Genomic DNA, 72089 nt, shown 5'->3' with positions numbered 1-72089 from the left:
GGAAATAGTAGTATTTATTCCTCTAAAAAATTAGCGAATGTCAACCCCGTGGTTGGCCCCGGGAAGATGCAATTAGTGGAGACTAATTAACAAGAGCTCTCAGGGTAAGCCATGTTCTTCCCTAATCATGGAATAGTTCTACATGGAGATGCCTTATCCATCTATTTTAATTTTTGTGTTAGATCTGAATTTTTCCAATCATTCACATGTTCAGCATGTATATATTACTTTGCTGCTAGTGCTACATGCCTACATGTCATGCCACCGATCATCCCAACATGCGACTAGCTAGCCAGGGAAGTCTTTTAGCTACTCCAAGTCTCCAACTTGTGCTATTATATACTTAAATACAACAGGAGTACTGTTTCGGATGATAGGATATGTTCTTGTGTCCAGCTTGGCTGGCTGATCCAGATGCGTTTTGTGAATTATGATACGGTTCTTGCAGTAGTTGAAGACCTCCCTAGTTGTACATGTTGTCACATATAAAATCCTGCTTTATTGGCTAAGCTTAACTAATTATCTGCTGCACCGATCATGCATTTGCACATGCGTTTTGATGCCGCCTGGTTATATTAGGCTCGAAATCAATTAAGCTCTGCTTAATTAATTAAGCCGTGACAATTTCTTGTTTGCACGTTCAAGTTGATAACCAAGTCCTACTGAACAACGACATGTCATTCGCTACGCGTCCGTACGTGAGACAAAAGATGAAGGCAAGAAGCATGATGGATGGATGGATGCATATGTATGCGTACCTGAATCCAGGGGAAATGCCGGAAGCAGGCGAAGGAGAGCGTGACGGCGGGGTTCATGTGCGCGCCGGAGATGTGGCCGGTGGCGTAGATCATGACGGTGACGATGAGGCCGCCGACGACGGACTGGCCCAGCTGCGAGACGCGCGTCACGTCGGCGCCGTAGATGGACGCCGCCCCGCACGTCACGAACACCAGCAGGAACGTCGCCACCACCTCCGATATCACCTGCACACGCGCAAGCAGACGAAACGTTAGCCTCAGCGGCAGCACGCACGTCCGAGCTAGCTAGAAAAGCATGGCCGGCGATCGATCGACCGCTGCGGCCGGGCAGCCGATGGGCTGGCTATCTCCGGGGAGCTCGCTCGCTCACCTTCTTGCCGAGGTGGGGAGGGAAGAAGTCGGCGAAGGACTTCTCCTGGTAGTACATGCTGGGGGCGAGGCTGGGGGCGCCGTCCTGCACCGTGGACAGGTCGTGGATCTCGTTCGAGTAGTTCACCCGCGAGTTGGCCCTCGTCGGGGTGTTGGAGGTCACCGACATCTTCGGTTGGGTTGCTTGATCTCCTCCGGTCGACTACCCTCGAGGTTGATCCCAGAGATCTCTCGATCCCGGACTATGAGATATGATCAATCAGCAAGCTGTGGTGTCAGCTAGCGGTGGTAGGCTCGCTCTACATACAGCTCGGAGCTGCCGGGAAGAGAAGGTGAGGCGTGTGATTAGCTATGTAGCTCTGTGAGATATGCTCGGTTGCTTGCCTGCTCTCTGTCCTGCGGCGAGCGGGCGCGTATTTATAGGTGGAGGTGGAGGCGCCAGCCGGGGTGGAGGTGGAGGGAGGGAGGGAGGGAGACGAGGTGACAGGTGGTAGGCGCGCCACTCCACTGCAGCCGCTGCCTTTGCGTTTGTGGACTGGCCGCGCCCGATCAGGCCGGACCGGCCAGCCAATCTGCCTGCGAGCGAGACACCGTCCAACGGGCCAGCTGAAAGCTGACAGGATGCGAGTAATCCTACCACCGATGCTACTAGAATAGTACAACACTCCCTCTTAAACTAATATAAAAATGTTTAGATCACTAAAGTAGTGATCTAAACACTCTTATATTAGTTTACGGAGGGAGTACTAGATAGCAAGTATGCCACTCGCAGAAAATAAACTAGTATACGTACGTCCATATTGCTTCAGATCTTTAAAAATGCTGCATGTTTTTCATTCGTTGTGTTGGGTCGATTGAGTTGTTGCTGGATCCAGTGGCCGGCGCATCGGCCCCCGTAGCCTGCCGCCGGAGATGCTCCGTCGCGTGCACGGAGTATGTTCGACGATGAAATCCAGGTATTTTAGTTGGTCCCAGCCCGGCCCTGTTGTCGGCCGGTGATTGGGTCCAGGGCATCCGGCGCGCTTATTGGCTGCCATCATCATTATAATATAACATAACATTAGCTTAGTTAGCACGGGAGTACATGCTGCAGTGGTAGTAACCAGTAGTAGGTCTTAATCGGATCACATGAGCATCGATCGCGTCACACACTCACACGTACGAATCTGCCAAGCAGAATGCCGAAACTGCCAACAATATACAACGCCACATGCTTGAAAACGGGAATTCTCAGGAGTAGATCGCTCCTTGCAGGGATTATTTTCAACATAATTTTCTTTCGGTGCCGTGTCGGCAAGGACGTCGGTCAATGCAGCAGCATGGATATACTACTTTTGTACTAGTAACTTGTTAAAGTACGATAAAAAACAAATGCCACAGGCTAACAATCATGGACGCGCATCCGTGACCGCGACTCTGACAAGAGAAGAACAAACGAGGCTACACGCCAACGCTGCAGGTTCGTTCGAGCGGCATGCAGCCAAAGGGACGCCACGCCGCCGCGATAAAGCGCGGCCAACGTCGCCGTCGCCTGACGCCGGACACGACGACGACGAAGAGGAAATAGTGTAGTATTCAAATTCGGATATTTCTTTGGTCGGTTCGGGCTTCCCATGGTTAGACAGACGGCGATGCATGCCCTCGAGAAAGCGACGATATTTTCTACAAGTAGAAGAGGGGCTCGATCTGCGGCCTGCACCGCGGCGACCGCCGCACGTCACCCACGGCGCCGACGACTGCAACGGCGATCAACGGCGAGACTTTGGGCCGAAGTTGCTCAAAATATTCTCGGGCAGATCGGGCGATTAACCCGCTGAGATGGACGTGGTAACAGAGGGCAGCTGTGGCCTGCAAGGGCGCAGCCGTGCAAGCTAGAGCTAGACAGCTAGTGGGAGTCCGTGCTGCCTAGCTAGCTAGCGTTCGATCTTCAGAATTTCGTCAGGGCTCAGATTTCGGACAGGGACCGAGGGAGATTACGCGCCTGATCCTGCTGATCCGGTGGCATTGAACCGCTGCAGGTACGGATCGCCGTAACCACTGGATCGATGGCAGGAGGATTAGGCCTCTAATGGTCGCCGTCAGGCGTGATTAGGCATCGCACTGGCCAGCGGCTTGCCTGCCCACCATTGACGAGAAGTAGAAGCTATCGAGCTGGCTAGACTCCTAGGGGCCTCGTCACTTCAGCGGCTTGCAAGGTTTCCGTGGCCACGGTGCGAGCCTTGGCGCTGGGGCTTCCCGGGACCCCGTTTTTCTCTCCCCTCCGTTCCGTCCCGGATGCAGGTACAACGGGTTCCTTTTTGTTTCCGGGGATGGTACGACGGGTTTGATGATCATCCCTTCTTTACTTCAACAAAACTCTGGCGCTGGCCTACAAGTCAGAGGCGCCTCAGGATGCCATCATTAGGAACATCATGTAGAGTCATCCAGGCGACCCATATATAGCATGTCCTTATATTTATAGTTGTACTAGCAAATATGCCCGTGCGTTGCAACGGGAGAGAAAAAAATTACACGCTATCCAAATAAGTTTGAATCAATACCCTCACATACGAGCGTCATCTATTTTAACACAGTGACTCGCCATGTTGTGAACATGTTTTATAATTTGCGAACAATTATAAAATTACTAATATTTTTTAAACAACAACAACAACAGGCTAGAGGTGAAACCCATAAAATCTCACGACCAACTCATGGCTCTGGCACATGGATAGCAAGTTTCCACACACCCCTGTCCATAGCTAGTTCTTTGGTGATACTTCAATCCTTCAGGTCTCTCTTAACGGACTCCTCCCATGTTAAATTCGATCTATCCCGACCTCTCTTGACATTAAAATCACTAATATTTTTTAAAACTATGAAAATTTTATGATTTCCCACACATTTTTGAATTCACAAACATTTTATGATTTCTCAAACATGTTTTTCAAAACTCACAACGTTTTGAAATTTGAAAATCTCAAATTAATTTAAATAAAAAAAGAAATGAGAAAAGAAAAGAAAAGACAAAAGACGAAATGTAAAAAATAGGGGAGTCACGCCCTGCGGGCCGGCCCATGAACGCGCACTGAGGGAGGAGAGGTGCATCACAAAAAGAGGGAAAAATCTGCAGAACCTGGGGATAAAAAATTATACTCTAGCCGAATAAGTATGACTCAATACCTTGACATATGAGTGTTAAAAAACATACCTTGACATATGAGCGTCCACTTTTTTTTGCGTCCTCTATTTTGACACAGTGACTCGCCATGTTGTCACTTATCTTTCTTCCCACCCTCGCTGATGATGGATGCGATGTCTACGTGATCGTAATATAGTCGACTTGGTAAATCCCAAGGCAATGAGCTTGCCACTGCACGACACACTTTAAAAACAAATATCATCGACCACAAACTTGCAATTTTTTGAGTTGTTTCAATATTTTCCAAAATTTCATGGATATTTTTGTCAGATTCACGAATTTGTTTTGAATACACGATTATTTTTTCAAAAATCATGTACATGGTTTTATTTCTCGACATTTTTTTCCAAATTGTGATTTTGTAATAATTTGCGAACACTTTTGAAAAATCAATTATATTTTTGAAACTGCAAAATTTTTATGATTTCCCACACATTTTTGAAATCACAAATATTTTATGATTTCCCACACATTTTTGAAATCACAAATATTTTATGATTTCTCGAACATGTTTTTAAAAATTCGCAATCTTTTGAATTTTGGGAATCTCAAATTAATTTAAAGAAGGAAGAAAAAAAAGAAATGAGAAAAAAAGCAGAAGACGAAATGCAAAAAAAAAAAGAAAAAGAGGCATCACGCCCTGCGGGCCGGCCCACTTAACGCGCACTGGGTGGGTAGGGGAGGTGCCTGACAAAAAAGGTGGGAGATATATGCAGCACTTAACACCTAGGGATCGAACCCTGGTGTCCAAGGTAGAATAGAGAGGCTTTAGCCACTGCACTGTCTTTATGCAACTAATATATGTTCAGCATCATCGTCTTAAAGACCTAAGCGCGGCGGCGTATTTGGTGGAACCAAATCGTTTTTTAACTTACGGGTGGCATTGGTGGGTAAATTTTGTCAACTTATGGGGTAAAGATATAGGTTGAGTTTCGTCGGTCAAATCTCGAGCTATCAAGGTTCATGAATTTCAGGTCCACGGACCGGAGGCAAGTGCAATGTAATACATAAATCGGTGCTAACCTATTTTGTTTGGAAGATAAAATAATCGGTGCTAACTTATTTTGTTTGGAAGATAAAATAATCGGTGCTATCAAACATCTTTCTTTTTAGAGAAAAAAATGCAAAAAATTGCATCTCGATGCATTGATTGAAAAGAAGGTTTAGCGCAAGCTCAAGAAAGACCGCGCCCAAGAGCACAACGCCACACCCCTAAGTGACATGGTCAAATGTCAGTAAATGGTTATTAACATCATTGTCGACGTGCCTTTGCAAGCAACAATAGGGGCGAAGTGGGTGGCTTCATGGCTCACATGTACGCGCGGATAAAAAAACAAACAAGATACTCACGCAACACTATTGAACTCAAATGTCTCGCCCCCGACAATGCCCGTCTTGATGCACTTCCAATGAGCCTGCTAAGAATTGCAAAATTAAAATATGTAATCATAAATTTATTTGGATTGAAGTGGCTGATCGCACTAATGTTCTGAGCACCAGTTCAGCACATACCTCGAAATTACAAAATAACAAAATCGGCTTAAGGAATGTGAAAAACAATGTCATTACCTTTGCCTGTGGGGGTTGAAGGAAAGTGCAAGTAACCTCCCTTTTGTGTGGGAGCAAAGCATACGTGGAGAAAATCCGACCCATCATACAAAAGCACCCACCCTCTGGAATTCCGCATGTTTATATCAAGCAGTTAAATGTTGACTTTCTCCGATGAAAGGGAAAAGACAGCCCTTCTCCTCCCAAAACGGACGATGCAGCAGCGTGGCACCACCCCACGAGGTGACATGTTTGTTTCTTTTCCTTTCTCTTCCATTATTGACACAAAGGACCGACGACTATTGGTGCCGCATCAAGCTTCCATTATTGACATCATAACACGTCAATTTGTCTATGGCTATATATGTTGGTAACAGAATTTTGTCATGTACTCAACGAATGTTCAGATTTTGAAAGCAGCCGTCTACGTACCACTAATTTTGCTTAAAACGGAATCCTGACAAGGACTGGGAAATTCAGGACCATCCTGTCATTATTTGTTCTTGTTAGTTTTTGTCCCATGTAAGCAAGGTTCGATGTGAAATCGCCAGAAGGTTAACGATTTTTTTTTGAAAGAATGGAAGAGATGCCTCTATCGGCCTTCCATGATGTGAATATGTACACAACCAAAAGTTGTAACTCTCAGAGAAAAATGTTTTTATATAACATTTTCAAAAAGGAAAAGGAAATATAGTCAATAGGTGTGATATACAACATAAGAAATAAACGAAGTATGCATATTACGCAACCTTCATCCAAACTAGGATACAAATTCCCCAGTAACCAATTGCAACTTCGTTGTGTATTAGGTTTGCCCAGTTCTGGTGAGGGAGGGGCAATGACGACGGTGCGCCTTCGGCTTCCTTCTGTGTCTGTAGTCATCACTAGGTGGTCTACATACTTGGATGTAATTTCTATTACTTTCGGTGTTCATTCTACTATCTTAATATTGAACCTTGATATTTGATGAATAGAGTGGAAGTTTCCTAGAAAACTTCATAGTGCCCTAGCCACATAGGGCTTCTTCAACGCTGACCCGGAAATGGACACAGAAAATGTTTGTTTCTATGTCCGTACATGGTCCGTGGACATGATGCGGAAGAGAACCATCCAAAGCTACACATAAATTTATCCTTATTTGTCCGGTTGGGAGGAGAGAGAGAAGGTGAGGATCATGCATGCGGTTGCTTCTGACGGGATACTGTGGCACGACGTCCAGTTGGGAGGAGACGGATAGGAGAAGGGAACCATGCATATGAAGATAGAGAAAAGAGGAAAGAACCACGCAGAGGCTTTGTGTTGTCAAGTGCATGTCCAGACTACCGCAGAGCTCCCCCACTTTGTTTATTATTTGCGGGAAAACAAACAGTCAAACCGCTCCACGGACCGATAGGGGTCCTCATTGAATGACAAAAATTAACAAATGTGGTCCGAACAACATATACCGGAACTTTGCAGGTCTCCTCCGGAGATGCCCTTACAACTTTCTTGTTCTTGACAATTTTTTAAATGTTTTTAAGGTCGGCAAGAGAGCTCTCTCGCGTCTTCTTCTCCAGGGTGACCAAGGGAGCAAACCCTAGCCTCCCTCCCGCCACCACCCACTCCTCCCTCCCCTCTTCCCGTGTCGTCCTCGGAGGCGGCCATTGGGAAAGCCCACACGCTGCTCGTGAAGGGGACGATGGGGACCTAGCTTCTCGCGGCCGTGGCGTGGCTATCAAGAAGGGAAGTCCATGGCGGCGTGAGATCCTCCTCCTACGACTGTTGCTCCTTGCGGCATCACGTGGACAACGGACTCGACAAGGGTTGCGACCGATCTCCGGTGCATGGAACCCGAAGCAGCGGTTCTGAACATGGCGGCGGAGGCGTCCCCGTCAGGATGACAGGCTAGGAGGCAGCTCCTTGTGGCGGTGCCTAGGGGCGACGGATCACAAGGGAAAACGATGGAACAGGTGAGAGTACCTTTATTTTTTTGTAGTGCTAACTTATTAGGTGCATGGTCCCATCTAGTTACGGGCAAAGGAAATGTTGGTACTAACTAGACATCTTTAATTCAGATAAGTATTTCTAGGTGTGGACACTCTTGTCCAGCTCCCATCTATGGAGAAAGTGGGTATTTCTAGGTGTGGACACTCTTGTCCAGCTCCCATCTATGGAGAAAGTGGGTTGAATATTGATGGACTAACTTGCGCTGGTGTGACAGTATATACATATTTTGAGTATATATTGATTATATGAGAAAAGGAAGAATCTGTTGAGTAGTGCAGCCGTGCAGATTTGAAATTCGGGTTCTCGTCAAATCAGGTCAAACAGTGATTGCCCTCCTTTCTTCTTGACGGGAAACAGTAGGTGTTTACCTACCTACTTCAGATTTTATAAAAGTTGAGTTGGGCTACTTAAAAAGAACCTGGAATCCAGGCACTGAATCAATTAATCAATAACTTTTTTCTTAATAACATAACATGAGGAAAACAATGTTCATCATCTTTCTTAATGCCATAACCTTTCAACAACAACAAAAGATGGTAGCTCCGAGCCTCTGCATCGTCTGCATGGACACGGTAACAGCAAATGAGGTATATTACATATTGAAAACTAAAAACCGACCATGAACTAAGTCTATAGATAACTATGACAGAGATTGCATATTACATTTATGTATGACTAATACTACTGGTAGACAACATATCTCGTGCTACCATCTCTAAGTGACTACACCCAAAAATATAAGGATTTAGCAGTTCTTTTTTTTCTTCTAAAAAGGAGGATTACCCCTGGCCTCTGCATCAAGTGATGCACATAGCCATTTTATTAAGCAAAGCAGCAACAAAGTGCGTAGTTAAATATAAGGATTCAACACTTCCACACGTTGTATTGAATCTAATGCGTAGCCAAGTGGATAACCTACAAAAATTGGTAACTCTTTGTTGGTAAACACAATACAATACAATATTTCCAAATAGCCCAAGATAAAGCACACCGTCCGACCTGATTTGATCTTTGAGTTGCCTATGGAACCCTCTCAATTTTCAAACATTATTATATATAAAAATACTAGTTGGAGGTAGTAGATTGGAAGCTAAGAACACTATCCGGCACATTAGCTGCGTGAAACACCATGAAACAAACAAATAGCACCAGAGTCCTGCCGTTTCCCTCAAAAAGAAAAACACAGCATGAAATAAACAAATAGTAAATTGTTTCCTCCTCATTGCAAAAGCAACATACTTTACTACCGTTCCAGTTGTGCTTGGCTTGATTATATTTGGTTAAAATAACCCCTCATGAAGTTACCGGATAAAGAATTTAATCTTTAAAATTAAAGAAACCTGGAGTTTCCGAATGAACGTCCTATGAAAGAGGTAATTGCCGTTCACCAAGTCGGTGTACTTCAAAAGTGTCCTTCTGCTCCCCAGATCAAATGAGCTTAGGTAAACAGTAAAATTGAAAATGATTCATTTTTAAAAAATCTGATTTTTTTGTAACAAACATTGACAAAAGTAGTGTTTGCAAAAAATCTTCATGGAATCACATTCCTAGAAGGTGTAGCAAAAAAGAAAAGAAAATCAGTGCTCCAAAATGCTTTTGAAAGTAGCATTTTCAGAGTTTTGATATATTTTTTTGGCCACGCCTTCCAAGAATGTGATTCAAGGACAAATTTTTGCGAGCACTTAAAACTTTTGTCACAAAAAAACATAACTTTTGATATTATTATTTTTAATTTTCGATTTTACTATTCACCCGAGCTCATTTGAGCTCGGGCTGAGAAACTCTGCGTCCAGCATATATCGGCTTGGTTATATAAAGCCTGATGCATGTACTTCAGCAGAACCATCTGCCTTCTATGATAAGTGAACACACATTAACCGTCGAACCAAATGCAACCAGGTTGTCCACTTGTTATTGGTGGGGCCCGTCGAAACCTAAAATTAAGTGGTGCCCGGGTCAAGACTTTCGCTACCCCGAACATGTTTATTCTGAATGATGTTGATAACAAGGATTATTCCTGATAGAGTGGATTGTCAATTTGTCATGTAACCAAGTTTCCTCCCATAAGCGAGTGCTGGAACCCATTCCCAACAATGAAAGCGCCCCAACTGAAGAACTCCTCTTTGACCCTGAAGTCAGCAAGTTTCATAGCCACATTATTAGAGTTTTGAGTGGGGTTACTTGTTACGTAGCAATTCTTGCCACACTCCATTCTCATCAAGTAGTTTAAACAGCCACGTGTTGAGAAGGCATTATTTTTTTCACTTCTCATTTAGCAGCTTAAACAACTATACTTAAAGAAAATTTACCTGAAAAAATTATGGCATGCACATATGGTATAGTATTACTATGCTTCTGCAAATTCTGTGCACTTCACAAAAAGAGTCAAAAACACATAAATTACTAAATTAGTGGCTAGAATAGAAATTATTATTTTGCTAGGAACTCTCACCAAGTATTTCCCTCTGAAGTAGGCTTGTAATTAAGCTTCAGAAACCCGTAAAAAAAGCTTCAAAAAATCTGATAACGCCCGAACGTCAAGTAGGAGCACACCGCAAATTGAACGTTTTTTATGACAAGTTTCGTGATGTGAGGATGACAATTTTAATTGAAAAGCATGGCAACTTCGTGCTTCAGTTTATTTGTTGACAGAAAATTGCCGCGTGTGTCATCTTACTTGCCATCCTTACACCATTAAAATTGCCAATAAAAATGTTGGATTTGTCATGTGCTTGTACCTCACGTCAAGTACCCGTGATGCTGAAAATTAAAAAAATGAGATCGTCAACTTAACGGTTGCCATCAGCAGAGAGACAGTTGGAGCTAGGTAGGCTCTCCTGGCGTCAGATTTGCTGGTTGCTGCCTGCCACAGAAGCACTGCTCCAGCCCACCCAAATCTCCACGGCTCACCTCTGTGCTCATCCAAATGCGTTACACGGTACGTACTACGTAGGCTGGCCACTGTACATGCGTACCCGATCTCCCCGGCTCAGCCACGAGGTTCTTTTCCGCCACTGTTGGCATGATCATGCATGGCTGCCCAAAGCAGACCCCTCGTCCTCGCAACCACTGTGCTGCCATAGCATCGGCAATAGCATGTGCCTGTGCGGCTGTAAAACCTTGAGCTGACTCGCTCGTATACTCCATGAATCCGCAAGTGCATATCAAGATCACCCACCCCAGGAATGTAATCCTAGGTACAGTGTGGCGATGAGCAATGTCGACATGCACGAGCCGGCGAGCTAGCTGGTCGATGGATCGACCGACGTGATCCGAACCGATGGGAGACGCTACTGGCCAACGTTGACCTATGCTAGCTTCTCACCTTATGTGCATGCTTAGCTTAGACCGTGGTGACTGGCAACCGGTGACTTGGGATTGCGCCTTGATGTTACGGGCGAAGCGACTTCGGGGGTGGATCTGAAGCGCTGCAGTCTCGTCGGCGGGCGGCGGTGGGACGGCTCATCTGCCCCGGTTCAGGATCACCATTCACCGGCTGTTATTATGGGGGTTGACAGTTGGCTACTCGGTCGATCGCTAGCCTCCCCTGTGTTGTGCCGTTTCTGCTCCGGTGCTCCCCCCGGGCTGAACGCGGGGTGAGAAAACACATCGACGGTTAGGATGAACCAAAAATGGTTCATAACGAGGGGTACGATCGTCTTTGTTGCCCCCGCGTATAGCCGTCGAGGAGCCCTGGGAGGCCCGTACGGGCCCGGTTAGATCGTATGCCCGTCCGTATACGTATGCTCGTCCGTATACGGCGGCTTTTCGTGCACGCGTGAAGCCGCCCGCGCCCGCGCACCCCCTGCAAAAAAAAAAGAAGCCGCCCGCGCGTGGGACAGCACGTGTCACGGGTAGTTGCCAAAACTGTCTCATCATATAAATGTGGACGGCAACCACCTCCGGCCGCATCGCTCACCATTTCCCCCCGCCGCATCGTCTCCCTCTCTCCACTCTCCACTCCCCACCCCCTCTCCTCTCCAACCTCCTCGTCTCCCTCACCGCATCCTCTCCATCGCAATGGTGGACGCAGGAGGCGAGCGCCCCGATTGGGGCGCAGATCTGGTGGAGCAGGCGCGGCAGATCGCTGCGGGCACCTTTGTGAGGGGGCGTGCCGGCGTCCAGCGCGGTGCTCCCTCCGCTGGAGATCTGGAGAAGGCGGGGGCGGGCCGCAGCGGCGCGGTCCAGCCAGATGCGCCCGCTCTGGCCAACTCCGGCGAGGCGCAGAAGGTGGAGGCGGGCTCTGGCGAGGCGCAGAAGGTGGGGGCGGGCTCTGGCGAGGCGCAGAAGGTGGGGGCGGGCTCTGGCGAGGCGCACGAGGTGGAGAAGGTGGAGAAGGTGGAGGCCGGCTCCGGCGAGGAGGAAGCGGAGCAGAAGGTATATGCGGCTAACTTTTAGTTGGTAGTTTTTAGATTGTAGGGTTTGTGGCCAGAACTTTGCTTGGTTAGATTTGTTGGAGGTAGGGTTTTCTCTGCATTAGGGTTTTCCTGTATTTGATTCTGCAAGAATGGTGGACCACATATGATTATTAGATTAGGTTAGAAGTAGCCAGATTGAGGGATGGGGTTTTTTCAGATGCTTATTAGATTAGTAGTGGAATTTTTGCAATTCTTTAGGTGTTTGGAGTCAAATATATACTTCTGTATTGGTTTGGGTTGGTGCCTGCTTTAGTTCTTTGGCTTGATGATTAATTAAATGGATGCTTAGTTCTAGGGATTATGGCTGTCATAGTTGCAATTCTTAGATGCTTGATTGATGCATGTTGTCATAGTTGCAGTTATTTGATGCTTGATTGATGCCTGTCAGGCAGAGGCTATGAGATGGGTTGTGCATGGCCTTGTGTTTTTGGAAATTGTCTACGTGAGGTGATTAGATGGTGCATTAGTTTGGTTGTAAATATAGTGAAGGATGTGCTCATGTACTGGGTGTTGTCATGTTAATCAAAAAGAGCTTCTCAAGGGCTGGATTTTTTTGTGCTGGATTGGGGCTTCTGAAGGAGAGGGGAAGCATGGTCGAGGGGAAGGGGCAGGCTATGCTTATTTACTTTGGGTTAGTAGAGGAATTTTGATAGAGGCGAGGGTCCCGATCTTTCGATGAGATGATAACTATCGATTTGGTGGAGACGAGTTTGACGATCCGACTACAAACGTGCACGACGTTGCGCCTTAGCAATCGCTAAACCAATCTCCTGAGGTTACTGACGATGCTGGAAGCACGGTCAGCCTGACCACGAAGGTCTATTCCTGCAAGCAATCGAAACGAGCAAGAATATGATAAAGCAATCTGAATATTGCAAATATATATGAAGTATTGATAATGGTGGGGATCCGGAAGCGGTCTTGGTCTGGTCGTTGGACACAAACGAAGTACACGAAGTTGCAATGGCTAACTTTTAACTAAACAAATCCCAAGGAAAAAGCTACTAGATGGATCTACTTATATAGGAGCAAGGGCTGGCGGCCAAGGAGGTGGGAGGACGTCTCAAGGCAGCCTAAAACTAACCCTAGGTCGTACAAGGCTCATGGGCCCAAGTGGAGGTGATGCAACACCTTTGGCTTGTAGTTTGACTCGGATTCTGCTGCAACGTCAGATTGTTTCGTCCGTAACTCAACGCTCCGGACGAATTTGAAGGTGAATCCAATTTGGTTGGAAAGAGCACGGAATCTAGTTTCCAACAAAAAAAGAATCACCCAATTCGGAGTCCGTATGAAAAAGTTGTTGGCGTTTTGAGTCAGGTATGTCTGTGCAGTCCGAATCTGAATCCAGAACGTGAGAGACTTGGACTCTATCTTCTCTTGGCCCAAAAGTGACGTGAGAGGATTTTTTGAACACAACCTAAACTTCTCCTTTTCCCTTATCTTCATATGTGGATTGTACAAATGTCCCATACACCTGCAATTAGACAAAACACAAAAGTGTGTGAAGTATTTTTGTTCTGGATAACATAAATAGATTATTGAATAGTTTGCATTAGAAATCACCTGACAAATATGCATGTATGCAATATTTTTGGTCGTATCCAAGGTAGTCATGTCCTCATCAAATTTTGTCGTTGCTTCAGAGATGTTGACAGCATTGAACATCCTCTGCAATGCCGATGCTTCAGAGATAAAAGCATCTTGGGGTTTTTTCAGATGCTTATTAGATTAGTAGTTGAATTTTTGCTTGTTAGAATTTAATTAGTATGAGGATTAATACCTTATTTAAGGGGAATTTAAGGTCAGATAGATGCCATATGATTATTAGATCTGTAGTTCAATGCTGCTGACATTTATGATTATTTGATTTGATCTGTAGTTCAATGATACTGGATGGAAACATATTTGATTTGGAATGCATTAATTAAGATGTGCCAATGCATTGATTAGATGATACAAGATTCATCTATAGTATAATTTGTTGTTGTTTAGGTAAGTAATGAAATTTTAGATGTTTGTTGGAGATGTATGCATTTATAGTTGAAGTTGTACCTAATTAACTACTGTATTATGTTAATATGTGTAGGAGCTTTGCTGCATTGTCCCAAAAACAGTAATTTGTGCATATTAAAATTTGTAGTTGGCTTCTGTAATTAGTATATACTATATGTAAAGTGTGAAGTAAACATTCCAACACAGGATCCTAGCAACAAAATATACTATATGTTTCCATTAAGTAGTGTGTGTGTGGGGGGGGGTAATTCCCTCAAAAGTAAAGTGTTGGGTTTATCCAGGGAATGTCAAGAATCCAGCTTGCATTTTCATTAGCATTTATGAAGGACATCATTTGTCTGTTGATTGATTGCTTAGATTCTGTATTTATAAGGAAAGCATTTGGTCACTTGCAACATACCAATGTGGTTCACATTCACAATTTTGTTTGTAATGACATTCTGTGAACTGCAATTCAATTCATTGTAATTGATGTGCTTGTTTGACAATATAGCAGGAGGAGGAGGATCTTGTGGGCAACAAGAGGAAGTGGGACAAGACTGGGTTCTACCCATATGAGTCTGATGAAGATGAGCCATACGAGGTAAGGCCTAGTTCAAATGTTATTTCTGCATTGAGTTAGTATTATGTGTTTATAGTTTTTGAATGCATAATGTATTAATGTCAGTCATTAATTTGTGCAGTATGAATCTGGAGATGATGTGGTCGAGGGGAACGTCGAGTCCTTTGAAGAGAAGGAGGTGTTGAAGATCAGGGCCCAAGGACCTGCCAAGTACTACAACTGAAGGAATGAAAAGTACCGGTGCCCCTACTGCAGCAAGCCCAAGCCCAGGTCTGGGTTATTGGAGCATCTGATGGAACATTGCCGGGCTACATCGATCTCCAGTCATGACTACAGGATCATTGGTCAGCATAAGGCGCTCCTGAAGGTCCTGAGAAACCCTGACCTGGAAGCTGGAAGCCGTACTCATCATCAGTATATTTGATGATGTTTTACTTTTGGAAAAGCTGCATCTGGGTCTGAACTACGAGAAAACTTGATATATTAATGTAATGTAATGTAATGTATTGTGTGGTTGAACTGGATCTGTTGTGAACTGCCTGCTACATATTAGAATGCTATCTATATATGTGTGGCCTTATCTTTAATGGTGGTGAATGCTTCCTTCATGTTTAGTTGTTGTTTCGATGGTGCGAAAAAAAAATGACGCTTCAGTGTTGCTTGAGACATGCTGCAACACTTGTCTATGCTGTGGGCAAGTGCAACATGCTGTGCCCATGTGCCAATTATACCAAATATTGAATGTCGCAATGTTCCAAAATGGCTGTCATGAATTATAGTACATGGGGTTTAGTAAAGTTACTGATAATTGTTCATCCTCACACATTCCATCAACTCATAATTTGAATAAGCAAAAATATCAAATGTTCCATCATTTGAACCTATGTTGCAATTACAGAGCAAATATTCCATCATCAAAGTGTGAAGGAATTAAATATAAATTTAGAAGAAAAGGAAATATACATATTCAAAAAGATGTGTTTGATAAAAATACCTTTTGAATTTTTTGTATGTTATTATTTAAGGGGTCATGTAATTTTTATGTTATTTTTGGAGTGCTCAGGTAATTTTTATGTAAAGTGAAGGAAAACGAAAAAAATAAACAAAAGGAAAAGCATGGACCATCCTAGCCATCTTGTAAACCTAGTTTAATAAATAAAAAATTCAAAAAAAATAAGAGGGCATTAAAAAGGTAAACAAATTTAAGAGGGCATTATAAATTCAAATAATTTCAAAAATATAGAAAGAATTTTTTACAATGCCCCCCTTAGGTATAGACCGATGTTTTGACCAGTCAGTCTAGAGGGCATTATAAATTAATAAAAAATTCAAAAAAATATAAAACCTTTGGAACCCACCTTTGTTTGTGCAATAGATCATGTGTGCCAAAGTTGAGGTTATTTGAAGGTGGTCGAAAAAATGACCACATTCCGGAGGGGCCATTTGGTCTAACTTAAGCCAGTTTTTTAAAAAATGTGATTTTTTCCCACCACCTCCAAATCACACAAACTTTCTTGAACATGGTGACCCACATGTGCCAATCATGGCTATGAAAGAAAATTTGGAAAAAGAATTATTTACAATGCCCCCCTGAGGTATAGACCGATGTTTTGACCGGTCAGTCTAGAGGGAATTATAAATTAATAAAAAAATCAAAAAAATATAAAACCTTTGGAACCCACCTTTGTTTGTGCAATAGATCATGTGTGCCAAAGTTGAGGTCATTTGGAGGTGGTTGAAAAAATGACCGCATTCCGGAGGGGCCAGTTTTTAAAAAAATGTGATTTTTCCCACCACCTCCAAATCACACAAACTTTCTTGAACATGGTGACCCACATGTGCCGATCATGGCTATGAAAGAAAATTTGGAAAAAGAATTTTTTACAATGCCCCCCTGAGGTATAGACTGATGTTTTGACCGGTCAGTTTAGAGGGCATTATAAATTAATAAAAAATTCAAAAAAATATAAAACCTTTGGAACCCACCTTTGTTTGTGCAATAGATCATGTGTGCCAAAGTTGAGGTCATTTGGAGGTGGTCGAAAAAATGAGCGCATTCCGGAGGGGCCATTTGGTCTAACTTAAGCCAGTTTTTGAAAAAATGACTTGAAGGTCAAAACATTAACTTGTCATATATGCAAAAAAAATATGTGTATGGAACGCAAGTGAGCATGTGTATAATTTAGTATGTGATTTCAAGATCAAATCAATACACAATGGCAATATGCCAAAAAAAATTGCCCACCTACCAGAGCAGGAGAATTCATACTCCACGGCCTGCATACGACTAGGAACCCTGCGGTGCATGGGACAGGATGCAGGCCCGTGATGCAGATTATCTCTGCTGCTAGTAGGCCCCACGGGGCAGAAGGGGCGAGAGTTAGGCAATGTACTGCCTGCAATTGATAGGAGATTGCGAGGGGAGTCGCAGCCGGGTATATAAACCGGTGCGGCGCTTCCTCGCTTGGCGAGGTGGGACTAAACTCTCACCACCCAACGGCTGTGCGCTGCGATGTGCCCTGCGCGGCTCCACCTTGGGCCCAATTCGGGCGGGCTGGCCCAGGCAGCCTTACTCCGCTCGCTGATACGTTTTAAATTTTCTTTGTTTCTTTTCTTGTTTATATTTGTAATATTTAAAATCAAGTCTCTTTTTTTCTATATTATTTCTAACAGTGTTTACTAAAATTTAAAACATATGCCAAATTCTGTTGTGTTTTATTTCATTTGTTCATACTCTTTTGTATATTGATAATATTTACGAAATATGAACTAAAGTGTTGTGTTTTAATTCAATTCTTCATTCCAATATTTTTTATCTTTATTATTTTTTAAATATTTTTAGTTTGTAAGATAAAATGTTTTGTTTTATTTCACTTCTTCATTGTAATATTTGTTCTCTTTTTTATATTTGAAATATTTCCAAAATGTAAGATAATATGTTGTCTTTTATTGCACTTATTCATTCAAATTTTTTCTTCTGTTTTCTATATTCTCCTCTTTTCTTTATTCTGACAGTTATAAATTTAAATAATGTATGATATATTGTTCTCTCATATTTCACTTTTCATGGTTGTCTTTCCTAATTATAAATTTTATTTTCTGTTTCATACTTGAAATATTATTAAATCAAATATAGTTGGGACAATCGCATGTATGCCTCCACTTGCACCATGTACTACAAGCAGGTTCTTCTTCTCGGTCTCACCAATTGATACCAAACTTTTATGCACACCCTACGATGACCATAGCAAGCATGCTTGGCAACTACCGTTCATTTCCGACACTCTATGCATCTTGCATGCATGTGGTAGTAGAATTCATACACCACGGCCTCATTTTTGCTGAAATCCAATTAATATCCATGTGTATTACATGTAAGTGAGCATGTGTAAAATTTATTAGATGACTTGAAGGTCAAAACATTAACTTGTCATGTATGCACACAAAAATTGTGTATTGAATGCAAGTGAGCATGTGTATAATTTAGTGTGTGATTTGAAGATCAATACACATGGCAATATGCCAAAAAAAAGTGCCCACCTACCAGAGCAGGAGAATTCATACTCCACGGCCTGCATACGACTAGGAACCCTGCGTTGCATGGGCCAGGATGCAGGCCCGTGGTACATATTATCTCTGCTGCTAGTAGGCCCCATGGGGCAGAGGGGACAAGAGTTAAGCAATGTACTGCCTGCAATTGATAGGAGCTTGAGAGGGGAGTCGCAGCTGGGTATATAAACCGGTGCAGCGCTCCCTCGCTTGGCGAGGTGGGACTAAACTCCCACCACCCAACGGCTGTGCGCTGCGATGTGCCCTGCGCGGCTCCGCCTTGGGCCCAATTCGGGCGGGCCCAGGGCAGCCTTATTCCGCTCGCTGATACGTTTTAAATTTTCTTTGTTTCTTTTCTTGTTTATATTTGTAATATTTAAAATCAAGTCTCTTTTTTTCTATATTATTTCTAACAGTGTTTGCTAAAATTTAAAAAATATGCCAAATTCTGTTGTGTTTTATTTCATTTGTTCGTTCTCTTTTGTATATTGATAATATTTACGAAATATAAACTAAAATGGTGTGTTTTATTTTAATTGTTAATTCTAATATTTCTTATCTTTATTATTTTTGAAATATTTTTAATTTGTAAGATAAAATGTTCTGTTTTATTTCACTTCTTCATTCTAATATTTGTTCTCTTCTTTATATTCAAAATATTTCCAAAATGTAATTGATAATATGTTAAGTTCTATTGCACTTCTTCATTATTTCAATTCTTCATTCCAAATTATAAATTTTATTTTCTGTTTGAAACTTCAAATATTATTAAATCAAATGTAGTTGGGACAGTCGCATGCATACCTCCACATGCACCATGTACTAGGAGCAGATTTATCTTCTCGGTCTCACCAGTTCAGACCAAACTGTATGCAAACCCTAGGATGACCATGGCAAGCATGCATGACGAGTATCGTTCATTTCCAAAACTGGATGCATTTTCTAGGGTTTTTTCATTGACAAAACCCTACAACACTGCCCCCACGTGACACAATGTGTGTTTTGTGTCCGAACTCGTGCACACCTTGCATGGGGGGGAGGGGCACATTGGCCATCCTCACATGCTCCCAAAAGTTGGGGTCACTTCATGCATGCCCCCACATGCACTATCTACAAGCAGGACCATTCGGGTCTGCCGGAGATCAGGTCTGAAATTGGTTTTCCTTGACGGTCCCACCAAATGGTCCCAAACTTCATGCATACCCTATGATGACCATGGCATGCATGCGTGAAAAGTAGCATTCATTTGCGACACTCGATGCATTTTCTAGGGTTTTCCGGCGACAAAACCCTACAACACTACCCCCACGTGACGCAACGTGCATTTTGTGTCCGAATTCGTGCACACCTTGCCTGGGGGACCACATTGGCCAAGCCCACAAGCTCCCAAAGTTGGGGTCATCTCATGCATGCTTCCACATGCACCATGTACAAGCAGGACCATTCAGGTCTGCCGGAGGTCAGGTCTGAAATTGGTTTTCCTTGATGGTCCCACCAAATGATCCCAAACTACATGCATACCCTACGATGACCATGGCTTGCATGCGTGACAAGTATCGTTCATTTGCGACACTCGATGCAATTTCTAGGGTTTTCTTGCGAGAAAACCCTACAACACTGCCCCCACGTGATGCAACGTGCGTTTTGTGTCCGAATTCATGCACACCTTGCCTGGGGGACCACATTGGCCAAGCCCACATGCTCCCAAAAGTTGGGGTCATCTCATGCATGTTTCCACATGCACCATGTACAAGCAGGACCATTCGTGTCTGCCGGAGGGCAGGTCTGAAAGTGGTTTATGCGTAATCTACGATCTCACGAAATGATCCCAAACTTAATCCGTAACCTACGATGACCATGGCATGCATGCATGACAAGTATCGTTCATTTCCGACACTCGATGCATGTATAATATTGTAGAAATGATAGAGATACTATAAATATTGTTGAACATATACAAGTATACAATAACTAATACGTGTCACAAAGAGTTTTTTTTAGGGATGAACCAATGATATTTATTTTGAGGGAAGAAACAATGCAGGTAGGTGGGCCGGCCCAGACCGCAAATAAGTGTCGGATCCATATTGTGGAGCCCACAATGCTGCGCTTTCCATGCACGTCGATCACACGCACGTTGATCACGGGAATAGTTGCCATTCTGTTACACAATTCTGGGATCGTGCTAATCCATATGTTCCTAATCCCTACGATTGAGGAGCACGTTCAGCCTCGCTTCAACGGAGGAAAATATAGATCGCGAGATTGGCCACAGGGAAGTTATGATAACCTAGGCGTCAACCTCGTATATAATCTACTCCTCCTCGCACATGTCGTCCACTAGATCGACTCCTGCCGGCGAGGCGTCGATAGCTCCGTTCGCCGCATCCCACACGCCACAAAAACCCCGAGAAGATCAAGGTCGTCCGCACGTGTAGGCCGACCTCGACGAACTACGTCGAGAACGCATCGCCGACTTCTTTCATCTTCGTCGACCGATCAAGTAAATTGTCCTCCTTCCCTCGCGCTTTCATAGCAAGCTACTTCCTCTGTCTCGTTGCTTTGATGGACTTAGGTTTACCAGATATTTTCAACTAGTATGAACTGGACTAGATGCGTTCTGACCAGATGGCGTAGATGAAAACATTCTTTGGTTCTTTCATAGCATGGTAGAATAAGATGTTGTTTCTCGAGAAGCATGATGCAATACATTTTTTTGTCACAAGATCCAATTATATTTTTGTCACACGATCCAATTATATTGTTGTGCACATAGAACATTAAAGAGTTATTAACATTAGATATTGATGAACCTCAAATAGGTACCATTGCTATAAACTCTAGTTTATTTACAGGTGAACAATTTGTCACCCTGTTAGTAAGACAACCAGACGAATAAGTAACAGTTTACCATATTAAATTTATTGATTATATAATTTACATGATACTCAAAGAACTTGATCAGATGCAAGTAAATTCAATTACCAATTGTAGGTATTTTTTTATTGCCTCATGTCAGCACACACTTGGCTGCATGTTGCAGTATATATGGTGATAGTATTGTATTTCCATTAGTGTTATTTTTGCATTAGTGTTAGCTACTGCCAGAAAGTTTTATATTTTTGCATGCCTATTGTTATTTTTGCTTTAGTGTTAGCTAATGTCACGAAGTTATATATTTTCTTTCAATAGGATGGACGAGCTGAATGGAGAAATAGTATGCGCAGTTGAGAAATGGTGCAAGCTTGTTGCAGATCTATCGAGCGGTCAACGCGCTAGAGTGGCTGATACATTGTTGCGCAGCATGCTGCAAATACCATCTATTAAGATGCATACCCTGCTGATTAGGTATATGATTGAGAATTTTCAGGCTAGCACGGGCAGATTCATTATACAAGAGCAGGTTGGGGAGGTGACTCTCGGTGCGGTCGACGTCGAGTGCATCTTTAACCTCGAGAACCAAGGACTATTCGCTTCGGACATTCTAACTGAAGAAGGCGAGGACATGAAGGAGCGGGTGCCGCCACAATTTCTCAGTAAGACGTCAGAAAACATAGTGATAGATAATCTCATTGAGGACATAATTAAAAGTAAAGCCACCGATGACGATTTCCTTCGCAAAGTAGTGCTGGTCCTGTTAGGAACAATTATTGCTCCCATGTCGAGCAAGATTGTGCCAAAGCAGTACTACGCTTTGGTCTGCGATGTGAAACGTATTTCAAAGATTAACTGGAATGCCTTCACCATGCGTGTTCTCCTTAATTGCCTTCGCATAGTGAAGAAAGGCAAACACCTCCGCCAATGGCCGAAAGGCAATTTGGCTCTCTTGTAGGTACACATATCAGACGTGTTGCATAATGTCAATTATCATATCATTGCAAATTTTATGTGATGTATTTTACTAACTCTAAATCCTTATATTTTTTTTGTAGTACTTGTACTGGGAGAAGGTGCAACCGGTCGAAGGCGAATGCGCCTATAATCCCAACTTGTCCATACAACCTCTTATGAGGAACTGGACAGAAGGCGCGGCCACTAGGAGAGATAGGTTCGACTATGATAATGGGCGCGGCCGTGGTAACGTAAGGGTAAGTCATTGTGTTTCGTCTTTATTAAATGTTTTGTAACTTAATACTATTTATTTTTTATTTATCACATGTACTTCAATATCGCATGCAGATCGAAAATAATATCACCCAGGAGTATAGGGCTCAGGAGCCCAACATCCCAAATAATGCGCCTACCATGAAGCCAAAAACCAAGCCTGCAACTGGAAACGCAAAGAAGTCGACGTCAACCGCATTGTCGGGAGATTTGATGGAGCTTCTAATGAAGCGGTGCATGGACTTCATACACACCGAGATGAGGCAAATCCCTGATCAAGTAGCTGAGGTATCACACCCAAACTTTATACTTTACAGTATGTTTGCTGTTTTAAACTATCCTACCATTACTAAGTTTATATTTCTATTGCAGAGGTTGTTGGAGAAGTTGAACAAAGAAGGTGTCATGTACAAGCCGGCTGCTGCCGTGCCATCCGCGGAGAATGATCCGGACGAAGTGGATTCGTTCGAGAATGGTCCATATGAAAAGAAGGAATTCGTGTACAAGGAAGACATGGACAGTGATGGAGAGCCAATCATTGACATGATGCAGCCTGAAGTGCTTCCCGACCATAAAACCATACCTGAGGTACTATGTATTTATCTTTCTGTCTATAATTTTCTCGCTTAATTTTTTTCGTCCAGAAATGTTCACACGATTTAGTTTGTGAAACATAAAACCCCATCGAAGCTGAAAGGACACAAGGAAGCTTCACCTATTAACCGTAATGATGTATGTGGGGGTACACCGGAAAACCCTTGGGTGGTTGGTACTTCTAATCAAGCACCTTCATCGGACATAGACATTTGTCCATCTTCTGTCGGCAAGTTCATGGCTAAGGCGAATGGAAAAAAGGGTGCAACAATCGATAAGGATGAGGAGGTTATGTCCGGTAAGCGGAAGCGGACCGTTCCCAAGAAATTTGATTCCCCCTACGCACTTGACAAGCCCGGCAGGCGTACCAGCCGTGGTCAGAGAACCTCTGGTATTAGTACTGCTACTAGAGGTCTCGTAACTAACATTCTTAATTTTTTTATTTACTACCAATGCATATGATCACCATTGTTGACGTTCATATTATTTCATGCAGCTCTATTTTCAAACAATAATGTGGTGGAGGATGTGGCAGATGAGTTGACGCCGGAAATAATTGATGCAACTGTTTCATTTGTCGAGTTAGCTGCTAGCACTGAGAAGAACAAGAACAAAAAAATTTACTACAGTGAAGGCCGTGGCATAACTCTGACTTCCGAAAGGATTCTACCGGTACTAGCTCATAGATGGCTGTCGGACGATGTAAGTACTACTTGCATGTCCTCTTTATAAGATGCTCAAAAATCTATGTCTCAACTCTCAACATGTAATGCGCTGATATTCTATGCAGGTTATTGATGCTTATATGGGACATTTGGAGCTGCGTGTTGGTCATGATCGTTACCTCTGTCCAGCGTGGAGGTCCAAATTCCTTGTAGATCGTGCTATCGCAGTGCTCTGACCAAAGCTGGGGCAGTTAATAGAGTCACGAAAGAGTATACTGTGCGTGATAAGGTACATAATGTTTGTGATTCATCACTACATGATAGTTCATCAAGTATTTCTTTTGATCCGTAATGGTTTTTTGCACTGTAGACGTATATCGCGTTGAATATCGACAATAGCCACTGGATACTGTGGTCATGCACATGATCAAGAAAGAATTCCAAGCTCTCGATTCGCTCTATCCTCTGGACCTGATTGAGAGGACTGTTAAAGCACTGGTAATGTAACCAACATTTGTACCATTGCTCTTACATATTGTTTATGATTGATCTTTAACACTATCCTCTTTATAGCGAATGGCTATAGCACATGATATGCGTCAGGCAAATCTTATTACACCAGGGAAATATCCGGACGTAAGTAAGTGGCCTATCAAGGAGTATGACATACCCCAGCAAGAGGATGGGTGAGTTAATAGGACACCATGCACAATCAAACAACAACACACATGTTTGTATTGCCCACCGCTAATGTTTGCATATGTACCAGGAACTCTTGTGGCTTTTTTGTCACAGAATGTCTAGAACATTGGGACGGGGACAAAATCACCCGCAAATTTACACAGGTATGCTGTTATTTTCGTTTGTAGACTAGCTACTATGGTGGTGTAGCAACTTCGGTTCATGTAACCTTTATGTCATTTTTTGCAGGCCACCGTTAACGCAAGGGGAGGACGTTTCGTCGCAGAGTTGATTATGTCACCTTCAAACTCGATGGAGTGTGTGAAGAACAAAATTCGCGAAATCGCAAGCGAAACGCGCCTGAAGAATTCATGCGGCATGCAAGATTGAAGTTTTAGTGGTTTGGATTTAGTCCGGTCGAAGGTTTCGACGACATGATTATGTTAGGGGTTCTATCATTTTTATGTAATAAACAGGGCACATGCATATGTATTGTGTCTGTCAGACAATTCGCTCGTACAAGACAATTCGGTCATAAAATTCGCTCGGAGAAGACAATTTGGTCGTACCAATAAAGTTTTGGCTTCACTTATCAATTGTTCTTGCTTAATATTTTTCTCCTTCTCCAATTTTTTATAATTGTATTTTTCACGGCTTCACTTATCAAGTGTTCTTGATTAATATTTTTCTCCTTCTCCAATTTTTTATAATAGTCTACTTTTCTCTTCAACTGCTCTCGTAAGTTTCATATTAAAATTTTCACAATCTTAACTTTTTTTAAAACTCTACCAAGCTTAGCATTCTGCCTTAGCTATCTGCATGTCATCATCTTGCATAATCTCCTAGTAATTCCCCCTCATCACATTATTATGAAAAGTAGTCATGGTAGATAAATAAATATATCGAGCCATAATGTAATATTACACTCATCAAAGTCATGTCAGCTCGTTGGCTCTATCGCGTGTTATCAGGCATCATGTTTTTCTAGTTTGTTTTACAAACTCGTTGTTTTTTAATTATATGTATAATTAACTTTTTCTGTACTCATCATAATGCCAGGCACGGCCCATCTAACCACGTGAGGGGCCCCACAGGCGGGCTATCTTCCCGGCAGCGCTACACCAGCCCATTTTGCCAGGTTCACATCGATCTTTCCCCTTTTCTCATTTCGCTTTCCAAATCCCTAGCCCTCCCTCTCTATTTGCGCATCCAAATCTCGACGGCGAAAGCATGACAGCGAGCTGGGCGGCGGGCGGCGGCGGCTGCGACGAGAAGAGCGGTGGCGACCGCAAGTTAGGTCGAACCATGGGTCCTGCAAGCAGGTGGGCCGGATTCAGTGGCACAGGAGGCAGCGGCGGCGGATCTAGTGGAACAGGGGACGGGGGTTTCGTGGGCGGCGGCGGGCCGGGAGAACCCACGGCTAGGGTTTCTTCAGTGCTACACTTTGGTGGCAAAAAGGTAAGTTCTTTACCGTTGTTCTTTACATCCCAGCATTATCGCCCATAATTCATCACCTGTGGCCATGACAAGTTCTATCTATGTGGTCATCAGGAAACTCCTAGTGGCCGTGTCTGCATAGATGCAGACAATTTTGGCAGCGCACTCGGGGGATGTGGGTTTCAGGTTAGTCTACTGACCATGATCTTCAAACTAGTACTACTATTGCGGCCAAGCTGCAAAAAAGTTCAGTGTTTAACGCTTGCAGCGACAAGTTCAGTTATAAAATGACTTGAATTGCTCATGATTTATTTAGGATGATATCACTTCTGAGTATGTTGAATGGGTTGATGGGGAGTGGGATAGCAAAGCAAAGTCAGTCATTAAGTATCTTGCCATGAAGAACAAGAAACTGGAGACTAAGATTACAGAATATGAAGCTGAAATTAAAAGGAATGAGAAAGAAAAGAGGGCAATGGTTAAGATGCACAAGGAGATATTGCTCTATAGGGATAGGATTTTAGGATTTGGAGGTCTTCTGTATCTTGGCCTGCTTGCCATTATGATTGCTGTCATGGTTAGTAAGTAGATTGTTCATAAAGTTATTGACATCATTGTAATTGACATGATGAAATGATGCTGAATTATTTGCTATTCAGTTTATGGGCAAAGTGTAACAGAGATTGCAGCATAAATAACATGGGGCCATCATGATTGGTAGACAGTGCACTTTTGGCATGTTCTATATTTGGCAGACAATGCACTTTTGGCATGTCCTGTATTTGACAGACAATGCACTTTTGGCATGTTCTATATTTGGTATGTGATGCACATGGGCACATCACCTAGCAACACTACTGATTTATGTAGCAGACTAGTTCATTGTCTTGTTGCAACATAGGAGCAACATCTAGCAGCTTCCATGCAACACTGAAGCAAAGCAACAATACATATTCAATAATCAGAAATTTAACTGAACTTGGCTCTTAGGGTGAGCAGTAGATATTCAGTTCTTCAGCCACAAAGAACCCGATCAAACCGTACCGATTGCATAACTTATATGCTTACATATAAAAGCATACCTAACCAACATCAAACCCAAAATAATGTTAACTTATATACTGAAACATATAACAGCATACCTAACTTAAGATAACCAGCAGCTTCCTCCTCCTTCAGCAAATGTGCCCGTCTTCACTTCTTCAGAAATTTGAGGCGGCGTGAGCGGCGCACCACACACGGAGAAGCCTTCTTCTTGACCACCGTTCTGTTGGACAGCTGCGCCACCTGATCCTGAGCCACCTCCTCTTCTTCCACCTTCACTATGTTAGGGAGGAGGGGAAGGAGCTCGACGTCGATGGGCATTGTCTTGCCACCCTCGACGGCGACCGGCGCTACCATCTGCACATCGTCCTCCTCGCCCCCCTCATGGTCATCAGGGATGACCAGTACCTCCTCCACGTCGTCCTCCATGACGTCAGAGCCGAACGGCAGCACTGGCTTCGACACATGGCGGACCTGGTAGTCCGGGCTGACGGGCGCAGGGACAGCGAGCTCGACGTCGACGCGGCCCGCCCTCGACGCGAAGCATGCTGAATCTGGCCACAGCGTCATGGTGGTGGAGCGGTACATCCACCACCTTGCGCGCTGAACAGGGGAGTCGCTCAGTGTGGCCTCTCGCATTGCCCACATGAGTAGGACAGCCGGCGGGACGCCGCGGCCGTAGGGGAAGGCGCGCTTCCTCTCGGCGTCGGTGAGGACTTTGACGAGGCCACGCGCGTGGTTGACCAACATCTCCGTGCTGGGGAACCAACCGCACACCTCTGTCAACTGCGCGCGCCACCCCTCGTCATCGCCGGCGAGGTCCATCATCGCTCTCTGCCAGCCGAGGCTTCTCTCCATGGAGGCGGCTGCAGCGGTCGCCGGCGAGGGTATTCTCGATCTACTGTAGGTGGGGATAAGAGGGGAGTTCGAACCAGCGCCCGTGGGAGGTGGGTGAGTGTGTGGTGGGGAGGAGAGTGGTACAGTTACTTATTTAATGGCATTTAGGACGTGGGCAGGGGAAACGTACAATAATATTCTTTCTACCTCCCGCCCCGGTCATTACACAGTAAAGAATTTTTTTTGATTTTTGTTTACAGGGAAACATCTTACTTTATTTAAACAAAGACTGGGATCTCGTCTGCTAATACACTAAGGATACAATCAGGGGGCCAAAGCCTCCAAGTCCAAACCAAAGAAACACAAGCGCCTACAGCTACCTTAGCCAAAGTATGAGCCGGCCGATTAACACAGTAAATATTTGAAGCAAGTGTTCTACTCTTGTTCCTTCTCCACTTTTCCGCACCTGATAGAAGACAAGCTAAGTTAATGAATGATACAAACTTTAATAATCCACAATGCATACAAACACTTACTTCTCATTTAGTTTGCACTTCTTGCTACGTCTAGTGTGTCCTACCAATTTGCAAGCGCCGCACTGGGTTTTCAACTCATCAAAAGAGAGTGGTCTACCATTTTTCGAGACAGGGCGGCTCTCATCTGCCTTTGTTGCACCTTTGCTTGACACTTTCATAGGATCTTTAACCTCAGTCATGTTGCCTTCACCATCGTCCACATATTCAACTGCACACTTACTGATGTCATTTGTTTGCTTCAACAAATTTTCCTGTAGCAGATCATACTCATGACTCTTAGCTATCACAGCCTTCAAACTCTCCTGTAACTGATCCCACAAAGCAGGGTGTTTGCATGCCGCATGCATAGCTTCAGACGCTAACACACTGATCTAGCTATATTTCATTCTTTCACCGGCCCCAGTCCAACCAAATCCCAACAGATCGTTTGTGCTCCTCGCGGGCAGTCCCAACCTTGCTTCTTTCGTGAACCGAATAAGAACTAAACACTTTGGTATTTCAGATATGTTCAAGTGCTCCAGTACATGGAATATGTGCTTGCAAGGTAGACCCTTTCGAATCATTCTTCTGCAGCTGCACCTTATAGTTTCTACGGAATTTACTGGTGTATACTCCACCCAAAAATGACGCTTCCGGTTATTCTTTCAGGCCACGATGTACTGCTGTGATCCGTCTCCCAGCTTAATTTCTACAATCTCCATGCCGTCAATTTTTCTAAGATCATCCTGCAACATATAGAAGTTTGCTAGAGTGAAGACGTGAGAATCAGCTATCTCAAGTTCCCTCGAGCTAGTAACTGGCACCGGTAAACTCTGTGAGGCCGTGCAGTCATCTCGCGCCTCGTTTTCACGGATACGCACAACGGCGTTCTCATAGTGCAAAATCATATCCACCAGGGTCATTTCACCGTCTAGGTGGAGGTGAAGGCATGAGTTCAGGCTTTCACTCCGCTGGTTGCTTTTCATGCCAAGCCAAAACCCGTCTGTTAGATATGCCGCGGCCCACAGTCTTCTCTTCTTATACATCCGCCTCAACCATGTTACAGTTTTTTCCGACTGCCATTTTTTGGAAAATGCGTGCCATCTCTCCTCAAACGTTGCCGTGGACGTGCTGTAGTACAGAAGAGTTCGGAACTCCTTCAAGGACTTGTGACTGAGGTGAATCTTCATATGTTTCTCTATGTGCCACGTACATATACGGTGCCACACGTCTGGCAAGACTCCGCGAATTTCCTTGATCATCGCAGCGTCGGCGTCTGTGATTACACTCTTAGGCATCTTTTGACACATGGACCTCAAAAACGTCTGCAGAAGCCACACGTATGTCTCCTCAGTCTCGTCCGAAACTATGGCACAACCAAAAACAGTGGTCTTCCGGTGATTGTTAAGACCAACAAAAGGTATGAATGGCATACCATAGCGGTTCATCTTGTACGTGCTGTCAAATACAAGCACGTCGCCGAAGTCCTCATAGTCATGACGAGACTGGGAGTCGCACCAGAACATCCTATTTAAATGTCCTTCCTTATCTAGCCTGTACTCGAAAAAGAAGCTAGGATCCCTCTGTTTCCTACTGGCCATGATGCCTATGGCTGTGGCAGCATCACCTTTTGAAAGCAGCTTCCTCTTCTCCTTGGCGCAAAGGTTGTATATTTCATGCCTGGTAAAACCAACACCGCCGTACCATACATGCTTGCTGATGAAGCAATCCATCATGTCGTGAATTCTAATCCCTGCAGCTCCCATGGACATTATCTCATGCTTCTGGTACTCTTTGATTTTTCTGTGGGACCAAAGAAAAGGTACCTCGTCCGGTCCTGCCAACATATGGCTATGCTTGTCCTCAAAACTTTCAACATACCAAACCCCACGCTTTTGGTCAAGCTTGACGGTCAGGTGCGCTTCGCAAAAGCAGCGTATCTCGGCTCTGAGCCTACGGCTGTGTCCTTCCTCGGTTAGCAACTTGCTGTCACGTTTCCCTTGTCTTGAACAAACAAACCGCCTATAACGCATATGACGTGACTCTGTTTTGCTATACTTGACCTTATTCTTTCTAATGCCGAAACCATTATCTCTAGCATAGCTGTTGTAGAAATCATACGCAGCATCGTGAGACGTAAAGGTCATTTCCATTATCTGCATGAACATATTCCTCTTATCATCTGCACTGGCAGTATCTTGGACATTCTTTGCACCATCATCTTGTGTCACCTACACAATCAAACCACAGCCATGAAAACAAATTTCTATGGTTTAACATTACTTACTTCCATAGAACATTGATTACACACATACCTCACTCATGATGACCGACGACTCGGACTCCCCAGAACCAGGTGCATCTAATGATTCGTCGTTAAGGCCTGTCTCCGCGTCGGATTCACCGTAATAGTCGTACGCATTATGACATTCGGAAATGAACTGAAAAATACAACACAAATACATAATTACTTATCATATAATATTCCAGAAGAAATTCGATTTGCATGCCAACAAAATTTTTCACTTACGTACCTGACTAATGTAATCTTCATTCGAGAGCTCCGAGTTGTTTTCCTGATCATCATCAAGCTCATTGATCTATAAATTTTCAACACAAAGATTTAATGTTGTCGGATGCCACCAAAAAATTACAACATGACAATGCCACTTACATTAAGATCGTCCCATTCGTTCCCATTCTCTGACCGATCTTCACGATCTGAATTTTCATCATCTGACCAATCTTCTATCCAGTCTTTCATCAGTTCTCCAAACTCCATGTCTACCATGATATCAGTTAACTCCTCTTCCGCCATTTCCTACAACCAATAATATGTATCATCACATGTGCAAACATTATCAATGATGAAATATAAAACACATAGCACACGATCACAGATGTTATGTAAACAACCGCAACCGAGGCCATTCAGATCTGCCAAACTTAGTAAGGAAGATGACCACGGCACCCGTCGTGATCACTTTCAATCGCGAGGAACTGCACGATCTCAAAACCTAGCTAGATCTGTGATTACCTCTGCCGCCGGATACCTAGGTTAGCCGCCACATCAAATAACGATACTGGTGGTGCGCACAGCCGACGGCAACCGACGCTACGTGAACCCAGATCACGAGGAGCAGCACTACCGGAACAAGATCCACGATCGCATGCGCCGCCGGGTAGCTAGGTTACCCGCTCCGCTAGGTTAACCACTGCCACTGGCGCGGCGGCAGTTCGTTCGATGTTGCCGCGAGCGAGACTAGAGGGGGGACGCGGGATGCGGTACCTGTGCACGATCGTTGGAGATTCACGACGTTGTCGCGCCCGCTGTCCGACGAGATCGCCGGCGACGAGATAGCCGCCGGTGGAGATCTACTACTTATGGAGCTGCGTCAATGCTCGCGAGATTAATGGAGCTGCTCGCGTGAATGATTCGAATCGGCAGGTCTTACGTGAACGTGGGGTCGTATCTATGTTTTTTTTTCGGACCAGGGTACTGTACGTATACGGTCTGGGTTATACAGGGCTAGACAGAGATTGGATCTGGGCTGCGGCGGGCCAGGAAAAAAACAAATTCGCGGGGACAAAAATACCTCTCCAAAATTAGGTTAGGGGGGAGCACCGGAGCAGGGCTCGTGTTGTGCTTATGGGCAGCGGTAAACCCTTGGCGGGCCATCATGCAGCATGCCTGATGCGTCTCAACGTCCGGCCGGCCGGCGTACACGTACACTACGTAGCGTAGGTAGCCGGCGTACTCCTACTAGGCAGCTTCAGGTGGTGAGTGGGGGCGCGTGTTTTTCGGGTAGAGGACACGACGGCGACGCGACGTCGGTGCTTTGGCTCCAGTAAGCGCACGCCTAGGCTCTAGACCTCTCATCCGCCTGTATCTTTCTTTTCCGCCATTTTCTTGGGAGGAAAACAACCGGTCGGCGGACATGATTCGCCCGGTACAGCGCCTTTCTACGTACGGTCGCATTTTACCGTCGCTCTGATTGGCGACGGTGGTCCGCGCCACTTGCTCCGACATCAACAGACACGGCTCGATCGTTCGTGCATGTGTGGTGCCGGACGGACGGATGGAGCTGACTGAATCATCACCATGCATGCAGGTCCATGGACTGGCTAGCTTAGCTTGGCCAGTTGGTGTTTTAATATATACTTCCACGATGCGATGGAACGGGCACAACTGGTTCGAGGGCACCATGCATGCATGCTTTCTTTTTTAAAGTATACACTGATGATGATGATGATGATGATGATCGAATTATTGCTTCTGTACGTACGTACTCTATTTCGCATGCTCCTCTCGTGCAATTATACGTACGTACGTGTATGACTCGGTTCAGTTCGAGGAACTTGCGTCAGTGCGTGGTGGCCAGCCAAGATGCATGATCATACTATATATGTGTTGGGGGTCATTGTCTGGAAAAGAATCTGTTTGTTGATTAGAGACTATTCCAACAGCTGGTTAATTGCACACATCCTAGTTTTTAGTCCTGGCAAGGAAACTGCGTCGTCAGCTGCTACAGCCATGATTGGACCTCCAATCCTCCATCATAACTGTATCTGTACGCAGTGCAGTAATAGTTCTCTTCATCGTCTCAGGTTAGTCGGGAAAGATAAGGACTAGTTCAAACTGCTCAAATGGGTTTATATTAGATGAAGCATGTAGGCGTATTTTTTTTATGGTAGTACTGTAGTGGCAACTCCTCTAATGGGCCGTCGGCACTTGGCACAAGGTGGCTCTCACAAGTGGGAGGCAGGAGAAAGAGAGAGATTGGCAAAGCTACTACTCGTAGATAGTGGGCAGGCGCGCTCATGCTTGTTTCCTTTTTCCACGAATATTTGGAGGGAAAGGGTGAGCAGCGACGGCGACGGCGACGGGATAGGGTACACGCGCCCCAAATGGCTCCTCCGACGCCTCGCCGTCGCTGCTCGGCAGTCTGCGGTGGGGACGACGTGTGCGCGCAAGAGAGAGAGAGAGAGAGACGAGGTCGTTGCACGCAATGGAAAGGCGACCGTCCATGTGTGACCGTGCGTCAACGAGATGGGCGCTTCCCTCCTTTCTTTCTTTCTTTCTTTTCGCCGAGTCGAGTGACACGAGGGTTATATGCAGTGGTATTTCGTGCCTCCGGTGGGGGGTAGGGCCTGGAGGAAATAGGGTCAAAAGCGAGGGAGAAAACGAGAGGGGAGGCGAGGCTAATGGGCGGAGCTCGTGCGAAATGCCATTTGCTCGAGGGAAGGTCACAAGTCAACACACGAGGGAATATCATCGTGGAAATGCAAAGCGAAGCAAACGAAGCGGCAGAGGTCGGATGAACTGCTTCCACAGGCTGTTTGGTCAGGCTCGTTGGGTTTGTTTGCCCACGATGCAACCACGACGCTGGCCGGCCGGTGAGGCTCCGGCAAGGCAGGGTCAGATGATCACGCTGTCCAGGGTCGCCGGGCTTTTTTAAACGGTGCCGGCCGGTCACATGCGATGGATGGAACGGATGTTCTTGCTAGCCCTGACTTGTTTGCTAGCTTTGGATCGCATATGTGCGGCAGGCATGATTGCCCTAAAATATTTGCAGGATGGCGCTAAGCTAGCGCTCGCAATGGCATGGGCTGGGGAATCGCTGCTGCGTTTCTGTCTCAACGGAAACTGTTACTTTTTTTATTTCTTTTGTTTTCTTTTTTTAGACAATCACGCAAAACTTCTTATTCATCCGTCATAATATTTACAGGGACAAAAAAAATGTCAACGGGCTGGCCTAACCAAACATGACGTAAAATATTTGCGGGATGGCGCTAAGAGCTGGCAATGGCATGGGCTGGGGAATCGGGGCTGCCTTCCTGTCTCAACAAAAACTGACTAATCGGGCGTGCTTTTTTTCTTTGAGAATCAGCAATTAGGCGTGGTTTGCTGAGCGCTCTTTCGGGAGCCTTTCAACGATCATATGAGGTGATCTAAGAGCGCGTCACTTGCGCGCTCTCAGCCGCCGCACGTGTCGCGCTCTAGGCGCTTTCTTTGGTTTTTTTATTTTTTCACACATGTTTTCGGCTTTTTAAATGGTTGATTTTTGGGTCTTTTTTACTTTTCAGTTTTTCATCGGTCTTTTTTAATTTTTGGACCAAAAAATATCTGGCCTCTCAGAAACGGGACTTCCTCGAGAGGCACGGTTTTGCTTCCGTAAAAGGCAGGGTTGTGCTTTCGCGAGATGCACGACTGTGCCTCTCGACAACGAAAAAATAGTTTTCTGTTTTTTTTTCTTCCGTGAGGAGGCACGGTTGTGATTTTGCGAGAGGCACAACCGTGTCTCTCCGAACACAAAAAAACACATTTTTTGTTTTTCTTCCTTCCGTGAGAGGCACAGTTTTGCTTCCGTAAAAGTCATGGACGTGCCTCTCGGAAAAGAAAAAAAATAAGTTTTATGTTTTTTTTCTGCGAGAGGCACGGCTGTGCTTCTTCCGAAAAGGAAAATGATGTGCTCCTGGTTCAGTTTTTCTGTCTGGTTTTTTGTTCGGTTTTTTCGTAAAAAAAGTTCGTCAAAACCTATCAATATTGTATCTAGTTTTGAAAATCTCAACGTGAGAAATCCAATGGTTAAAACGGTTCGAGATTTGAACGCACAATTTAAGAGATATAAACGTTTTGAATAAATGGATGTACGAAAAAAAGGAAAACTTTCAGGTTGCGACAAGTGATGTGCATGCAGTGCGCCACTTATCACATCATAAGAAGATGGGAGTGATATTTTAAAGGAGTACTCCTTATTAATTAATGATTTTGTCTTATGGCTGATTGTTATTTACCACAATTGGGCCGTATGCTTGGACCGTGTCCTACCCTTTTTTACTCTGAATCGTACAGGCTCCAAAGTGCGGCCTTTTACTGCAGCCCATAGGGAATAAGCATGTCGAGTGCGACCATTTGAGGCGAATCCTAAACAGCGCCCGCTGCGCCATTAAAGAGTTATAAATGCAAACCGGCGCACCCCCCTCCCTCCCGTAAGATCTAGGCCGGCCTGGTCTGCTTTTTTTTTCCTGCAAAAAAGCTTGCGCCAGGTGTGTTCACAGTGATTCGAACCCAGTAGTAGATACACCGCAGTAACCACAAGCTCACGACGCCTCATGTAATGAATTCTTCATTTCTTTCTTCTTTTTCCTTTCTTTTATTTTTATCTTTCTTTTTCCCCTTTTTCTAAATCCATGAACTTTATAAAAATCTGTGACCTTTTGAAGGTGTTCAGTTTTTTTTAAATCGACGAACTGTTTTTTCCGTATTTATGAACTTTTTCCAGAATTGAAGAACTTTTTTCAAATCGATGAACTTTTTAAAAAAGGATCAAATTTTTTTCAAATCAAATGAACTTTTTCAAATTCAATGATTTTTTTTCGAATTCGGTGAACTGTTTTCCAAATTTTCTGAACTTTTTTCGATAATCAATGAACTTTTTCTCAAAATCCATGAATTTTTTAAAATTTTGTGAACTTATTTAAAAATAGATGAACTTTTTCCTAATTCGTGAATTGTTCTGAATATATGAACTTTTTTCTTAGTCGTGATTTTTTTAATATTTTGCTCGTATTTTTTTCCAAAAAAGCACTTTTTTATGAAATGTGCGTGCAAGAAATAGCGCGGCTACGTTTTAACTGTTTTGTGTTGTTGTTTTTTTTGCTTTTTTTTGTTCTTTTTTGTAACTGTTTTGTGCTAGCTAGCTCCTAGTAGCTCTAGTGGTTAGGCAACATGCACGGAATCTAAACGGCGGGAGCTCGAATCCCCACGGGAGCACATTATTTCTCGAACGAGAAGCTTTTAGGGCATCTTTAATAATTTGTATGTTAGCTTGTTGATAAAATATGTCATGTCATCAACCAACACCTTAACATATAACAACTCCAATGAATTGTATCTAGTTTGCCCAATAGGATGTGAGATAATAAATGGAATACTCTCTCATTCTATATTGGAGCTTGTGCAATGGGTGTTGGTTCATGTACATACAATCTTCTTTTTTTTCTCATTTATTATATGACACATCATCAAAAATCCTATGTGACAAAGTCTACCAACAAATATCTTACAATTATTGGAGATGCCCTTATCGAACAAACCAGCTCGTGTAGCACGGCAGCGTAGATGGGCCGGCCCACGCAAGCAAGCGCGTGACCACCGGTTTCGTTTGGCGGCGCTAAAAGCGCTAGTTAGGAGCTCCCGAATCACGTACAACAAGCTTTAATCAAGAAAGAAGTATACAAATCAACCCCAAATTCACTCTTTAAGATACATAACCCCTGAACTGAAAACCGAGACAAACAATACGTTGAAATTATTAAAACCGGGTTAATAATCTCGTTGAGTGGTTTTTGTTTAATCTGGAGCGGTTTTTGTCCGGAGTCCAATCGACCGCACTGTTTGTTTGCAGCGGCGAACTACGCGTCTTTCTCCCTGGGCTACACGCTGGAGCTGGAGAAGAAGCTGACGGCGCGGGACGCGGAGGTCGCGGCATTGCGGGAACAGCTGGAGGCGGCGAAGGCGGAGCTCGCCGCCGTGCAGCGCGCGGCAAGCGCGGCGCGGGAGAAGGCAAATGCGGAGCTCACCGCCGAGGAGCATGTCCTGGGGCCGAAGGAGCGCGTGCGGCGGCGCGCGGAACACGCGTTGTAGGGGTACGAGCGCTGGCGAGGTAGTAGGAGAGAGCGGTGCCGAGGACATGAGGCGCCGTCCGGCCGCCTGGTTACCTCGTTGATTGATTTATTCTCTACGTTGTTGAGTGTTGACCCATTTCGTGCTCACGTTCACCTGGTGATGGCTAGATGACTCGTCGGCACATGTCACGGCCGCTGCTGCTCCGACTACCTCGACTGTACCCACCCAGCAGATGAGGACATGATGTTGATTTCGCTTCTGGTGTCGTTCGTCGGCGAAGCAGAGCGGCAGCGGAGATGGAGGCGCACACATCTGGACACATGGCTTTGTTCCTTCGGCGACGGGCAAGCGGCAGACGACGGCGGCAACGATGGACGGCCGACGGCGCCTGCAATTGCCAAGCCCTAGCGAACGAAAGAGGAGAGGCGTTTCTGGAGGCGACTCTGACGAAGAAAGAAAGGAAGGAGACGAGGTGATAAAGGAAAGAAAAGAGAGAGACAACTGACTAATGGGACTCACTCAGCGTTTTTTGCCCAGTCAACACGTAATCAGCATCATGGTAGGACGAAAACCGCTTCAGATTAGACAAAAACCACTCAAGGGGGTTATTAACCCGGTTTCGATAATTTCAGAGTGTTATTTGTCCCAGTTTTGAGTTCAGGGGGTTATGTATTCCAAAGAGTGAATTTGAAGGTGATTTGTATACTTATTTCTTTAATCAATCACTGGATTAAACCCGCCTACGGCTTCACAGATTGATTGAAGTCTAGTAGGCCAGAGACAAAAGCACAAACCGGAGAAAGCCAGGTCAGGTGGTAATTCATACAATGGAGCATACAACGACACTATTGATAAGTCAAAATCAGATTTCATCAATATATTTAATTAAATTAACTGCCCCAACATCTTATATTCAGGAATTGAGGTAGTGTGTTTTAGTATTTTGGACCACATAAAGAAGGACAGTATAATCTGTAAACACTACGTCATTGTCATAAAGCCTGCAATTCCAAATATTTATCTTCAGGTTTGCTATATGCATATTAACTAGATGATGTCTCGTACGTTGTTGTGGGAATGTTTGCAATATTTCAATGAGATTTTGATTATATGAAACATGAATTCTTGAAACAATAGTTTCTGAAATTATATAAGAATTAAATGTAAATAGCATAATAAAACGGAATTTTACATGCATGCATGTTGTAGTGGATTTTTAATATGCATAGTTGCATGTTAAGGTGAGCCTGTTCTTATGCATGTTGAATGATGAGATGACATGCTTGCATGTTGAGAGAAATATCTTAGTGAGAACTAGCTATTTAGATATAAAAGATAGGTTCTAGAAATTAACAGGACAAGAAACCATATAATGGAACTTCCCTACGCTCGGGGATGAGACGAATCCCAAATCTGATCCGCCATGATAACTGGCTCATATGTTTCTTTGCCTAATCAGAGCAAGAGAGATAAACAAAGAAGGAAATGCATGGTTCGACTTGCCCCTAGCCAAAAAGTTTGTGCAACTGATATAAGAAAATATAAAATAACAACTTTATTATTGCCTCTATGACATATTTCCTTCAAACTGATTCTACCTTGTCTGGTATATGTACAGGCTTTAGTTTGGAGACATGGCTTTGGCACTTTCCGGCCAATGATGAATGCAATATAATTGTGCAAGGCTAAAGTCTGGTCTTTTGTCTCTGCAAGTGCAATGTCGCACTGTTTTCAATCTTAGAAGAGGCCTCTTAGAAACAGCATGGAATGAGCTGTACAACTTGTTTGCGCTATCTCAGCTAGTTGGACCTGGTTTATCATCGTGATGTGTCGTGTTCTTTTGGTTAGATGCAAATGTTCCGCTGTCTGCGGTCTGCCTTTACTTTCAGTGTAGTTCCTTAACCCAAGAACATATTATACCGTTTCAAATGTATCAACTTGTTTGTGCTATCTTTGCAAATGGGTACCCCTCGGCTAATGATTTTGTTGGCAAATTTATCATGTACCCCTTAAGAGTCAAGACTCGTAGTTGATTCCTACTAGCATATTTATCTCTACATACACACAATTATGTTAACCTATACTTATATTAAATAATATTCCCTCTGTTTCTAAATATAAGTCTTTTTAGATATTTAATTGGGTCTACATACAAATGTATATAGACGTACTTTAGAGTGTAGATTCACTCATTTTGCTCCGTATGTAGTCCACATTGGAATATCTAAAAATACTTATATTTAGGAACGGAGGGAGTATTTTATAGTTACATGTATTTTCAGTTTTAGTTCTCATATTATTAATCTAAAATAGTCATATTCATACACCCGAATCTTATTGAAGTATATTGTAGGCAACTCCGGCAGCAACGAGCGGGGTGTCATCTAGTATGCACACATCTGAAGAGACTATATAGATATTTTCTATTGAATAGGTAATTATATATATCCCATGTAAAAAAGCAATTATATATTCATGAACTGTAAGAACAAAACTGAGAAAAGCAGATAAACAAAAGACCGTTTACCAAATGATTAGGATCGTCAGGAAAAATTAAAGTTTGCAGAGTAGTGAAGGTTTATACGCTAGTAGAAAAAGGGTCAAATGTGAAGCACATTAGTGCCGGTTTGAATTTGAGCCGGCACTAATGTGACCATTAGTGCCGGTTCCAACGGCTAGGCAGGCAGGCATCATTAGTATCGGTTCGTGGGCAACCTTTAGTACCGGTTCATGCCATGAACCGGTACTAGAGTTTTTTAGTAAACCGATTTTTAGTCCCACCTCGCCAAGAGAGAGGCAGTATGAGCGATTTATAAGCCGTGAGTGCACAGACAATGACGAAGAGTTGCAATGCTCACCTGCATGTTGATTAGCTCCAAGCCTTGCGGAATAGCATAGATTGCACTGAGTTATGTGCAGTGCAGTCTACACTATTCCGAAAGGCTTGAAGCAAATTAACCAGCATTGCACCTCTTTTTTATTTTTAATAACTTATTTGAACTCCGGACTTCTTTTGTATTCAATATGCAGCATTCAAAGCGACGTCATCAATTTCCAACATGTTCTGACATCATTTGTTGTTTTTCGGTCATTTACCTAATTGTTTAGAGAGCTAAATGACCGTGAAATTGAAAATCACTACAAAATGAATTCTGAAAATGTTGAAACTTGGCATGGTATCATCATATCACCCGCATAGTATGCGCGAAAGAGTAGAGAGGGTCACGGCAGAAACTGGACGCACTTCGTGTACAAATTGGACAAACTCTTTCGGAGTATCATGGTTTCGGACGAGAACTCATTTGTTACACGGCCACTTCAATATTTTTTAAACTTTGAACTCCGAACTTTTTTTGTGTTCAGTATGCAGCACTCAAAGCGACGTCATCAATTTTCAACATGTTCTAACATCATTTGTTGTTTTTCGATCATTTACCTAATTGTTTAGAGAGCTAAATGACCGTGAAATTGAAAATCACTACAAAATGAATCCTGAAAATGTTGAAACTTGGCATGGTATCATCATTTCACCCGCATAGCATGTGCGAAAGAGTAGAGAGGATCACGGCAAAAACTGTACGCACTTCGTGTACAGACTGGAAATGGAAGAAAATAAATAGAAGAAAAGAAATAATGCAGAAAATAAAAAAAACTATACAAAAAAATTACTCAAAAATAAATAGAAGAAAATAAATAATGCAGAAAAGAAAAAAACTATATAAAAAACTACTCAAAAATAAATAGAAGAAAATAAATAATGCAGAAAAGAAAAAACTATATAAAAAATTTATTGGCGCGCTGCCCAGTGGGCCTGCCAGACCTAGGGTGTGCAAATGCAGGCCCAGAAGGGCCAGCAGGCTCACAGGGCAGCGCGCCCTAATTAATTAGGCCCAGAAGCCTGTTATATAGAGAAGCTCGAAGGAGCAGCCGCGGCTGGGTTTATAAACCAGTGCGGCTGCCCTTCGCTCGGCGAGGTGGGACTAAACATTGTGCACCGCCGGTGGCAGCGCACAACCTTTAGTACCGGTTGATGGCTCCAACCGGTACTAAAGGGGGGTCTTTAGTACCGGTTCGTGGCACGAACCGGTACTAAAGGGGCCGTTTCCCACCCCTTGGCCTGGCGAAAATTGGCCTTTAGTATCGGTTGGTGGCTCCAACCGGCACTAAAGACCCCTCCTATATATATGGAACCTACGAAAAAATCAGTTTCATCGACCACCAATAGTTCTTCTCGATCCAACTTCTTCGCCGCGCCCGTCGCCCCATCGCGCGCCGCCCTCGCCGCCCCCGCCGCCCATCGTCGCCATCACCGCCGTCGCCCACGCCACCCGTCGTCGCCGTCACCGCCATTGCCCCCGCCACCCGTCGTCGCCGTCACCGCCCGTCCCGTCGGCCCCGCCGCGCCCGTACGTCGCCGCTGCCTCTCGCCCGCCGCGGCCGTCCCCGTCGTCCCCCGCCGCCGCCCGTACGCCGCCGCCCCCCGGTCGCACACACACCACACACACACACACATACACACACACACATTGTTTTTACTTATTTTCTATTTTCTGTTGTTTAGATTAATGTTAGATAAATTACGTAGATAATATTGTTAATGTCAAATATATTTTACATGAATTAGAACAAGTTGAACTAGTTAAATTAATATAGCTAGATATTAATTAGGTATATATATGAGATTTGAACTAGTTGAATTAATATAACTAGTTTATTTTTAGTATGAAAATTAATAGAACAAGTTTATTTTTAGTAAGAAAATTTAGGTATATGAGATTTGATGATCTAATCTGAAAGAACATGCGGTGCCCCCATGTTTGGTTTTGGTAATTGATGACAATCTCTATGGACTAATAGTTGCCTTGAGTTATATTTGAAGATTTTGTCCATAGGCTTTTCTTGAAGTACATGTGTTGGTTTCAAGAATAGTTTGTGTCGACCAAGGTGTTATTCAAGGAATTATCCAAAGATTGGTCATGTGAGAGTTGAGCTTATTGCAAGCATGTCTTGAAGAAGAAGATTGTGTGATCATTCATGTCTACCTTCAAGACATCATTCAAATGAAGAGAATTGGAAAGGTTCAAGTATGATCAAGACTAAGTCAAGAGTGAATCAAGTTGATCAACTCACAAAGCGCAGAAGATGTACCGAGAGGGATCAAGTGATCCCATGGTATGGTAAGAATTGTCAATTACGCTTTGTGTACTAACCCATGGTCTTCATGAGAGTTCTTTGTGGGGTTAGGTTGCGGTGTGCAAGTTCAAGTGGAGCATCACGAAGAGATCAAATGCTTGAAGCTTGCCGTCCTTTGTGGTGATAATGGACTTGTGAAGATGTGCGGAAGAGTGGCTCACCCATAGTGGAGTATGGGGGAGCAATCAACTAGTCTTCATCGAGTTAACACAATCAAGAAAGGTGGTCCAACTTGAGGGAGTCAAGATTGTCATCTTCTAGCTCAAGTGGACCATGTGCAAGGCAAAGTTTTGCCCTTGATAGGTTTTCTATTTTACCGGTCTCATGATGGTAGTTGGGAGACCAGGTTATAGGATCGATTATCGTACTATCAAGGGGGGCTCTCGATGAGTAGCTTGATCATATTGTTCGTAGAGAGCTCAAACCATTGCATCCTTGCATCATCTTTCTTGGTTCTTGTTTGGTTCTCTTTGTGAGTCTTAGAGCTTATGGTCATCTTGATGACAAGCTCGAGTTCATCAAAAACGGAGTTCACATGCATCTTCTATGATGTTTTCGATGTTGGAGGTTTTGCCGGTTCTTCTCGGTTAGAGGTTTCACTCCTCTATTTGTTGGCATACCTCCCCTACCTCTTCTTACTATATCCTTGCATGTGTTTGTATATGTTGTGCTTCCAACTTGATTATCTTGAGCAATCAAGTATGTGTGTGTTGGTTTGCACATCATGTACGTGTGTGTCATGCGTTGAGCCTTTTGCATCTTGTTTATTTCTTAGTAGGCTATTGTGAGAGATTAATGGAATATCCCATTATGGGGGAGTGATGTGCTTTGTGCACCTCACAATCCTATAAATGTGTGTACATGAGTAATACCATCTAGTATTGATATTTCAAGATTATCTAGTCACTATGTGGTATGTCTTCTCATGAGAAATTCAAATTCTAAATAGTCCATTAATGATCTCTCGTTGGATCCTTTAATTGCCTCTTGTCTATCTTTAATTGGTATCACATTATGGGGGAGTAATATGCTATGTGTATATTACTAGCCTAAAAAATGTGTACATTTGAGATATTGTCATCTAGAGTTTATATTGTAAATTATCTTGTTCCTAGGTGGCATGTTAGCTCTACAAGTTGCAATTTGTTTTTTTTGTTTGGTGTGAAGATGATGTCGGATATCCTTGCTATCTACCACCGGGAATTACTTCTTGTCTTTTGACAATTGGTACTCACTTGTGTGGTAGATATTATTGATCATCTTTACATTAGCCTTTGCTTTTATTTGCCTTATCTCTTGCCTAGGATTGTGTCAACTCCCATTGTATTCCATACCACTTGTGGATCTTGTTATTTCCTTGAGCTTGTCTAGTGTTTGTATAGATATAGAGAAAGTGGTGATCCCATCTTGTGCTTTTTGTATTCAAATGCAAATTCTCCATATTGCACAATGCTTGGGGGAGCTATCCTATTTTTCTTAGAACACTCACCTTGTGATCCTTTTCAAGTGTGTGTTGGTGGAATGCAAATCATTTCTTTTGGTACTTGTGCCATCATGAAACTTTGTAGAGCACTTGGCTTGTTTGGAACCATTCTCTCTTTTGGGAGTTTGACATCTTTCTTTTTGTGTATCAATGGATATCTCATTCCTTGATGTATCATTTAATGATATCCTCCAAGTGATGATTTATTCATTTGGTATCCTTTCTTCTCTTGGTTTTTCTTTTTCTTTTGGTATCGGTTCTTGAAAGTCTTGAGCATGCATATTAAGTTCGTGTAGTATCTTTGGCATGCTTTCTTTCTTTGACCAAATATAGGAGAAGCTCCACCAAGTCTCAAATTGGATGAGATGTGCATGCAATTTATTTTCGTATCTATATGCACATTTTTATGTGGAGTTTGTCCTATGTATTGTCGGTTCTCTAACTCTTTGGTCCCAATGAGTTTGGGTACCATTTTTTTGTGTTGTTGTTCTAGGAACAATTGGAGATACATTGGAAGTTCGGCTCACTCACAAGGAAGGTGTTGTCATCATGTGCTTATTGGAGTCGAGCTAGGATGATCAATGAACTACTATCTACCTTCAATTGGTATCTACTACATCCTTCCAATGTTAACTCGATAACAAGTATCTTCATATTCTTCATGCACACATTTCTTGTTTCAACCTTGTGTAGGTTGTATCATGGCATGTTATTCATTCATTCTTGTGATACTTGTTTTCTTTCTCAAAGCATCCCAACAATGATCTCTTGTTGCTAGTTGTGATGTCTTTGTTGTTCATGTGTGGACTTCATTTATATACAATAAGACCATATCTAGCCATGAGCTATGCTTCCAAGCAAATATCTTATTGGTATATGTATGACCTCCCTTTGGATATCTTGTTCCTTGTGTTGTAACTATTTCGGGTGTACATCCTTCTTTGTAGATATATATCATCATGATTTCGTCTACCTAGAATCTTATACACTTGAGAGAAGTTGCATATCTAGTTGATATCCTTTCTTTCACGGCCACCTTGTCTTTCTTATGTTATTTCTTTGGTGGCTCCGTGAAAGCTTTTGCCTTGAGTGCGTGTCTTCTATCGTTGCATCTTGATGCACTCTTGTGTGTGGTGAAGATTATTTTCCTCATGCTTATCTTTACAAGGCTTTTGCCATCTTAATTGGTATCCCTCGTCTTGATGAGTCTTTCATCTTCTATCTTCACCACGGGTTGTCACAAGCATAGGTTCTTAATATGCTTATTAGTAAGCTTGTGAACCCATTTGCTAGTTGTGTGTGGGAATGATAGGCCTTGCACCGTGTGCCTCGTTCTTTCAAGACTTTATTGATGCCTAATGCTCATCCGTACTTTAGTCTTCTCAAGTGCATTGCCTTGACTCACACATCATTTTGGTTGAGCCCATTCTTAAGTTGCCTCTTTTATTACTTGTTGCTCAACCATGTGTGTGTTGCAAGTACTAGGCTTAGTTTCCTATATGCTCACTTGTACTTGTTATAAGTTTCTATTGATTTTGGGGGAGCTATGATCCTATTTTGTGCGTTTTGTATCCAAATACAAAAATTCTTGATGTGCACAAATCATGGGGAGCTTCTCTAGTTTCTTTAGAACACTCCTCTGCTCATATCATAATATCCTTTATTCATGTGGCTCGTAGGATCTTTGGTCTAGTTGGTTCAATTGATATCCGTTGATTGCTTGCTTCAATTGGTACCTTTTGATTGCTTGATTGCTTGTGTCTCTCTTTGTTATGTCCTTGTGGCATATCATTCCTTTAGCAATCTCGGTGCCTCAATATAGTTGGTCTCCCTCCAAGTATTACCTTTGGATATGTGTATGGCCTTCCACTCTCTTGTTGAGAAATACACAACTTTTGAAGGAACACCTTTTATATTGGTCTTCTTAGCTTTTCACCCATTTTGACAATCGATGCCAATGGGGGAGAAGTTTCAGAGAGTTTTGTGGAGGTTTCAGAGAGTTTTGTGGAGAAGTCTTTAGAGTTTTCTCCTTACTTTGGTTTTGTTCCTAAGCATTTGCATCTCATACGCATGTTTTATTGGTTGTTGCATTGCATGATGATGCATAATTCCTTGTATTAAACTCTCTTGAAAGTGATTGTCATCAATTACCAAAATGGGGGAGATTGAAAGAACATGCGGTGCCCCCATGTTTGGTTTTGGTAATTGATGACAATCTCTATGGACTAATGGTTGTCTTGAGTTAGATTCACTCATTTTGCTCCGTATGTAGTCCACATTGGAATATCTAAAAATACTTATATTTAGAAACGGAGGGAGTATTTTATAGTTACATGTATTTTCAGCTTTAGTTCTCATATTATTAATCTAAAATATTCATATTCATATACCCGAATCTTATTGAAGTATATTGTAGGCAACTCCGACAGCAACGAGCGGGGTGTCATCTAGTATACACACATCTGAAGAGACTATATAGATATTTTCTATTGAAGAGGTAATTATATATATCCCATGTAAAAAAGCAATTATATCTCACTTATGCCTTGAGCCAAAATGAGTTCGTCGAATTAATTACTACACATACATAAGTATAAACTCGAGCTAGCGAAGTGGCCAAATATTACTTTCTGATCCATACAAGCAACAACACTAGAACATACGTACATATTTCCATATCATCATTACCTAGTACTACAACAAAACACCACCACCATACACCACTTGAGCATGCAAATGGTACAACACCCACTATACAGGGAAACATAAGTCGGTTCAAATAATGGTGTTTCCTAGGTAAAAAAAAATGATGTTTCCTTTCCCGCCAAAAGCAGCCTTCTGAGAGAGTTACCACTCATGACGGAAACAGGACCAAGCAACGGTAACATTCATACTACAGAAGCCAAGGCAGAGCTCGCTGAGGCTAACACCAGACCTCTTTGCCTTAAAAGTTGCCCTGCCACTCTCAACAACTTGTTTCTCATCAACCCGATTGGCAGCGACATAAACGTTCAGAGACTCCACATGTCCAACAGAAACCACATGACGCGAGAGCTTGATCCTGCCATTGGCATCTACGGGCAACCCGTCATCTCCGGAATCAAGTAACTTGACTTTCAGGTCATCACGAGAACCGCTGCTGGCAGTGATCACGCCCCGGAAACTAGTTGGTCATGACCCATCAGTTAGTTTTACACGGATTGTAGCCTCCACGGAGCGGGTAACATGGTCGAAGGTAAGTTCCAATGTGCTGAGCCTACTACGGTAAAGACCGCTCAGAAAACGCCCGGTTCTGTGCACCAAAACAAGATCGCTCAGGTCTTTATCCTCGGCTTTAGTGGCGCCCTTGACTTTCAGGGAAACCTCAACGTAAGAAGGGTCCACCGACACGGCAATAGCTCGGCTAGGGCCGGTCAATGCAAGATATGGATCCTGCATGAGTGGAACAACAATGTACGTGAGTAATTATGCTCTATTTCATCAATAGTAAGACTGCATCAAGTGGATATAGTGCAACAGCCAACCTAATGTATTCCATATATATGAGAGCAAACAATTGATAGAGAAGGCAACTTGGAAAGGAAAACGGAGGGGTAAGAACATACAAACCTCTTCGGTGATGGTTTGACAGTTATTTCTCGAACGGTGAAAAATAATGTTGCGCATGTGATCCAAGTTGTCGCGAGCAGCAACGAGACCAAACACTTGCAGTGGCCAGCGTAAGCCCTCTTTGATTGCCGCGATCTTGACCGACACCATCTGCAGAGTCTCCATGGCCTTGGGGCTGTCATCAGGAGCAGGGTACGTGTAACGCATGGCGGGGATAGATGCTGCATTGATCCATTAATACCAAGTTAATGAAAGAACGAAATAAGATTTATTTAAAAATACATATACTAGCTTTGTTCCATTTGATGTAGTTTCTATAGATTTTTTTTTTAAATACAAACTTTGTGAAAAGCTATAGAGAAATTCTGGAACGGAGGCAGGGAAGAAGAACGAGCTCTTACTGGTTTGAAGGAAGGTGCGGGAGCGACGGACGCTGCGGAAGGCGTACGATTTGTTCCAGTAACGGCGGAACCTGGAGGCGAACAGCTCCTCGTCGCACTGCGCCCACTCGGATTCCTGGTCCTCTAGCCGGCCCATCTCTCTCGCCGCTTCCCTCGCCTTGGCGGCTTCTTCGGCCATGACCCTGGCCGTCTCGGCGGCTTGTTCCGCCTCCACGGCTTTGGCGGCGGCCGTCTCGGCAGCTTCTTCGGCCTCTCGGGCTTTTGCTTCGGCTGTCCTGGCGGCTTGGACGGCCTCCCAGTTAGCTGCGACCGCGGCCAGAGGGGCGTTCGCCCTCGCCGTCTTGGTTGCCTCCGCGGCCTTCGCCCTGGATCTCTTAGCCGTAGCCATCGCCGCAGCAGCTAGCTAGCGGCTTGCAGGCCGGATCGTCGGGCGAAAACAATCTAGTCTACAGTAGCTTCGATAGACTTTTTCTCAAGCCGTGAACTGGTGCACGCATGTATTTATAGCAGAACGTACGGGGCCGCTTGTGGGTTTCGTTTTAAATCCGACTCGGACGCCGAGTGCGTAAAGAAGTCCCGGGTCCGACGAATTGAGCAAAGAGCAAGCAAACTCGGAATTCCTCCTATGTCCCGCCCCACCCCCAATGGCGTCTACCACGGCCCAATGCGGCTACGGTTCAAATTTGGACTGAGTTTGTGTCCGGACGGACATGCCGCGGACGCCTGCGGCTTCCTTCACTTGTCCTCCTCTGGCCCACCTGTCGGTGGCATACAAATCAGTCCTGGCACTCAGAAGTGAAGTAGCAGTTGGCCACAACAAAGCTAACATCAGCCTGGCACTCAACATTCAGCTCACACGTACCGAAACGGGACAAACTAATCAGCACAAAAGCCTGCAGATGCCGACGCCAACGTCGACGATTGCAAACAGGCGTACACACACATAAGTAGAGGGCTTGAAACTATCATGGAAACTAGAGCACTTCTTCTACAGGGGCTGCAAACGCTCCAGTCACTCCGCCAAGCCGGACGCGTCCCCCGTCACCGCCTGCAACTCCGGTCCTGCCTCGCCACCACGTCGCGAGGTTGAACAGCGCCCGGAGAGCCGCCACTGTAATGTCAGGGAGCTGCCCTTGGAACATGGCCACAAATTTGTCAATGGCTTCCTCTGTGACTTGCTGGCCTTCATCTACGGCGCCCATGCGCTGGCATAGCAGCTTCTCCGCCATCTTTGCAATCGGCATCTTTCTCCCCTTGGCTTGGAGACGCGGGCTGGAGCGAGCAAGGTTGAAGCCTACGACCCCAGCCAGCGTCTTCCTTCTCCTTGTCGGTGGTCTTGGCCTTGGGGGGGGCGAGCTTGGTGCAGCGAGCAGGGGTGACCGGCAGGCCACAAACAGGGGTGGCCGGCATTGCCAGCAACCGGGCTGACCGCCGGGACAAAGATCGGGGTGGCCGGCTCAGCTTCAGCTTCGAGGAAGGAGATGGAGCAGCAGCTCCACTGTCTTGCACTGCAGGAGAGGACAGGATGATCTCGATGATGTCCAGGGTCGTGGTACGGGGAGGTGTTGGCGTCTGTGGAGCCAGAGCAGGGCACACAGCCGCCTGTCGTTGCTTGGCGCCAAAACAGGGAGTGATCCACTGCAGCCAAGAGTCCTCGCCTATCACGGAGGTGAGCTGAATCACGTCACAGGAGGTCGATCGTGGCGAGGAAGGGGACGAGCGGCCCCGGGTGTCTTCGTTGACCGGGCTAGCAACCTCTCCAGAGCGCCCAAGGCGTGTCGGGGAGTCTGCAGGGCGGTGACGGCCACGCCTACCAGAGGCTGGGATGACGGCGCCGTCCGGAAGGCGCTGGACTAGCTTGCTGTCGATGGAGCGTGCGTCAGGGGCCTCGTGACGGCGACGTCGCCCGTCGCAGCCAATTTTTGCAGTGGGCAAAACTATTCCATGGATGCAGGTATAGGCTAGCAGACTATGGTATCAAGACTGAATGTGCTGGAAGATAAGAACGGAACAACACATTACCTTGGGGAAGTCACCGGTTACATGGGCAACGACGCCCTCCTCGAGCGAGCACTTGCAGCGCTCATTGTAGGCGTGCCTGATAGCGAAGAGCTTCCCAGACCCGCGCGCTGACCTTGACTGGCCGAAGCTGGTTCTGAACACTTCTAACTAAAAAAAATATATTGTCGACAAAGAATATGAACAGAGAAAATAAATGATAAAGGGCACCAGGAATATCTAAGAAATATGTAGCTATTTTGTATGTGAATATTTTTTTAGGTGGTTAAGGATTAAACCGATGCTTTGCTTGCAGATGGTATGCGACTGACATCAATGTGGCCCGTTGCAGGTAAACAAGATTCGCTAGGACACAATAAAAGGATAACATATATAAGGTGATAGAACTGAGACATACATTGAAAAGAACCAAGATCCAATGGAAACCATTTTCCCCAGCCAGCGCTCTAATTTTTTTCTCAACTGTTTCCTCTACTCTTACAGTACTTGCTGAGGATCCTAGTAGAATTTACTGGGATCCCTAAATAAGTGAGTGGAGGAATGGCAACTTTGCAAGTAAAAATATCTCTACAATGACTTTGTTTATCAACAGATTGGCCAAAACAAAAAACTTCACATTTGTGGACAGTGGCGATTCCACTAGGGGGGCTTCAATAGGCTGAAGCCTACCCTTCAAAAATCATATTTCAGCTAAACATGCAACTTGAGAATTATACTGAGGTGTTTAACATGTAAACTGCAATGAATTTGCTCAGTAGACTTAGAAACTTGATGTTCTGAGCCTACCCTTCAATTTTGTGCAAGATTCGCCACTGTTTGTGGAAGTTGTTCGAAGGCCAGACAGTTGTTCAAACAGAGAGCTGTCTCTTCTCAAGAGTGTAACCAAATGAGCATCATCTTTATGAAGGCTTCATGGTAAAGTTGGTGCTGTTCTACGGGATCACAATGGTAAATTCATTGCCGCAGCGAATGAAAGACTGAACTTTTGTTATGACACGTTTTCTGCTGAAGCAATTGCCGTGAGATTTGGGCTAAATTTGGCACAAACCGTGTGCTGTAGCAAAATTGAGGTGGTCTCCGATAACGAAGAGGTTGTCAATGCTCTGAAGGAGGGAGGTTCCAGCTCAGTGGCAGGTGCCATTTTCGATGATTGTTATTACATATCTTTAGATTTTAATCATGTTTTGTTTGATTCTTGTAACAGAGATAGTAATCAGGTTACCCATGAGATTGCCAAGTTGGCCAAGTTCTCTCCTAGTATCTGGATGGATTCACCTTCAGAGGTGATGAGCATCATCTTTATGAAGGCTCGACAACAACAGACATAATTGTACAGAGGTACTTCGAGTGAAGAATTGTTTTTGTTCTCTTTGCAAAAACAAATAAGCAGTAGGATAAAGAGTTAATTGACATTGGTCAAACGTGTCTGACATTGTGATGCATGCATATGAATTTTTACTCTGATGCTGGCAGCAGAAAGTCACGAAAATAGGAGTAAGTTCCAACTGTGTCACGAACAATGAGAAAAGGTAGTGTGCTCAAGTGAACACCAGCAAATGACAGGGGCATATATTTAGAACTTTAGTCTTTGAAATATGCAAAACTGCTAGCTGGAAGTATATAGCAATAAGTCAACACAACTACTGGAGACGACAGACGCCAAAAGGGCATGGATAAAAACTCGCAGTGAAATCGAAACTACTGCTACTGCTAGGAGGAACCGAAATCTAGCCTTCAGTTGACACGCTGCCTCTTCTGGGGAACACCATTGGACTGCTGGGGATTCAACTGCCGTTTTGCTTTCTCCCTCCGCCGCTGCCTCTCGTCTTCGCTGTCGTCTTCGCTGCCCATCTCCATGTCGGCATCCCTCGCCTTGCGCTCCATCTCGTCCCATGACTCGGCAGCGTCGTCGTCGTCATCTGAGCCAGCCGAGACAGCCTCATCCTCGCCAGAATCCACCACTGATTCGCTGTCGCTGTCTTCATCATCCGAATCAGAGGCTGACTCCACATCAGAAGGTTCGTACTTATCATCGTCTGTCTCGGAATCCTCTGAATCTGAGTCAGTAGCATCTGGATTCAAGAATTCCCACCTGTCATTTGTGTCACAACCTGGCTCGTCCAGCTTCTTGAGGACCATTCGCCAGTTAAGGTTCAGCTTCGATTCATAGTACTTCAAGTTGCAGTCATTAAGCCAATCTTTGATCTTATCAAGAGATGCCATTGGAATGACCTCTATGCGGACAACATCTCGCTTTAAATCTTGAAATACAAACACCATGTCAAAGGATTTCTGCCCCAGGGCCACCCTTTCCAAGCATACTATCTCGACCTCCCTCAGCGAAGTCACAAGAAACGGTGATTCAACAAGCTGCACCAGGCAACTTGGAGTAGGAACTATAAAACAAGTTGTTCTGCCATGGACTCCATTGAAGCCAAGCTTCTGTGATGGCCTTTCAAAATGTAAGCCGAGCTGCTGAAATCTTGGCTGGGACCAAACAGAAACAACCCTTTTCACAAACAGCTCAAACTGTCCATTTATTTTCTTCCTTCGTGCCCTGTCGCGCTGCTCTTCCTCAATCTCATCAGGATCCCGTGCTGAACAGCGCTTAAGACCTCCAACCGAGTCCACAACATCCATCACTTCAGTGTAGAACTGCACATCTCTAGTCTTCTTGTTGCCCACCATGATTTCATTGTACAGATGGAAGTGGAGCAGCGTTATCATGTCTCTCTCAGCTGGCTGGAAGAAGGCATGTTTTATGTTGCTGAACATAATATCCACCTTTTCAGTTTTCGATGCAGAATATTGAAAACCATTGACATGGGCCACCAATGTTCCAGCGACCTTCCGCCCACAGCCACCAAATGATGGCCGTATCCACAAATCAGGAAACTGAATCCATCCCTCTTCATTCCGTCATATAGTTGAAGCCTTTCCTGACTAACCAAGCTCGCTCTCCTAGCTCTTTCAGTGACTCCTTTTTGAACAGTCTTCACCGATTTAATAACCTCTTCAGCATGACTTCTGTTTTTTGAGAGGAAGGTGACTGCTTTCAAAAAAATAAGGTTCTGCAAGCGGGGATCTTGAAGACCAGAAGCAGTGCCAGGAACATTAAATGTAATGCTGACATAAACTCCACTGCTGCTTTCCCCACGAATTTCTGCTTTTTTTATGGTACAAACATGAAAGGGAACAGTAACTCCATATATTGGTAACAGGATAGCCTCATTCTGTTTGTCCACCTGAATAATGTCCAGTCGATTGGAAACAGGCACATCATTTGCATTCTTATATGCAACCAGTTCATCCATAGCTCTGGAACGACCAAGTCCCTCCAACAACTTATGATCAGCAACGTCACTTCTCACTGCTGCCTCACTAGTTTTCTTCTTTAAGATTTCTGACTGAAGCTGTTTCCTAAGGTCCTCCTTAGGTGTCCTGCTATGGGATCGCAGATTTTCTCTCAATGGATTTAGCACTGGTTTAACCGGGACCAAAACATTTGCTTTCGGAGCTTGTTTCACAGCAGCTAATCCTGCATTTTCCTCATCAAATAAGTAGAAGGCATCGCTGTCAGCCTTGGAGATAAAAGATGTCAAGACTTTTGCATTTTCCTTGCAGACCAGAACAGTGTCAACCAGCCATAGGGAGAATTCCTTGGTCTTCTCATTGTTGGTCTTGTCTATAAGGTTTTGAAACCCAAGTGAAACATTGAAAATCATCCCTTCCTTTAGCGTCCGGTCATTTTTCTCACTCAAGGACAGCCAAGATTCACGGAACTCGATGCCCATTCCTGTTCCAGCTGACTTGGTAAGGAAAGGAAGAAGTTCAGGAGCTTTGTCCCTGATCACAGTAACTGCAGCCTGGTAACTGGAACAACACTTGCTACCTGGTGTCAAAGCAGCAATAGCAGCATCATGCGCCTGACTGAGGACTTTATATGCATTGCATTTTTCTGCATTACAATCAATCAGGAAGGTTCTTGCGACATTTGAGCAGTAGCCACTGTACTTGGCTCCCAGAGCACAGATGATGACGCTTCCAGAATCATAGTGCAGATCATCATCATTGCTAGAAGCAGATGGCCTAAGGTCATACTTGCCTCCACTTTGAAAAACGGGTGGGTAGCATATGTCAACATTATCTGCCTTCAGTTTAACATCTACATTCATTGGGGAAAGTAGTATCTTCTCTGTCAGAACCATCAGCTTTGAATGTGCTATCTTCTTTTCATCCTCTATGATCTTCTCCACCTTAGAAACTACATACTTCCGCATAACCGAAGCAGCCAAAAATGCAGCCTTCTTCACATACATAATCTCGGTGACATCTTTCACAGCAAGAAGTTCAGAGATGCCACTTGACACATCAAAAAGCTTTAACCTTGATCTGTGCAGCTTTTCAGACCATGCTTCAAGAAACTTGCCTTCAGGCATTAAGTCAGATCCATCATCGCCCTTTTTCAGAATATGCAACACGATATCAACATCGGCTTCTTTAGAAACAAGCATCTTCAAAGGTTTAAGCACATCACTGTCCTTCTGGCTGCACAGGAAATGAATCTGCCTACTGAGAAAGACCATTATAGTTTCTGGGAACTGATGACCAAAAAACCACGTGCTCAAGGCTAATGATTTCTGATATCGAATATCTTCAGAGGGTGGAGGAGTAGCAACAGCAATTGCACACGAAGATCCCCATATCTCAGTCCCATCCTCCTTCCAGTGCCGATAAAACTTCATCATACATTTGATGAAGTTTTCTGGACTGACTGCAGGAGAAGACCCAGTAACAGAAGCCGGTGTTCTATCCAATGCTTCAATAATAGCCATTTAATAACCAAAATACCTTCAAAAACAAGATGTGAGTACAGTATGAACCAAAAAATCATTAAGAACGAGCAGGTTAGTAAGCTACGAGAACAGTACACAATATATGGAAATTTGCAAGCATACAATGTCAATCAGCATTCTTAGTGATCTACTTGTATTTTGTTCTAGCAGTTTAAATTTCTGACAACTTTATCATCCAATTGGTACAAAGCTGGGCTATGCTACAGTAAGACCATCTTACTATGATTATCCCACAGAAAAGGAAGCAACAAGTAGATTTTCAATCAGCATTCTTAGTCATCAACTTGTATTTTGTTCTAGAAGTTTAAATTTCTGACAACGTTACCAACCAATAGGTACAAAGCTGGGCTATGCTGCATTTTTTAAATTGCTATAAGTATTTATATATAACTCAATGGAAGATCCTAAGCATTCAGTACGAAATCAAATTCATAATAAGCACTGAAAATTAACTAGAGCTAGCTACAGAAACATATCATGATAGATTTAGATGGAATAAATTTTTGTTGTTTCTAAGTATCTTAATCATAGGTTTTCAAAAACGTTTTAGTTTTCTTGACATACCACAGGTACCAAATTTGTTGTGATTATTTTACAGATCTCAACTCAAATTGGCTATCCGGATTAATTTTGACAATGAATAGATTAATCAACTGCAAGAGATAAGCTTTCACAGTTTTCCTAAATTAAGATTGAAGATTATAATCGACAGATTAGTTTAGTCTAGGTATTCTCAGATTCTTTTAGTCTCAAGCTAACTCCAATTTCTTGTTAAACAATATCAGATTAGATGCAGCTTACAGTGTTTTTTCTTCAAATCTAAAAAAAAATGGTTTGCAACAAAAAAGTTAACCACCTAAATTCATAAATTATAGAAGCAAGTATGTGGAATCAGAAAGAAAATTTAGATGGAATCAATTTTTGGTTTTAGATTTCTTGACATAGCAGAGGTACCAAATTTGTTGCGATTGTTCTACAGATCGCAACTCTAATTGGTTATTCGGAGTAATTTCGGCAAAGAATAGATTGATCAACTGCTAGAGATAAGCTTTCACAGTTTTCATAAATTAAGATTGAAGATTATAATCGAAAGATTAGTTTAGTCTAGGTATTCTCAGTATCGTTTAGTCTCAAGCCAACTCCAATTTCTTGTTAAACAATATCAGATTAGATGCAGATTACAGTGTTCTTTCTTCAAATCTAAACAATTTGGTTTGCAACGAAAAAGTGGAACCACCTAATTCATAAATTATAGAAGCAAGTATGTGGAATCAGAAAGAAAATTTAGATGGAATCAATTTTTGGTTTTAGATTTCTTGACATAGCAGAGGTACCAAATTTGTTGCGATTGTTCTACAGATCGCAACTCTAATTGGTTATTCGGAGTAATTTCGGCAAAGAATAGATTGATCAACTGCTAGAGATAAGCTTTCACAGTTTTCATAAATTAAGATTGAAGATTATAATCGACAGATTAGTTTAGTCTAGGTATTCTCAGTATCGTTTAGTCTCAAGCCAACTCCAATTTCTTGTTAAACAATATCAGATTAGATGCAGATTACAGTGTTCTTTCTTCAAATCTAAACAATTTGGTTTGCAACGAAAAAGTGGAACCACCTAATTCATAAATTATAGAAGCAAGTATGTGGAATCAGAAAGAAAATTTACATGGAATCAATTTTTGGTTTTAGATTTCTTGACATAGAACAGGTACCAAATTTGTTGTGATTGTTCTACAGATCGCAACTCTAATTGGTTATTCCGATTAATTTCGGCAAAAAAATAGATCAATCAAGTGCTGGAAGATATGATTCTTTCAACGTTTCATAAATTTAGATTGAAGATTATATCGGCGGATAACAGATTAGTTTAGTTTAGCTATTTTTCAGATTCGTTTAGTCTCGAGCCAACTCGAGATCTCTTGTTATGCTATTTTTACACCGGAATTCGCAAGCATTGAGGCACCAATTCGATAAGAACAATCCTAAATTCACGAACAGCAATGAAGAATCGACATGATCAAGTACAAGAAACGCGGAAGAAATTTACCTAGGACGATCCGTCGAGTTTGTTCGCAGAATCAGGGACCTCCGGCAGCCAATGCTAGCGGGGAAAGCCGCCAACGAAAGCCTCCGATCTCGGCGTTTCTTGGAACCGCACCGCCTCTTCGCAGAACCGCAGCGACTGCCTCGATCGCAATAGGGGAAGCGCCTGGGCGCGGGCGGGCGCGCGCCCAGGGGCTTATATAGGCCCCAGCCCGCACCGACCAGGATACGAGCGCGCCCGAGGCGGCGCGTGGTGGGCCCGGCCGGGCCGTCGAGGCGGGCGACGGAGCGGACCCCGGCCGAGACTGCGCGTGAGCCAGCGGCGGGGCCTGGGTTGTCCGGGCGCGTGCCGGCGGTCGGCGTCGGCATGGCGGCGGGTAGGGCGGGCTGCCGGAGTGGAGGCGCTGGGGCGGGGGAGGAGAGCCGTGCGAGAGGAGGGAAGGGTGGTCCTGAATCAGCGGAGTTTCGTTTTGGTTCAGTTTCCCTCGTTCTAGTCGGCATCGGGTCGGTGGGTGTTCTTTGTGCAAACCTGTTCAGATGGGCAGGCCTAAATAAATGTTATTTGGTGTTTACGTTGAGCATAAATATGATTGGATCATATTTATTGTAATACAGTTATTTATGTAAGTTAGAGAATAATTGTTGTTCTGTTTACATGAATAAATTCTTCTATGGTCATACACCCAATGAAAATGGTTTGTTGGATCTCAATCGTGGTGATACACATTTTCATAATATTGAAACCAAAAAATGTAAAGTTAATAATGATAGTGCAACTTATTTATGGCACTGCCGTTTAGGTCATATTGGTGTAAAGCGCATGAAGAAAATCCATGCCGATGGGCTTTTGGAGTCACTTGATTATGAATCAGTTGATGCTTGCGAACCATGCCTCATGGGCAAGATGACTAAGACTCCATTCTCCAGAACAATGGAGCGAGCAACAGATTTGTTGGAAATCATACATACTGATGTATGTGGTCCGATGAATATTGAGGCTCGCGGCAGGTATCATTACTTTCTGATCTTCACGGATGATTTGAGCAGATATGAGTATATCTACTTGATGAAACACAAGTCTGAAACATTTGAAAAATTCAAAGTATTTTATAGTAAAGTGGAGAATCATCGTAACAAGAAAATAAAAGTTTCTGTGATATGATCGTAGAAGTAAAATATTTGAGTTAACGAGTTTGGCCTTCAGTTAAAACAATGTGAAATAGTTTCATTACTCACGCCACCTGAAACACCACAGTGTAATGGTGTGTCCGAACGTCATAACCATACTTTATTAGATATAGTGCGATCTATGATGTCTCTTACCGATTACCACTATCGTTTTGGGGTTATGCATTAGAGACAGCTACATTCACGTTAAATAGGGCACCATCTAAATCTGTTGAGACGACACCGTATAAACTGTGGTTTGGCGAGAAACCTAAGCTGTCGTTTCTTAAAGTTTGGTACTGCGATGCTTATGTGAAAAAGTTTCAACATGATAAGCTCGAACCCAAATCGGAGAAGTAAATCTTCATAGGATACCCAAAAGAAAATGTTGGGTACACCTTCTATCACAGATCCGAAGGTAAGATATTCATTACTGAGAATGGATCCTTTCTAGAGAAGGAGTTTCTCTCGAAAGAAGTGAGTGGGAGGAAAGTAGAACTTGATGAGGTAACTGTACCTGCTCCCTTATTGGAAAATAGTTCATCACAGAAATCTGTTCCTGTGACTACTACACCAATTAGTGAGGAAGCTAATGATGATGATCATGTAACTTCAGATCAAGTTATTACCGAACCTAGTAGGTAAACCAGAGTGAGATCCGCACTAGAGTGGTACGGTAATCCTGTTCTAGAGGTCATGTTACTTGATCATGACGAACCTACGAACTATGAGGAAGCGATGATGAGCCCAGATTCCGCGAAATGGCTTGAGGCCATGAAATCTGAGATGAGATCCATGTATGATAGCAAAGTATGGACCAATGATCGGTGAGCCATTGAGATTAAATGGATCTTCAAGAGGAAGACGGACGCTGATAGTAGTGTTACCATCTACAAAGCTAGAATTGTCGCAAAAAGGTTTTCGACAAGTTTAAAGTGTTGACTACGATGAGAGTTTCTCACTCGTATCTATGTTTAAGTCTGTCCGAATCATGTTAGCAATTGCCGCTTTTTATGATTATAAAATTTGACAGATGGATGTCAAAACTGCATTCCTGAATGGATTTCTGTAAGAAGAGTTGTATATGATGCAACCGGAAGGTTTTGTCGATCCAAAGGGAGCTAACAAAGTGTGCAAGCTCCAGCGATCCATTTATGGATTGGTGCAAGCCTCTCGGAGTTGGAATAAACACTTTGATAAGTTGATCAAAGCATATAGTTTTATACAGACTTGTGGTGAAGCCTGTATTTACAAGAAAGTGAGTGGGAGCACTACAGCATTTCTGATAAGTATATGTGTATGACATATTGTTGATCGGAGATAATGTAGATTTATTCTGCAAAGCATAAAGGAATGTTTGAAGGGAGTTTTTCAAAGAAAGACCTTGGTGAAGCTGCTTACACATTGAGCATCAAGATCTATAGAGATAGATCAAGACGCTTGATAAGTTTTTCAATGAGTACATACCTTGACAAGATTTTGAAGTAGTTCAAAATGGAACAGTCAAAGAAGGAGTTCTTGCGTGTGTTACAAGGTGTGAAGTTGAGTAAGACTCAAAACCCGACCACGGCAGAAGATAGAGAGAGAATGAAAGTCATTCCCTATGCCTCAGCCATAGGTTCTATAAAGTATGCCACGCTGTGTACCAGACCTATTGTATACCCTGCCCTGTGTTTGGCAAGGGAGTACAATAGTGATCTAGGATTAGTACACTGGACATTGGTTAAAATTTTCCTTAGTGGAATAAGGATATGTTTCTCGATTATGGAGGTGACAAAAGGTTCGTCGTAAAAGGTTACGTCGATGCAAGTTTTGACACTGATCTAGATGACTCAAAGTCTCAATCTTGATACATATTGAAAGTGGGAGCAATTAGCTAGAGTAGCTTAGTGCAGAGCATTGTTGACATAGAAATTTGCAAAATACTTACGGATCTGAATGTGGCAGACCCGTTGACTAAACTTCTCTCACAAACAAAACATGATCACACCTTAGTACTCTTTGGGCGTTAATCACATAGCAATGTGAACTAGATTATTGAATCTAGTAAACCCTTTGGGTGTTGGTCACATGACGATGTGAACTATGGGTGTTAATCACATAGTGATGTGAACTATTGATGTTAAATCACATGGCGATGTGAACTAGATTATTGACTCTAGTGCAAGTGGGAGACTGGAGGAAATATGCCCTAGAGGCAATAATAAAGTTATTATTTATTTCCTTATTTCATGATAAATGTTTATTATTCATGCTAGAATTGTATTAACCGGAAACATAATACATGTGTGAATACATAGACAAACAGAGTGTCACTAGTATGCCTCTACTTGACTAGCTCATTGAATCAAAGATGGTTAAGTTTCCTAGCCATAGACATGAGTTGTCATTTGATTAACAGGGTCACATCATTAGAGAATGATGTGATTGACTTGACCCATTCCGTTAGCATAGCACTTGATCGTTTAGTTTGTTGCTATTGCTTTCTTCATGACTTATACATGTTCCTATGACTATGAGATTATGCAACTCCCGTTTACCGGAGGAACACTTTGTGTGCTACCAAACGTCACAACGTAACTGGGTGATTATAAAGGTGCTCTACAGGTGTCTCCAAAGGTACTTGTTGGGTTGGCGTATTTCGAGATTAGGATTTATCACTCCGATTGTCGGAGAGGTATCTCTGGGCCCTCTCGGTAATGCACATCACTTAAAGCCTTGCAAGCATTGCAACTAATGAGTTAGTTGCGGGATGATGTATTACGGAACGAGTAAAGAGACTTGCCGGTAACGATATTGAACTAGGTATTGAGATATCGACGATCGAATCTCGGGCAAGTAACACACCGATGACAAAGGGAACAACGTATGTTGTTATGCGGTTTGACCGATAAAGATCTTCATAGAATATGTAGGGCCAATATGAGCATCCAGGTTCCGCTATTGGTTATTGACCAGAAATGTGTCTCGGCCATGTCTACATAGTTCTCGAACCCGTAGGGTCCGCACGCTTAAAGTTCGATGACGGTTATATTATGAGTTTATGAGTTTTGATGTATCGAAGGAGTTCGGAGTCCCAGATGAGATCGGGGACATGATGAGGAGTCTCGAAATGGTCAAGACATAAAGATCGATATATTGGACGACTATATTCGGACATCGGAAAGGTTCCGAATGATTCGGGTATTTTCGGGAGTACCGGGGAGTTACGGGAATTCGTATTGGGCCTCAATGGGCCATACGGGAAAGGAGAGAAAGGCCTCAAAAGGTGGCCGCACCCCTCCCCATGGGCTGGTCGGAATTGGACTAGGGAGGGGGGGCGCCCCCTTCCTTCCTTCTCCTTTTCCCTTCCCTTTCCTCCCCTCCTACTCCTACTACTTGAAAGGGCTCCTAGTTCTACTAGAAAAGGGGGAATCCTACTCCCGGTGGGAGTAGGACTCCCCTAGAACGCGCCATAGAGAGGGCCGGCCCTCCCCCTCCTCCACTCCTTTATATACGGGGGCAGGGGGCACCCCAAAGACACAACAATTGATCCCTTGGATCTCTTAGCCGTGTGCGGTGCCCCCTCCACCATAATCCACCTCGGTCATATCGTAGCGGTGCTTAGGCGAAGCCCTGCGTCGGTAGAACATCATCATCGTCACCACGCCGTCGTGCTGACGGAACTCTCCCTCGAAACTCGGCGGGATCGGAGTTCGAGGGACGTCATCGAGTTGAACGTGTGCAGAACTCGGAGGTGCCGTGCGTTCAGTACTTGATCGGTCGGATCGTGAAGACGTACGACTACATCAACCGCATTGTGTTAACGCTTCCGCTTTCGGTCTACGAGGGTACGTGGACAACACTCTATCCTCTCGTTGCTATGCATCACCATGATCTTGCGTGTACGTAGGAAATTTTTTTAATTACTATGTTCCTCAACACCAGGCAAGCCCCCCCCCCCTTGATCACCAGATATCGCCTACTCTCCTCTATACTACTTGCATTAGAGTAGTGTAGCATGTTACTACTTTCCGTTAATCCTATTCTGATGCATAGATTGTCATTGTTTCTACAACTGTTGATACCTTACCTGCAATCCTAAATGCTTAGTATAGGATGCTAGATTATCATCAGTAGCCCTACACTCTTGTCCGCCTACCATGCTATACTACTGGGCCGTGATCACTTCGGGAGGTGATCACGGGCATATGATATATACTTATACTGTTACATTACTTATGATAATGTTCGGAGATGGGGGCTGAAGGGGCAGGTGGCTCCATCCCGGTAGAGGTGGGCCTGGGTTCCCGACGGCCCCTGACTGTTACTTTGTGGCGGAGCGACAGGGCAGGTTGAGACCACCTAGGATAGAGGTGGGCCTGGCCCTGGTCGGTGTTTGCGGATACTTAACACGCTTAACGAGATCTTGGTATTTGATCTGAGTTTGGCCACTAGCCTATACGCACTAACCATCTACGCGGGGACAGTTATGGGCACTCGACGTCGTGGTATCAGCCGAAGCCTTCGTGACGTCAGCGACTGAGCGGCGCGCACCGGATTGGAACGTAAGCCTGCTCTTGTATTAAGGGGGCTATTTCTGCTTACCGGTCGCGTTCGCAACATGCAGGTGTGCAAAGGGCGATGGGCCCAGACCCCTGCGCCATAGGATTTAGACCGGCGTGCTGACCTCTCTGTTGTGCCTAGGTAGGGCTGCGACGTGTTGATCTTCCGAGGCCGGGCATGACCTAGGAAAGTGTGTCCAGCCAAATGGGATCGAGCGTGTTGGGTTATGTGGTGCACCCCTGCAGGGAAGTTAATCTATTCGAATAGTCGTGATCTTCGGTAACAGGACGACTTGGAGTTATACCTTGACCTTATGACAACTAGAACCGGATACTTAATAAAACACACCCTTCCAAGTACCAGATACAACCCGGTGGTCGCTCTCTAACAGGGCGACGAAGGGAGGATCATCGCTTAGGATTATGCTATGCGATGCTACTTGGTGAACTTACCATCTACTCTCTTCTCCTGTTGCAAGATGGAGGTTAACAAAAGCATAGTCTTCGATTGGACTAGCTATCCACCTCTTATTCCGGCATTCTGTAGTTCAGTCCACATATGATACCCTTATTCCATTTGATACCATTGCATACATATGTAGTGTAGCTCCTTTCTTGTGAGTACTTTGGATGAGTACTCACAGTTGCTTTGCTCCCTCTTTTCCCCCTTTCTATACTCGATTGCTGCGACCAGATGTTGGAGCCCAGGAGCCAGACACCACCGTCGACGACGACTACTACTACTCAGGAGGTACCTACTACTACATGCAGCCCGCTGACGACGACCAGGAGTAGCTTAGGAGGATCCCAGGCAGGAGGCCTGCGCCTCTTTCGATCTGTATCCCAGTTTGTGCTAGCCTTCTTAAGGCAAACTTGTTTAACTTATGTCTGTACTCAGATATTATTGCTTCCGCTGACTCGTCTATGATCGAGCTCTTGTATTCGAGCCTTCGAGGCCCCTGGCTTGTAATATGATGCTTGTATGACTTATTTTATTTGTAGAGTTGTGTTGTGATATCTTCCCGTGAGTCCCTGATCTTGATTGTACACGTTTGCGTGTATGATTAGTGTACGGTCAAATTGGGGGCGTCGCAAGTTGGTATCAGAGCCGACTGCCTGTAGGAATTCCTCTTCCACACTCTTTGGCCGAAGTCGAGTCTAGACATTGCAAAACTTTTACTAACATGGTTGTGTGTCTTACGGGCACACGTCGCCATTGGGTGGTAGTAGGATCTTTTATTCCTCGACCTATACTCTGGGACTCTGATCTCTCTTCTAATCTGGTTAAATGATTTTACTAAATCTAACATTAGGATCTCGTGTTCACTTTCACCCGGAGAGCCCCTTATCACAGATGATCGCCTGCTGCACCAGAAGATTCCGAAGATACTCTCCGATGTTCTCTAAAGATTTTGTGCCATCGCTTTTGCAATTCCCTCCCATCGATAAACCCCCTAGGGATAACCACGTGCACTTGTCCTTCATACAATCATTTCCCGTTAATCTTGTTATTACAAGACACCCCGAAATTCTCTTTATTGTTCTGAAAATCCTTTGAGATACTGCCTTGCAGTTCTTGCCTCATGAATACCTCCTACGGATAATTCCTTGCTCTTACCGAGTATCCGTTCTTCCCTCATTGTTCATATGATTCACAATATACATTGAAATACGATCTGATCTTCCGGTATCCTCTGCCCGCTATTTCTCGGCAAATACTTGTCTGCTTGCATTATGGATGCGTTCCATATGGCTAGCAATATTCATAGTATCCTTTGACATTGTCATTTTGAGTCTGTTGATTCAATATGTTGTGAATGCTCGCAATCCTCAATCAGGTCCTAGAAATCATCCCTCCGGCTCAGACGTCATTTTGAACAGGAGCTAGTTCTCGACCAATCAAATTGTTGTCGATTGTGCCCCTAAGTCTATTCTACTTATCCATCCTTGATCAGAGCATCTATTTCCGATCCTTCGATTTGGAATCATAATTCCTTTGCATTTAAGCTTCATATTATCAGATGATTCCATAACCTGTTGCATTTGCATTCTTTCCTCTTCTGGTTGAGTACCGATACTCACATCAGATCCTTTGTGGACCATCAAGTCCTTTGTTGGATTTTATCTGGCAACGTCCTTCCTATTCAATCACTTTGGGAGTTCTTTCCCTGATACATAATGCCATTGGTAAATCCTATTCTCGGATTTGGCCAACCATGCTCTGTTTTCGAGCTGGTGATAATTACTCTCGAAGCTTGTGGTATATGTTTCTAAGATGCCCCGATGGGTTGAATCTATGCCTTCCTTAATCTGTGTGAACCCGAAAGTTTTCCAAGGTTCATACTCCTCTGGTAATTCACCAGGTAGATCTTCGCACTCAAATCATTTTTAGTAGAGCAGTGGATGAAAGGTTATGCATTGGAGAAGTGGGAGTCGACCTTGAACTTTGTGTTCATGCCCATGGACACGATGTAGATCTTATCATTAAATCTTCTCTTAAATTAATTATTCCCTTGGTATAAGTTCATCTTATAGCTGGGATCTGGCCTTTTGCAATCGTGGTTCCGACCATGTTCTCCTTTAAATACCATTTCTCGTACAAGTTTAAGCACATGTCTTCTGCAGAGCAATACCCCAGTCCAACCTCTACTTTGGTTTGTCGTCGAGTATTACCCCTTGGTATCTTGAGATTATCACGGAACTGTATAACTTCTTATGAGTTCTCCATCAAGTATTACATTCTCATTGATTCCAATTTTTCACGGGCTCTGAGTTATTAAACACTCAAGGACATTGATAACTGAATCGAGTCCGCATCGTGATTAAACAACTCTTAGTAATCTTCTTGCTTACGAGTTTGTACTCGATCACGTCATCCCTAGCCTGATCAGCTATATCATTATCGTGCTGATTTTAACCGTGTTACCTCGTCCTTATTCCTGGAGCACAACTTTCGACGATTGAGCTAAGCTTACGCCGATTTCCTTGACTTATCGTTCCATCTTGAACAACAAACTTGATCTCGAGTTTGTGTCCTACTCGTGGTTCCAATAACCTTTCGCTTCATCATTCATTTGACTTGATGTCATCGTCGATCGATTACATCTTCGTGAAATCTCTCGACAAATGTGTCGTGATCATCATTAGTATTCCGAGCTTTTCCAAGATATCAATTGAATTCATGATGAGAAATACCATCCTTGCCTCGATGACTTTTGTTGTCATCGACCACTTTATTGCCTTCCCTCCAACACAAACTTGTTCGTGTTCTGTGTTATTCCTTGAGTTCCTTGCTATCCAGCTTGAGTTCTTCTTTACCTTGGAGTATTACCATATTTTATGTCAGAAATGTCTTGAGATTGCTCCACCTCTTAAGAATTCTTGGTATAGTGATGCTTCTCCCCATCATCATTCTTTCTTGGTCCCCGTGTTGGTTCTAACCGGGGTACCAACAAGTGAACGGTGCTGTTTGGATTGTGCTCTTCTAGCAACCCTATTGCTTTGAAATTAGTGATCGATAGTTCATTCTTAGCCTATCAGTTATTGAATCTCTAGTCTAAAACATTGATCGTGCAACCCAGCCCATATTTCGGGTGCACCTTTCAACCAATGTTTAACTGTGTATGTTTTCCTCCAGCATACCTCATTATATCATTTGATCTGACTAATGTTACCTCCTTCACATAACTGTGGAAATCCGTCTTTTTGGAAATCTCAATGAATTGTCGCTGAGTCAATCAGCCACCTCCTCACCTCTACTTGGTTTAATGATGAACTCTTATTTTGGAACTCGCTTCCATAGTTCATTTCCCGAGAATCTTACAATGACATCTCGTCAATTTGTGCTGCACCTTTTCTTCTCAGCCATCCTGAGTCTGAGGTATCCTGACACCAATCAGATCTGAATCTCGGTCAGATATGATGGTTGGGACATATTTCCAAAAGTTATAACAATGGTCTCTACATAACCCGGTAAGACGGTGTCCTTGCTTAGCACCCCTAGCCAGAGGACCCTTTGTTATAGTTTCCTTTTTAGCAAGGTTAACCATTCTTCCATGAGGAAATTGAAAGACTTATTCTATATGTTGTTCCTGATGAATCCTTTTTGTATCCAAGTCCGACCTTTGCTTGAAGACCATGTCAATGCTATCTCGAAGCATGTCTGTGGTACTCCGATTTTCAACAAGAACACTTATCCCAATGCTAATTGTTTCTTGCTCAATTATCCAAACACCGTTGTATGGGTAATGTCATGAAAATTTCCCTCCCCCTACCTAGAGGGTTTTCTACATTATATCCTGTCACGGATATCATACTCTGTTTGTCCTTGGGAAGGACATACTCCTGAAATATGTGTTTAAACACATTTTCCTTTCCATTGTTCCGTCAATCTGGTAATCATATTTTCCTTTCCATTGTTTGGTTTAACCTTTCTTGTGATCTATATGATCTAAGCAGTAACATTCTCCTGCTTATGTAAACACCTCGGTGTACAACTCTGTCAGTAAGAACCTGTTACTATTGTTGATGACATTCCGGTATCCACTGATGGACGAGAACTTTGCCTAATGGTCCGCCTCGTTCAACGAGCAGGAAAATGGTTCTCTTCGTCCCTCGCCCTTGGTACTGATGTTGTTGCCGACATAACTGATAGGCTATCCTCTAACATACCTTGCTTACATGATCGTGCAAGATGACATCGCCCTTCCTACTTTTAACACAAAAGGTGGGCCCATAACCCACAGTTCCATAGGATCGAAACCTGACTCTCCTGTACACTCCCTATTTCCAAGGTTGTTCCTCACACATGGCCTCGTATGTAATTCATGAGTCACCTTCCTAGTGATCTATTCTGGTATCAGATGCAATACTTATTCCCATTGCTTCGATCCCCTTTCGAGCCCGGTTTCAGGCATCGAACGGTTGCCTGCTCGCTCGAAACATCCCATGAAACCTCATTACTTTGCTCTCGATATTTTCTTAAGTTTCAATTCGAGAGTTACTTTCTGCCACCTTCCCCGATGTTATCAAACAGATAGTCAACCTTGTACAGGTTCGTTCTCCCGGAATACCCCCTTATTCTTTCGTAAGTACGATGGAACCCCCGAAGAAAGGATGTCGACTTCATCTTGATGACTTGAAGCAGAAAAAGGAAGACATCAATATAATGGATCGACCACTGCGAGAAGAGGAACCAAGACCGAAAAGATCCGTTAGCATTCCGTAACTAGACCTTTCCTCCCTTCTCTACCTCTTAAATCTCGGGACGAGATTTCTTGTAGTGGAGGAGAATTGTGACGCCCGGGTAATTAAACTATAGTAAACCCTTGCTAATCATGCCAGGTCATCATAAATAAACTTTTGATCAACCTCACTTGTTTCAAACTGAGATCAAATTCAAATTCAAATAACAAGTCAAATTATAATTTCATAAAACAGTGAATTAAAAATGTTCAAAAGGTTGTAAGTATTCACTAACCAATTAACAAACATCAAGCAACATTATTGGGAATGTTGATAGGCCTCTACGATATTTAAAACAGGAGCAAACAACATTTAAATTAACCATTTAAAAATAAACAATTATTTATCCTTTTCAAAATGTTTTGAAACTTTGCGTGCAGCTCCATTGTATGACCCAATATTTATGTGGCAAGCTTTGTATTCAACAAAATTTATTTGATAGCTGGGACTAAATAGAAAACAGAAAAATAAATAAATAAAAAGTAAAGAGAAGACAAACAAAAAAAAGAGGAAGCACCCCCCCCATTGGGCTCCGGCCCAGCTGGCCTACCCAATTGGGCCAAGGCTCACCCCCACTCCATAACCCCCCAGTCCTCCCGTACCCTGAACGCCACCGACACCCACTCTCCCTCCCGAATTATCTCCCTCCCCCTCTGTCCCGATTGGATCGGGAGGGGGGGAACCGGCCGCCGCTCGCCGCCCGGTGCCGGCTCGCTGCAACGTCGCCGCCTCCACCTTGCCGGACTGCTCCTCTCCGTTGCACCGTCTCCGTCCTCCTCCTCGCCCCCCGTTGCCCCGGTCTCTACTCCTCCTCTGTGAGCTCCCACTCCCTCCTCTCTGCTGTGGCCGCGCCCTCTCCCCTCACGCTCGGCTCCATCCCGCGCCGCCTCGAAGCCGCGCACGCCAACCGCTACCGAGCTCCACTGCCGCTGTCGCCGATGCTCCGCTCACCGGCCGTGAGCGCTGCCCCGGGAGCCGCCTACGCCCCGCGGCGCCTGGCCGTGCCCGCCAGGGCCGCCGTCGTCTGGGGCCGTCCCCTGCTCCGGCGCCGTCCTCGCCCGGCCGTGCCACCGCGCCCACCCTGCACCGCGGCTCGCCGCTCTAGCTCCCCCGACTCCACTCGCGGCACACCAGCGCCCCGCCTCGCCGCGGCCACACGCACGCACCCGCCTGCCCCTGTGCACACTCGCTCCTCTGCTCCGCGCTGCGCCGTCCACTCCCTGCCACGTATCGCGCGCTACTGCGCCGCGCTCGTCGCCGCCCCATGCCTGGCGCCGCTCGGGCTCCCTCCGCCCACTGCCTTCGCCGCCTGACGCACCGCATCTCGCCTCGCTCGTGGCCGCCCTGGCCTCACCCCTGTTGGCCACCGCCCCATCACCTCGCTACCCCGCTCCGGTCGGCTGCGGGGGTCCTGCTGTGGCCGCCGGCCAGCCAACACGCGCCCGGGTCCGGCGACCCAGTGCCCACAGCCCCGCTCAGGCGTCCCCGCTGTTGCGCCCTGCGCCCGGTAGCCCGGCGCCCGCTAGCCCCCCTGGGGCCTATGACAGTGGGCCCCCATGCCCGGAACGTTTAAAAAAAGTTTTTTTAATGAATAATTAATTAAATAAATAATTAAATAATTAATCAATCTTGATTAATTAAACTAAACAGTCAATTAAACTAATTAATCATGATTAGATTAATCTAATCAATTAACTAAACCCTAATTAACCTAATCGAGTATGACAGATGGGTCCTACTGGACCCACGCGTCAGTTTGACCCAGTCAACCCCTGTTGACTGCTGACGTCAGCATGACATCATGCTGATGTCATAAATCCGATTTCGAATTAAATTAAATAATTAATTAAATTCCAGAAATTAATAAAATCTTTAGAAAATCATATCTTAATCCGTAACTCGGATTAAATTATTTTCAACATGAAATTTGCTTAGAACGACGAGACGAATCCGGATGCGCAACCAGTTCGTCTGCCACGCATCCCTAGCATAGCAAACACGCAACTTTCCCCCTTCGGTTCATCTGTCCGAAGACGCGAAACACCAGGAATACTTTCCCGGATGTTTTCCCCTACACTGGTATCACCTCGTACCGCGTTAGGGCACACCTAGCATCACGCTTTGTCATGTCATGCATTTGTTTGCATTATATTTATTGTTTCTTCCCCCTCTTCTCTCGCTAGACACCGAGACCGACGTCGCTGCTACCCAGTACGACTACGGTGTTGACGACCCCTCTCTCTTGCCAGAGCAACCAGGCAAACCCCCCCCCCCTTGATCACCAGATATCGCCTACTCTCCTCTATACTACTTGCATTAGAGTAGTGTAGCATGTTACTGCTTTCCGTTAATCCCATTCTGATGCATAGACTGTCATTGTTGCTACAACTGTTGATACCTTACCTGCAATCCTAAATGCTTAGTATAGGATGGTAGATTATCATCAGTGGCCCTACACTCTTGTCCGTCTGCCATGCTATACTACTAGGCCGTGATCACTTCGGGAGGTGATCACGGGCATATGATATATACTTATATTGTTACATTACTTATGATAATGTTCGGAGATGGGGGCTGAAGGGGCAGGTGGCTCCATCCCGGTACAGGTGGGCCTGGGTTCCCGACGGCCCCCGACTGTTACTTTGTGGTGGAGCGACAGGGCAGGTTGAGACAACCTAGGAGAGAGGTGGGCCTGGCCCTGGTCGGTGTTCGCGGATACTTAACACGCTTAACGAGATCTTGGTATTTGATCTGAGTCTGGCCACTGGCCTATACGCACTAACCATCTATGCGGGGACCGTTATGGGCACTTGACGTCATGGTATCAGCCGAAGCCTTCGTGACGTCAGCGATTGAGCAGCGCGCGCCGGATTGGAACGTAAGCCTGCTCTTGTATTAAGGGGGCTAGTTCTGCTTACCGGCCGCGTTCGCAACGTGCAGGTGTGCAAAGGGCGATGGGCCCAGACCCCTGCGCCATAGGATTTAGACCGGCGTGCTGACCTCTTTGTTGTGCCTAGGTAGGGTTGCGACGTGTTGATCTTCTGAGGCCGGGCATGACCCAGGAAAGTGTGTCCGGCCAAATGGGATCGAGTGTGTTGGGTTATGTGGTGCACCCCTGCAGGGAAGTTAATCTATTCGAATAGCCGTGATCTTCGGTAACAAGACGACTTGGAGTTGTACCTTGACCTTATGACAACTAGAACCGAATACTTAATAAAACACACCCTTCCAAGTGCCACATACAACCCGGTGGTCGCTCTCTAACAGGGCGACGAAGGGAGGATCATCGCTTAGGATTATGCTATGCGATGCTACTTGGTGAACTTACCATCTACTCTCTTCTCCTGCTGCAAGATGGAGGTTAACAGAAGCGTAGTCTTTGATTGGACTAGCTATCCACCTCTTATTCCGGCATTCTGCAGTTCAGTCCACATATGATACCCTTATTCCATTTGATACCACTGCATACATATGTAGTGTAGCTCCTTACTTGAGAGTACTTTGGATGAGTACTCACAGTTGCTTTGCTCCCTCTTTTCCCCCTTTCTATACTCGATTGCTGCGACCAGACGTTGGAGCCCAGGAGCGAGACGCCACCGTCGACGATGACTACTACTACTCAGGAGGTACCTACTACTACGTGCAGCCCGCTGACGACGACCAGGAGTAGCTTAGGAGGATCCCACGCAGGAGGCCTGCGTCTCTTTCGATCTGTATCCCAGTTTGTGCTAGCCTTCTTAAGGCAAACTTGTTTAACTTATGTCTGTACTCAGATATTGTTGCTTCCGCTGACTCGTCTATGATCGAGCTCTTATATTCGAGCCTTCGAGGCCCCTAGCTTGTAATATGATGCTTGTATGACTTATTTTATTTGTAGAGTTGTGTTGTGATATCTTCCGTGAGTTCCTGATCTTGATCGTACACGTTTGCGTGTATGATTAGTGTACGGTCAAATTGAGGGCGTCACAGAGGCCTTAGCACTAACTATGGACCTTAATCTAACTCGCCTGCTGATTGCATCCGATTGTTTGAAAGTGGTGAACAAAATAGGCACAATAGCTGCAACTCACTATGCACCGGTGTTACATGAAATATCAGAGAGGAGAAGGGATTTCCACCATGTCAAGTTCCAGTTCGAGCATAGAGAAAATAATTTCGAAGCTCATGCACTGGCGAAAGCGGCAACTTCTCTAGATGTAGGTCGCCACATTTGGCTAGGGACATTACCAGACATTATTTGTATTCCGTTGTTGATTACTGCTTAATAAAGTCCCTAGTTACCCGTCAAAAAAGGCACGACACTGGGAGCACCTATACGACGCTCGGTGCGTCAAACGGTCGCCCCTTCGCACACGGTGTGTTGCGACTGGACCGGCCCATTTGTGATGCAGCGAGTGAAGAGGGAGCACACGCCTGTAGCGATCGACACTGTAGCAGACCGCACTGTAACAACCGGCCTTCTCTAAAAAAAGGTTGGCACTGCAGGGGACCGGCCGGCAGAGATCTGTACTGTAGCTAACCAGCTTGGACAGTTGTGAACTGACATTGTAGCGAACATTTTCATAAAAATAGTTTTAAAAAATGTGAACAAATTTTTTAATATCAAAAACATTTTTCAAAAAGCATAAAGAGAAT

At 44.2% G+C, this 72089-nt stretch overlaps 2 protein-coding genes and 2 pseudogenes across 4 annotated transcripts in view; all 4 read right to left on the bottom strand.

The window, feature by feature from the left end:
- The window catches only part of LOC125519300 (aquaporin NIP2-2), a 3783-nt gene extending 2253 nt beyond the window's left edge, over positions 1–1530 (bottom strand). The window contains exons 1-2 of the mRNA XM_048684152.2: positions 1129–1530; positions 759–983 (exon numbers count right to left, since the gene is read on the bottom strand). Of these exons, the coding sequence (XP_048540109.1) occupies positions 759–983; positions 1129–1296 (393 nt within the window). The 5' untranslated portion in view covers positions 1297–1530. The remainder of the gene's footprint in view (positions 1–758; positions 984–1128) is intronic.
- Positions 1531–28926: 27396 nt separating this feature from the next.
- Positions 28927–31792, bottom strand: LOC147958770 (protein FAR1-RELATED SEQUENCE 5-like). Its single transcript, XM_087532296.1, has 4 exons — positions 30936–31792; positions 30796–30861; positions 30577–30702; positions 28927–30492 (listed from the first exon to the last, which is right to left on the bottom strand). The coding sequence occupies exons 1-4, from the start codon at positions 31077–31079 to the stop codon at positions 28927–28929; spliced, it is 1902 nt and encodes a 633-aa protein (XP_087388422.1). The 5' UTR covers positions 31080–31792.
- A 14400-nt stretch (positions 31793–46192) lies between these two features.
- Positions 46193–48098, bottom strand: LOC125518569 (uncharacterized; annotated as a pseudogene). The gene is made up of 3 exons (XR_015611930.1): positions 47580–48098; positions 47179–47399; positions 46193–47001 (listed from the first exon to the last, which is right to left on the bottom strand). The product of XR_015611930.1 is annotated as an uncharacterized LOC125518569 (transcript).
- A 3043-nt stretch (positions 48099–51141) lies between these two features.
- LOC125519867 (FACT complex subunit SPT16-like) lies at positions 51142–56990 on the bottom strand (annotated as a pseudogene). The gene is made up of 2 exons (XR_015610659.1): positions 56504–56990; positions 51142–54449 (listed from the first exon to the last, which is right to left on the bottom strand). The product of XR_015610659.1 is annotated as an FACT complex subunit SPT16-like (transcript).
- Positions 56991–72089: the final 15099 nt, after the last annotated feature.

This window comes from Triticum urartu, chromosome 7A (genome assembly GCF_056163025.1).
Source record: "Triticum urartu cultivar PI428250 chromosome 7A, HENAU_Tu73, whole genome shotgun sequence".
Classification (NCBI taxonomy): domain Eukaryota; kingdom Viridiplantae; phylum Streptophyta; class Magnoliopsida; order Poales; family Poaceae; genus Triticum; species Triticum urartu.
Note: the sequence above shows the minus strand (reverse complement) of the source record. Positions and strands in the feature narration are given on the sequence as shown.

What these genes read in the sequence shown, in the direction of transcription:
- LOC147958770 (XM_087532296.1), bottom strand. Translation starts at nt 31,079, where the DNA reads ATGGCGGAAGAGGAGTTAACTGATATCATGGTAGACATGGAGTTTGGA. An exon ending in ACGAATGGGACGATCTTAAT is followed by an intron (nt 30,862 to 30,935) that starts GTAAGTGGCATT and finishes GAAAATTTATAG; the next exon opens with ATCAATGAGCTTGATGATGA. An exon ending in CGTCGGTCATCATGAGTGAG is followed by an intron (nt 30,493 to 30,576) that starts GTATGTGTGTAA and finishes TTGATTGTGTAG; the next exon opens with GTGACACAAGATGATGGTGC.